Source organism: Osmia lignaria, chromosome 4 (assembly GCF_051020975.1).
Source record: "Osmia lignaria lignaria isolate PbOS001 chromosome 4, iyOsmLign1, whole genome shotgun sequence".
NCBI lineage: Eukaryota > Metazoa > Arthropoda > Insecta > Hymenoptera > Megachilidae > Osmia > Osmia lignaria.
In genome coordinates this window covers 10,334,476-10,406,564 of record NC_135035.1, presented here as the reverse complement: position 1 = coordinate 10,406,564, position 72,089 = coordinate 10,334,476, and the positions used below count along the sequence as shown (strand labels likewise).

Genomic DNA, 72,089 nt, shown 5'->3' with positions numbered 1-72,089 from the left:
TTTACCTATTCCATTTCTCTAGTAATTGAATCGATTCTATAATTGTGAAATATCGATGGATTTTCCTTAGTAATTCGATTAAAAATTAAATTAAAACTACTTATTTTGAAAAGAATGTCGAAAAGGAATTCAGACTATCGTGCCGTTTTTATCCACGAGAAAAGCTTTTCAAACGAAAAACGCGTCGACCATCAGAAACGTTAACGTTTCCTTTCCAGAAACTTTAATAAACATTTCCGGCTGTCAGTCGGCCGGTACCTGGAACGTAGCCACGGTATTATGCAGTTCCCCTTCGGTGCCACAAGTTCGAACAGCTTTTAACCAACAATCGTCAAGTCTGATGGGCGGGGTTGCTGTCCAAGTTCCAGCACGGAACGTAGCGGGAAAGTATGCGAAAAGTTAATTGAAGCCACCGACGCCGTTTTTCCACGCTTCCCGATACAATGACGGTATTGTCCGCGCGTCGTCGTGCTCGTAAGGGGTGTTTTATTATGGGGGCTGTGACCGGGGGCTGGCTTAGCTCGAGACTCACCACCGTGACCGAGTACTCGACAGAGAAAATGCTGCGGGAATATTCATGGCCGCGGCATGAAATCGGAGGGCGTGCTGAGAATAATTCAAGAACAACTTTCGTAAAAGCTGTTAAATTCGTCGCTCGATACGTCGCTTTCACGGCTGTTTCGGAATTCCTGAAACTATAACTTGTTTTCACGACGACACTCCGTGATCTTTGGGGCGAGAAGCGTTTTATGATGATCAAATCATGGAATTACTATTTTCAATTCCTAATGAATTTAGTATAGTTTTATTTTCCATGGATTTAGAAATGAATTTGATTTGCAATTAAAAAATATATTTAAAATGGTTAGATATCCTTGAGTTATTGATTGAAATTCTTGATTAAGGATCAACTTTAAAAATTTGTTCCTTTTACCGCGAAACATTTTCATTTCACAGGTTTTAATAGATTTTCATCTGAAGTACGGTGTAGAGATCCAATAAAATCGCGGCGAAATCGGAACAAATAAAATTTCAGTGAACTTCTACGTAAATTATAGTTAGCATCGAAATTCATTAGTTAAATTACTTGATAAAAATTCAGCTCGATTAAATTACATGGTTTCTCGTTCGATTGAAATTAATTTGTGATTTTTAATTACTCCTTTGGAGTGTACTATTCATCGAAAAATTATTTCATATTTATTCATCCTTGAATTGAAACAACCGAGGTTTAATTAAAATTACTGGTAACTGAAAAGCCCATTGAAATATCCATTTGGTATAATTGTCTCTTAAATTCCTGAATTATGGTACCTTACGCCATGTATCGCGTATATTAAATTCCACTTGTTTCCATTTAATCTGTAATTATATTAAATACAAATAATCTTCAAATTCTGTACAACAAACCACCGCTTTATCATTCGAACAAATCTCTTCAATATTTTCACGATTCCAGTTATTTTTCAGGCCCTCAATAAAATTTTAGTAAACGTTCAATAACTTTTGAAATTTGTACACTTCCTTGGAGAAATGATCGAATGTATTCGCTTCTGATGCTAAAGGGGTTAAAGCGCCATAAACTCTTCGAACCATCAATAACTCACCATCAAACTCGACGTCTCGAGGATAACATGCCATCGGTTCAATCCTCGCGATCACCATAAAATTCCTCGCGAGGACGTGCTACCGCGGCTCTGAACGCGCGATATTCTTGCGAGGATGCGACAAAAGTGCACTCGGTGCAGTCAAAGGCCGCGGGTCGAGCGAGTCAAATCGGCGACCGACGAACTGGCTCGAACAAATATCGTCCGTTCGTTCAGGATACGTTCGAAGGGAAGACGGTCAATTATTCTCAGGCTACTTAAGGCATGCCCTCATGTTCGTAGAGTCGCGCGACCAGAGGCCTGCATAGAAATACGTCGCCGAGTCGAATCGTCGATTTCACGGAGACCGATGCGGCTTTTGCGGACTTCTCCGCCCACGAAGCCGCGCTCTGTCCTGCGTTTTACAATGTCCCTTCGTTAAGAAGAGGCAGCTGCGACTGTCGTGCTTCGTAAAAATAGCCACGGCTTGAATTTCATTAAAATTTTCAAGCTGACGCTTCGATGCCCCGACTGATTACCGTGAAAATTGCGAGTTGTACACGGTTCTTGAAAGAAAGGAATTAGGAAACTTTAACATGTGAAGGACACTGGTGGCTGGCATTCTGGATAAATAAAAGAAAATATTTTAAAAATTCTTAATTATATTTGCAATGTATTAGGTGTTAAATTGAATTTGCAAATTAGAATTAGAAAAATCGAGCTTCTTCTCATAAATCAGTCTCGTGTATTTTCAAAGGACCCAGAAGCCACGCAATACGTGTTCTACCTTGAAGAAACCGAGGCAGCATCAAAGATCAGCAGATGACGAGCGAGCTGATTAGATTCGGTCACCTTTGAAAGGGATCCACGATGCCCGGGACCGTCACGGTTCTCGAATCGGCATTCAACCGATTTCCGCGCACCTTGGAAACGGTGATTTCGCTATGGCAAAAGGAGAGAGTTGGTTTTTAAGCTCTTTCATACCATTCCTGAATCCACTTTGCCAGCTACCAGATGCGATCCGCTCGTGATCCGGCCGGTTTTCCCGATTTTCCACGGTTTCCATCGTCGACCGCGCGTCTTTGTACCTCGTTGCTTACGGCACATGTGAACCTCGCCCTTAAGCATTGTCCGCGAATGGTCTACGGCTCCTTGGAGCTGCGAATAAGTTGGAAATGGATGGCTTCTGGAGGAAACTTCCCTGAAAATCTGTCGTTTCGCGCTATGGTTACGCGTTTCTCGGTGAATTGTGTTCGAAAGAAGCGCGATTTTTCACTGGATAAGGGGTGGTTTTAAAATCGTCGAATTTCTAACAAAAAATACTCTCCAAGGTTGCCTTAAGAAATGTTCACTCTTTCTTCCATTAAATTCAACCACCTTCTAGACGTCATAACAGTCCTAAAGGATTGCAGGAAAATCCTTCTATCCTTGAAGCGAGATTAGGACCCGGAATAAAATCATTCCGGACCCGTGAGATCAGTTTTCGTCGTTGAAAAAAACCAGGAACACGAAGATGGTTTCTCTTAGCGACTGATGATCGTTCGCGTAAATAAATGGCCGATAGACCGGTCGGTTTACAGCCAGGAAAAATTACTTTACAGCGAGGAATCGTAAAAGCTGTCGAAGAATTCGACCATTTTCTACTCGCAGCTACGACCACATTATTACGAATTGTCCATGCCATTGGTTCGTGACCGTATATCTTGCCCGAACCTTACGCAACTTTATTGCAACCTCTCTTCGAGATGAATCTGCAAGAAAGGAGGAGAAAAAAGTGTAGTATCTTTACAAGGGTCCCGTAAGACCTTGGTACATTTTCGCGTAACCTGGCCACGTTGTATATCATCGTGGCGACTAGAAAATACTAGAAAAATATTCAACTAGGTGTCCGAAAGGTGGCCAGGAGGAAAAAGAAAATGCATCTCGGTTGTGGTGAAAAACTCAAGACTATGGTCTGTTTGCGGACCTCCTAACGTCTCTGGCCATATTTCTGGCCATAAATACACCAGACCGTGGCCAAAATATGACAAGACGATGCCCTCTATCTCCTCTTCTCGTGAAAAGATTTAAGTTAAGGTTTTGCTCCTTGAAAATCGTCGTCCTTGAGGAAATCATCGCGCAACCTCGTCTCCGGAAGCCCCGACCTCGTCACGCTGATTTTCCCGGGTTGTTTTTAAGCGATGCACCCCTGGGAGTGCTTCCGAAGGTTCCTTCTGCCGAGGAGAAGTTCGTTGGTAGGAAATTTCCCATGGAAATAGAGAATTTTCATCGGAAATTCGAAATGGTGTTAGTGAATTTTTCTTATCTATTTTCCTTTGGCCTTGATTAAAAATTTTTCTTGAAATGGGAGAATTATAAACGCGTAAAACAGAAGGGCTCGCGAATTTAAAATCTGTAATTTAAATGCTGATATTCTTTAATAAAGAGAAAAGTAGCAAAATTCCGTCGTTATTAAGCTCGTTCTCTATATATTAGCAATAACCTCGGTGCAAGCAGAAGACACTCGCGTACTTTTCACCGTAGTATCCTTTTATCGCCGTCGTTTCATCGCCTGCTCGGTATAAATCATAAATCCGATATTATAGCTAATAACCCCGGCGACCTTATTTTCACCGGCGAATAAAACAAGCTGTAAAGGCATGGATCCCAAAGGCATCGGTGACCAGAGTGCAATTGCCTCGTGGCGCCTGCATAAATTACCATGCGATTTACATTACGGCCCTTGCAACTGAACGAGCACACGTGTACAGGGTGCATCGAAAAGGAAACGTCGATTCCTCCGACGGGTACATAGATTTATCAAATTCGATCCCATGCAGATGAGAAGCAGAATGATCAAGGTTTCTTAAAGTACTCGAAACCGGTATGAGTTTCACAAAATCCTCTTTTTTGGTTTAATTAAAACAATTAATGAATTTAATTTCTTTTCAAATGATTAAGAAATTAAAACTACACTGATAACTCAAAATTTTCAACAGAAGTTTCTTTCTTTTTTTCATTTTTAATAATTTTATCATTCAAACGTTACATTAAGTTTTCACACAATTAAAACTACTAGTGAAAAGGATCAACGATTCAAGACACACCCTGTATACGCCCATACACGCGTCTCTATACGCAGAAGACCGCAAGTATCATTGAATGACCATAACAGCCAATACAGTGTTCGATCCAATCGACGTATTTCGTATCTCGTTGTGGGATTAAATCGATCGTATAAACCGTACGTGGGTGCATCGATAAAATTTTTCTCCTTTCCCGTGTTCGAATCGTTCGGGCTATTCGTTCGTGTTTTATTGGTATTAATAAATATTATGCAAACAGCTTGGACATCGCTGTAACAATCACCGATTATTGCGTGAAAATTTATCGTTACAGCGGTACCAGTGAAAGTTCTCTGTTTTTAAGCTGCTCTTTAAGCCTCGTTATTACAAAACAGATACACGATCACAGATAAAGTTACGTTAATAAATAATTTTCTTTCTTTTTCGCTATCCACGAATGAAACGAAAACATTAAACGCGTACACAGCAGAGATATGCTATTATCCTAATGAAATACCAACTAATTCCACGCCCTCTGAAGTTTCTCGACATTCCCTTCTATCCAATCTACAGAGACCAGTAAATCTAGCTACTCCTTCAACGTTTCCCCTGTACAACAGAGACTTCACCGTTCTGTTCCGGTTCCCGTGGCCAAACATCGAAAGTTTTACCAGGAAGTTAGCGGTAAGTTTCGGCACTCCCACGGGGTTAATCCGTCGACCACGAAGCCTTACCGCAAACACCATAAATCATGCGGCTGCCGCGGGTTCTATCAAAGTCCGATGGTGGTTGCCGGACGGGGGTATACCGAATGGACGTTTCGCGAAAGGCAAGTTTGCGCGTGCCAACACGCCGTTTGCCACCGTAATAAATCAAATTCACGCGCGAATTCATCGGTTTCCACGGATTCGAGAGTGGCGTTATAATCTTGCCAGTCGAACAGAGGTAAGCCAACAATGGACCGTGCCAGTAAATCCTTAAGGATATGCATTATTCCCGTTGGAACGACGTTATAAATCGCTCGTACTGTTTGCCCTGACTGTAGCCAAGCAACCCTTTACTTCTCATTCTTCCTCCTCCGAACCCTGCTCGGACAGTAGGATTGTAAATATTGCGGGATTAAAGATGGTACCGCGATTCCTTAACCCTTTCCGGATGATCCACGGTAGCCAGCCACCGGTTAGAAGTCGATTGTTCCGTGTCCATAGAGTTTTCGACGGACAAAGTTAACCGAAACGGGTTGCAGTTTCGGCTTTTTCCCTCCTGCCGGGTTTTAATTGGACGTATGGACCGATTCGAAGAACTTCCATGGTAATTGAAGCTTCCCGTGGGCGTGGAGGACCGTGGGAGTGTGTCTCTTCACGGTATCGATTCCTCGCCGAAGAAATGCTTTCACCCTGTTCTGTAAATTTTGCTGCAAATTTCTTCGATAAATTGCAAATCATCCTCGGGCAGTTTGGAATCAAATGTTAAGCGATTCGATTTTTATTCCAGTTGTAGGATTGGAATTTCGAAAATTTGAAATGCTAATTAATCCTCTTTGAGCTGCACTTTTGCATCTTCGATTATACGACTCGTCAGGAGCGAGATTCGAAAAATTCTTTCTTAACGCCTTGTAATTAACCGGACTTATCGCCTGGTCATCGTTGAACTTCAAATTGACCGATGAAACAGCCTTCACAGTCTCGAAGCTATCACGAGTGATCGAGGGCGTGGCGCTTTCAAGATGGATAATCTAAAATTGAAATGCTACATGTTGCTCGCGATTTCACCTCTGTTACATCGTGATTTCCTTTCCTAGCGTTCTTTCTTGCCTCGATTCCACCTCTTTGTTCTTCGCTTTTTTTTCACTCCAGTCTCTCTTGTACCTTTATCTTTCGCCGAAGCTGAAGGCGGAACAGCGTTCATTGTTCGGATCCCAGCTTTGCTCGCCAGGAAACAAATGACCGGGCGCATAAAGTCGGTTTGCAAAAAGCATCGGGTTCCTTCGTTAAAACTAATATATGTCACCATTATTTTTAATAACGCAAAAAAAGGCAAGAACCATCCACCGCCCCGTAATGGGAACTTTCCGTGGGTCCCTCCTTAAGGCTGACCACTCTTGTTACTTTTCGCCTTCCTCTTTTCTCAACCTCGCCGTTCATTGTCGACGAAAACCGGCAGATGGTAGCGGCGTTCACCTAACGAGCCCTGACAGACACGAATCCGAGAACCGTCGTTTTACTTATCACCCGCCTTTTACACATTGTTGCTCTAATTAATGGGCCGGCGATTGGGGAATACGAATTAGAGGTTGCACGCGAGTTGGGTAGATTTAATTGATACGTGACTCGACGGGTCTCGTTTGTATTCCGTGCAACGGGAGCCTTTGGAACTGACCAAAAACAGGCTTATAGAATGCTGGGTTCGTTTCTTGTTGATTCGAGGCATGTCCGAGGATTTCGATTTTTGGAGATTTTATTGGGTGAGATTTGGGGAAGAATTTATTTTTAAACGATTAAGTATAAATCGTAATCGTTATATACTTTGCCCAAAAATTCTATATATTGCCTGCTTCTCATACATTGCCGGTAACATGTAGAATAATTAATTCCTTTTTACCAGTTGCACATAATTTCTCCGGCGAAATTGAAACGTCCATATTATTACCATTATTTCTGAGAATCTCAATGGAACGACATTCATAAAACGATAACCAGTCGAAATATCGTTTCACCCCGGTGCTCGAAATCGCGTGAAAAGAAATTGCTTCGTTAAGAGGATTTCAAGCAAAAGCGTAGTCCACGCGAGGCGCAAAGGCGATGCGATTATTACACGCCAAGTTATAGCCAATTAACGGGGTAATTACGAATTCGAGCGAACGATGCGTGGCCGCACATAGATTCCACGTCTCGCACCACCACCCACGGCGCAATCAATTTCCCCATGGTGGAATTGGAAATGGGATTTTTGCCACCGTGCGTCCACGAGATCGCCTTTTACCGGGACAACTTTACGTCTCTATTAAGGCGTTTGCATGGTCACCGTGGACCATGTGCGTAACTCGGCTGCCCAGCTAATCTGCTTAATGGCTTTCGTGCGCAATGATATTGCGTCCCTCGACTGCGACTCCTCACGCAATTCCTTCGTTCAACCATTCTGAAGACGCTCGTTAAGAGCATGGAGAAAGAAAGAAAGAAATTTGGAGATAAGGAGAAAAAAGGAAGGGAAGATTTAATTGATCGCACAATTTTCAGAAGAATTTAACAAATTTATTGTTCGTTTGATAAAGAAAATTTACATATTCATTTCTTATACTTCAAAATATTCAACTCATCCAACACCCGCACGCTCAGCACCCTTCGAATACAAAAATCATTTCCAAACGAAACCACTATTCTTCACACACCATAATTCATCAACTCATCGCGCATTAAAATGCAAACGATCGCATATACTCTCACCCCGATGCACCCATCGCTGCCGAACGCCACCCTTTCTAATCACCGGTCCATCTATCAGCCCGATGCGGTTCGATGACCGTTAGCTTCGGCTCCGAACGATCAGATAGAAATCTAACAGTAACCAGTCGGCCGATCTACCGGAGTCGTCTGCATATTCATAAGCCGTGCCCGAGCTTTATCTCTATTTAAGCCACGGTAGCTGCCCGCAACAAATCAATTTTCCCCGCGAATATATCCTCTCGACACGCGTATCGACCGCGAGCAAGCAGCCTCTTTTTCCCTCTGTGTTATTGAGATACCTTCCGTTCCGCGTGGACGTCGAACGAGGAAGGATCCTCCGCGTAAAACCCACGCTCGCGTTCTCTTTGTCAGCGAGGACGTCGCAATTATTCCGCTGCCATCGTACAAGGCAACGCTAGCGTTTTAGTCGGTGAATCCGCCTGAGGGCAGCAGAGAAACCGCTTGCGTTTGCCTCGTATATCTTATTTTCTTACGATACCCGAGGAAGCCGGGATCCCCGACAAGCTTCCTGTATTTTCTCCTCTGCGAAATGAAAGTCCCGCTGAGATTTCTTTTCCAGCCTGAACGGGGAAATGAAATGATTAAACCGGTGGTATTTTAAATTAGTAAATTTCAATTAATTTCATTCAATTCTTCGATTACTATGTTACGAAAAATATTTCTATAGGGTATTTCACCGTTAGTAGCTGATAAATAATAAATGTAATCGCTGTTTATCGACGTAATAAATAGGCGTAGGTCGTAGATGTATGCGTGAACTTCGATCTGTACCAGGTGCAACGTTCACCATCCATGGGCATTATATGGGGGCGTTGGACATTCAAGCGAGTTTTTGTAATGGGCCCTCTTATGCGGGCGCATTCACGTCAAGTAATTCATACAAATTGATAAACTCTGGTGCACGCGACCTCCTGGCAAGGCTTAAACCTTGATTTAGAAAACTCTTGATCTCTTCATCGTACGGTCTAATCCTTCAGAATTATCCCACCGATCCGATCCGATCGTATACCTTCGAAGATTTTAAGAAACCCACGCATCTTCCATTTTTTTTTAATCCTTTGATTATGAATGACAAGTGAGAGTATTTTAACCCTTTGCGGTCGAGGACTTTTTCAAGTGTGCTTCTCCCTGGTTCGAATATATTTTTTTGAATAAGCGTTCTTTCTTCTTATTTTGCGATATATTTTACTCTTACAAAATAAATTTTAGTGAAACTAATTTTGATTTTAATGACTAATCAAAACAAGACTGTGATGAACAAAGTATTGCCACTTCTATGGCGACATTCGACCGCAAAGGGTTGAATTAAAAAGAAATTCTTCGTCTTTTCACACTTTTCCTCGTCCATTATCTTCAACATTGAGACGTTCTAAAGTACGGAACGAACGCGAAGGGCGGATATCTCTTCGGATACTCGCGTCAGGTCTATGGATCAACGAGATGCAATGATAGCAAGCTGCGCATAGCAGCTGTTGCCGCGTGATAGCGCAAGCAAAGGTTTAATGTACCTCGAAGCCGAGGCGAGCACGTATACTCGTCTATCCGCTTTGCAGTTTACCCTTCACGAGCGGCATATGGCGCACAATGATTTTTCCGTCGAGTTAATTATGCGAAACCGTCTACGTTATATGGCCAAAGGGACACGCTAACCGCGGTGCATCCGCTCCTCTCCGCTTCCTGTATCTGCTTCTGCCATTTTGTTTCACGCTCGGTAACCTATTGCTTATCTCTCGAGGAAATTATGCTGCTGTGCAACGGGGAATTTGTAGAATTATCTTCTGAGGAATTTTTCTTATAAATTGGAATTTACATTTTATAATATAACATTTTCAGCCGATTTATAAATACTTTTCTGTAGAGTTCTGTACAGTCGATGGGTATTGTGATAGGAAAAGCGGGATTTGGCGCGTTGCCTGTGCTCCTCTTTGATTCCTCTATCTGCTTCTGCCATTTTGTTTCACGCTCGGAATCCTGTTGCATATCTGCAGGGAAAATTGCAGCACAGACGAGTCGGCAAAGGTGAACCTCGGAACATCAGTGAAACGTCTTGGAAATAGCTCGCCTGCTCCTGGCAGGCCTCTGTAGGGCGATGCAATTTCCAGGATAATGCGACCGCCACGCGGTATCGGATTTTAACGTCGGAAAATCATGTCCCTCGGTTAGAATCGAATTTCGTGAAGGGACATTGCCCTAGGAACTCGAGACTTTGATCTCCAAGTCGATTTGTTAAACAAACCAATTACGATTTTATACGTCGAGCTTTTGACAGTAGACAAATTGAATTTCAACAAGTCTCCTCTGCATTTAAATAACGCCAACTGCAACAGCGCTCGAACGAACCGCACCTTCGTCCTTATCGAGGACACGATTGTCGCTCGTTTTATCGACGCTTAATCGAGCCATCGATTAGCGAAATTGCTATTCGTTTTTACGAGGTGTGGCTAATCGACGCCTTCGTACTCTCGCGTTTAATGCTTCTCATCAAACCTGTTCGAACACCAACGAGCACACGCAATCGTTTGTCAAAGGTCGCGGTTAACCATAGACTTCTCCAAGTTCTCGACACCTGTTGCTCATAGCGCGTACGTCAAAAAGTGTCATGCTGAATGTTCGAAGTCACTTCGGTCCCCCTGCTAATGTACCTCGAGCAATTTAGGACAGACGTCAATCGGTAATGTAAAAGCAAAACTGGTCTCCTTATCTGCCGCCATTTCGAAAGTCTATTAATATTAATGCTATCAATCGGCTCTTCGAGTCGTTCTTAAAATGTTTGTATAAAGTGTCGGCTCTTGCGAGGTATGAAATAACCTTCGTTGGCTTTTAAAGAAAGTACAAAGTCTCTTGAAATTTTGATTGAAGTTTCTAACGAACGAAAATCGCGGATCTTTCTCCGAATCGACCCCGATTCCGGTAAGCCCTCGCAAATATTATTCCGGCCGGTTGTCCGCGGCCTCCCTAAACGATGATACGGCTCTTGTCGTGAAAGGATTCCCACAAAGGGCCCAATCATTCAGCCCGGAACGTAATGAATGGCCAGCATTTACATACGAAGATGGCGAGTATCTTATTACAAGGAGAACCGAGTGGGGGGGTGGGTTGCGCGCCGTTCGGTTGAACCCGCACGAACAATGCACGACCGTGGTGGTCGCGAAGGTAATGCTTGGACGACGCGTTGCTGAAGACATGATTAACATCCGTTAATAAGATGGATGCCAGTGACGGCCATTGTTGTGGCCGTTGACGTCGGCTGTGATTTAGGTGCCCGGTACCTCGGCTTCGTTCCTGGGTGTCTATGAGTCTTCTAGAGTGTGATCGTACCTGGCTTTGTTTGCACGCGATCTTTCGATGTCTCGTTCGGTCCAAACAACAGGTGAACACCGTTTTTAACTAAACGAAATTAAAATAATTCAATTATTAAAAATTTCATTTCGAATTTTCTCAACAACTTAATACCCTGCTGTACTCGAAAAGCCTTCGTACAAGAATTCTGTCCACTTTTTTTATTTCGTACAAAGAGGCTTAATTCACACAGTGTGTGGACCTTTCGGACCATCTGGCTGTTGTTTCTCGTCCATCAAAGCAGCAAACGAGTTTAGGCTCGCTTCGAGGAATTTGCTCGGGACACGCGAACGCGTTTTGTCTTCGGGGCGTCGTTCGCAGCCAGATCTTTTTCGGTGTAGGCATTCGAGCACCACTGCACCCACGTTCCGAGATGCGAATGCTTCTAGAGACGTTTTATGTTTTATGCGAGTTGTGCAGCTGCCCGTTACCGACACCCCCGCAGCTCAATATTCAAATTAGCGGACGGGTCTCGCTTTCGCCCCCTTTTCTGCGTGTCTGCGTAATGAGAAAAAGGTCGTGGGCCCGCGAAATATTATCATAATGACGTTCGACCGTAGGTGGAAGACATCCGAGGGGGAGAAAAGTGACGCTTCGATGCGATACACGACGTATCAATTTCAAATCTTCTTACCACCTTTCTTTTTTCCTTCATTTTATTCTCACGGAGTAGGCTTAGTTCTTTGCCTGAGTTATATTTTTTTTAAAACTCTTAATCAATAACCACACCCTAATTCATTTAAACGAAACGAGGATATCGTACAAAAAGAGTAACACTAAGAATTACAAAAAAAAAAGGGAAAAGAAATGAACATGGATTCCATACGATTGCCATCAGAATCCTGGACCACCCTTTACGCTGCGCACCCTTCTTCCTCCGATACCAGCAGAAGCTCACGAAACAGGAAGACATTCGATACCGCGAACGCTGGTGGATATATTTAGTAAATTGGAACATAAATTGTCCCGTTGGCCCTTCAAAATCCATCGGAATTTCCGTCGGGAATGCGGCAGGATTTCGAGCGTAAAAAAGCGTTCCTCGTAAACGGAACGAAAAGGGAAAGATTGTAAAGGGACACGGGCCCAGCTCTTCATCACAGAGGAAGCTCGATCAAAGTCGACGGAAGACCGGGAGCGATCGTTCGCCGATGGCACACCAAGATATCCATCTACAATGATGTTAAGGGCCGAAGGAGCGGGCATTTGTAATCCTGCGAGCAGCTCGCGAGCCACGGGAGGGAGGTAGCGGCAGCCCAATTTATATATTGCGTCCCCAAGACGTCACCGATTAATCCTGCGGGAGTCGCGGGACCACCCAGGTGAAACTAACACCGTTTCACCCTTCTACCCTGACACCGGTCGCGCCTCATAAACGTCCTTTCGTCCTACTTTAAAGGTCCGGCTTAACTAAACGCCTGTCGCAGCTGCCCACGAGATTCTCCTTTACCTAGGGGACTGAATCGGCTTTAATCGTCCTCGGGATCATAGTCGACCCATAGAAACGACAGATCGCCAGACTCAAGGGTGCTGGCTGATTTAACAATCCATTTTGGGGGTAATATTTTTTCTCATAAATTGAGAATTTTCTTTCTCATCTGTTCGTTATATTAGATATGAAATTTTTCGGTTATCTTCGATCGCATACTTTCCAATTCTCGTTAATCACTTTTCCGGAAAGATTCGTCGTGCTTTAATCGCATTCTTCTATCGGTCCTCGATTTTTCAGCAGCACGGAGTTTAATTTAATACCGGTCCACGCAATTTCGTGCACATTAGACGTTAAAGAGCCGCATCGGTCTCGATTTTATCTTCACGCGCCGTCAAAAGATCGCTCCCGGTCTTCCTCTTCGATCCGGTCGGTCAGGCTACTGTTTTCATGCTTGTTCAGTGGCTGTCGCTGGAATCCAGGCCCAAACGTTGAAACGCCGGTTCGGAAAGAAAAAGAAACGAGGAACGCTTTAACTAATTGCATTCGACTGAATTTAATCGGTCGTTTTATCAAGGAATTCGAGCTCGCCTCGCCACGCCAGCCGGAAATGTTCGTTTCGAGGTAACGGTAGCTGGTTAAACGCACGCTTACGCGATTACATTTCCTTCGATAATCGGTTTAATGCTTTTTATCCGCACGAATTTCTGTACGTTGCATTATCGAGGTGTATGGATCGAGCGGAGAGTTGATCCAGCATTCCTGGCGTGTCAGGATGTCAATTCTTCGGGATCCAAGCGCACGGAATACCTTTTTGTCCCTTCAAAAATTACCATCTAGTCACCGTTCGCCAGTGTAGCACCATCAATAACCTATCCCAGGGGTCAGGATCGCGCAGGATTCTCTTGATCGTTGCTGTGCATCCATCTTTCAGCATTCTCCTTTCGAGGGCCCCTTTTCTCTTCTCTCGAATAAAATATAAAAGTCCTCCAAATCACAGAGCCTTCAGAATTGAATATTCTAAACCTCTAAATTATCTTCTAAAAATTGTGTTGTCAATTCAACACAACATTATAACATTGAAAAATAATCCAAAGTTCCATTAGGGGCAACGGGACCAGTCCGGACGGACTCTTGGTACCTATAGAATACCGCGAGGCTCCTTGGTACATAACCCTACACTTTTATCATTCAACCATAAAGATGCTCGTTCCACGTCGAACCTCACACTTAGCGACCCGCCAATTACAGGCAATAATTGGAATCGCATGGCAGTCGAATCGATCCTAAGGTGGTTGAAGTGTATGGGTGTCGGTGTCTATTCGAGTCGCACGCAATCGGCCAGCACCATAAAGTTGCACGGTTCCGACACGCCGCGGGACAGCGCCAAGAAGTGTACAATGCTGTGTACCCCGTGTCCATGGAACACGACATGCCCATGCGGTGTCCAACAAATGACGGGACCGTCGTGTGTGGTCCCACCTGCGTGGGTGTCACTCGTTCTCTCTCCTTCTCCCCGGTTTCCAACCCCGTTCCTCCTTCTGCCCGGTATCACCTCGCCCCACGTGTCCTGAGACAGGCCTATCCGCGTCTCGCCGTCGTTCCGGTGTGTCTTGACACGAGCATGGATCTCACGGGGATCTTCTCGCCTCCTGACATCCGTCTTGCTACGAAAATAGGAGAGACGTAAGGGGCAGTCGTATCGTCCTGCTCGCGTGGGCCGAGCAGAGATACGGCTGCGAAAGGATCACGAAGACGACCTCCTTGATCTTTCTATTACAGGGATTCGTGGATCGAGGCTGATGGTGTTGCGAACTGGTTGAGTCTCTATAGGAAAGGCGAGGATGATTATTTTCTGATAGGTAGTTTACGATGTTCTATCATATTTTTGCGCTGTGGAGTGGTGCTCGGAGAATTCATTATAAATTGACACAATAATAGTGTTCCAGTATTGATGGTACAATCGTGATTAGGGTGATTCTAGATGAGAAAAAATTATGGAACAAATTTTTGGAATTCGTTCAAATTTCATAAATTTCCTCAAAAGAAAATGGTACCATCCAGACGTCACGTGCACCGACATGAACTTTCATTTAAATCTGAATTTTAATGCAGCACGCGTTTCTATGTTTCACAGTCGTGCCGCTGAAATCCGAACGATACTACACCCTCGAGACTTCTCTATGGCTTGTGCCATCTGTGCACGCACGAAAATAGGAGAGCCAAGGGAGAGAATGCCACCGCGTTGAGCGTGGGTGTTTGAATAATCCGCTCGTAAAGTTCGCGGGTGTAGAAAAGGATTGAAGCGTACCGCGTTCTGATGATCGTTCCATTATGGACCCGGGGAGAGAACGGTAGAAACGTTTCGCATTAATACGCGGATCCCTTTTCTCTCGTCCTGAGAATGAACGACGCTCGCGTGAATCGATCTGGTTTCATAACGTTCAGGGAAAAATTATATGGTGGCCATGTGGGAGGAAAGCAGTGACCGTAAAGTCTTGTCGAAGCTGGAAAAGAGCGTGTTCTCCTTGTTCCTTGGACGTGGAATAATAATGGTAATAATTCGTGATAGTATAAACGTCCGGATCTGTTTTCTGGATCATTTCATTCCTAAGGATACCAGGCTCTGTTTTGTTCTTGGAAGAATAACCTTTCAGAGAAGGAAAGGTGTGTTTGACGATGAAACAAGTACCTTTAATGATTCTGGTTACGTAATGAATATAAGAAAGTATTTAATTTGAAAGATGATTCGAAAAATCCTTGTATGATATAATTCATTTCATTTCTAAGGGTATCAAAATATCTGTTTTGTTCTTGAGAGGGATGTGTTTGACAATGAAACAAGTATGCCTTTAATAATGGTATTAGATAATATTAATTGGTTACATAATGAAGAAGGGATGAAAACGAGAAATGAACTGAAGGAGGGTTAAAATTTGAAAGAGAAACACTTCAAGGAATAACGAAAAAGTGTTGGGAAGATTCAGACGTGAAGATGAGAATAAAGATAACAGTCAATTCGGGAAAACAGCTAAAGATGTAAAATATACAGCAAAAACAGAGACGTTGGTATACGAAACGAGGAGACGCTCGAAAAAGATTCTGTTTCGCTTCCATGTTGGCAAAAACGGAGATTTCAAAGGATCTGAAATGTTGAGATTAGAAAGTCGAAACAAACACACCTAATTCGTCAAACGAGCAATCTACCCCTTAGATCGCACCACCTACGTGCCAGGTAAAGAATCGAACAGTCGATAACTCTTGGAGAGCGTGAAGACGATCGCGTTGCAACGTAGGATCCTTCGGAAGAGGATGTCACGAGATAAGAATTAGAAAGAGGTCCCGGTTTCGTACGGTCAGGTAGTTTGTAAACAGCATCCAATTGGAATGAAACGGGACAAAGATATGTTTTGAATTTCGACAAGTAGATGTGCAGGAAGATACAATGTCTACGAGGGTGTCCCTTTTCGTGCGTTAGGTGTTGCTTTAGGCAAGGGTTTCGAGAAATAGATAAATATCCTTGCGCTGGAAACAGGAAGTGGCTGTACGTGGGCGGAATCCTGTTCGTTTCCAATATGCTGATCGACGTTTTCGTACTTTGCACATCCAACAAGTTTCTCCATCACGAACTTCTACTCTAACTTGAATATTCTTGGCAGGATTGATTTTATAATGAGGAACAGTTGGTACCGTTGTTCCTCAGATATTTCCTCTACCAGATGTGATAATAATAAGGGGAAAAAGAATTTTCATTTTTTCCTAAGATTATTTAATTAATTCGAGTCGAAGAAAAACGGTAAAATTGTCTCAGCTTTTCGCGCCACGTGCTACCAACTATCCACTCCAACCTCTTCACCGAAACGTGTTAAAGGAAAATTCCGAGCTGTCGGTAGACAATGAAGTACTTGAAGTGGACAATCTGCAGACGCTGTCGGTGCCCTTTTCAGTGACGACAGAAAAGGAAGCGCGTCGTTTGAAACAGAACGAAGGGAAGAACTTGCGAAATGCCCTAAGTGGTCTCACGTGTGGAAGTGCTTGAGAAGCTACCGTCATCATCGCTGGCAATCAAAGATTTCCGGATACTCGAATACCTCGAGGTTCCTCGGGAAGGCCATTATCGACTTGACGCACTACCCAGGCCCGTTTCCGATCTGTCACCACAGTCGTGAAGTTAAGAAGCTGCTGTGAATCGTTTCTGAGCTGTTACCAGGATGCAGGCTCACGCCTGGTGCGCGACCATTTTTACGGGTGTCAAGTGTCTGGCCAAAAATTGGTAACAGAGGGCCCGGCTTCCTTTCAGCTATAATTCAGTGTCGGGCTTTTTGAAAAGAAAAAGCAGACGATTTGTTAAATTAATTTTATCTCAAACATGTGTTTTTTTAAAAGTGGAAACATATCATCATTTTCTCTACTGAGGATAATTAATCGTTTTAAAATATTCCGAGGCAGGTGTACCAAAATGATTTCCACAGAATTGATGAAATGTAACCAGTTTGATAAGATGTAAATACCATTCGAGTGTGTAACAGCTAATTATTTTTATCGATCGCCATAACGATCCAAGGAATTAATTGACAAATTTCTAACACAGTTAGGTGATCGTAAATTACACTTCTTCGATGGTTATCGATCGAACGATCGGTTAGACTGTCTGCTTTTACGAGGCCGTATAGAGAAAACAGACTCGTCTTTCTAGTCGAGAGGCCGTATGTTGGCTATAAAATCACTGTACACAGCCTATCGGCGGCTGCACTATTGAGAAGCAGTAACAATAAAATATTTAAATGAGCTCGATGCACTTGACGCGGGTTAAACGGTTCGTGCGATCGCTGCTTGAAATCACGCTTCCATTCACGTCGCGGCTCGATCGGGCCCTTTAGATTGTCTTTAATCGATCGTAAAGGGTCTTGAAAGGGAATCCAGCATGTGCCGCATGTGTATGATTTTCAAAACGGTGTTTAACCCAACAGTTACGTGGTCGTTAACGATCGACGTTTCCTGGGTTAAGCTGATTGTAAATTATTTAAGAATCGATGGTTAAAGTGCGAAAAATGAATTCCATGGGGTATTTGATGACTCTTTTGAATTGTGCCTTCTTGAGAAATACATTACTCTGGGAAATCATTTTTCTCTGATAACATTTATTTTAATACAAAATTTATAATAGCCAAATTGTTATTTTTCATTTTTATTTCAAAAGAAATTTACGAGTCTAAAGAAAACCCGAATGTTAATCGCAAGCAGCACTATCTGATTCCCGATATAAGTAACGATCCAATCATGAACTACTCGTTTTAAGTTCATTAAAACGCGATCCATCATTTAAGCCGGTACTTAATCGATCGCAAAGCGTCCTGAATGGAATCCGCCATGCAAGAAAAGATTAGGACGAAGAAGAGTGCTGCATTCCACGTTTCATGCAACGTCATTCGAGCAAGTATTAACCTTCCTTGATACCAAGCCCCATGGGATCTCAAGTTTCAGCTTATCTGGTCGGTATAAAGCCGAAGGCACCTGTCGCGGGTTCGTTATTCCACGTTGTGCATCAGCTCTTTAATGAATCCACCGGTAAAGAGGAAATTTTATGCTTCTTCTGAAAAATCCACCACCAAGACGAAGAAGGCTCGTTTCAGAAAGAAAGAATTCCATGGAGAATTGGCTCGCTTAAACGAACCGATTGACAGGTTGCTACGTGGCTAAAGGACGTTGACTTTTGTATCACAATAACGGGGATTCGATGTTTCTTGCCAGCTTCTTCGTTTCGATAATCGACTGAATACGCATCGATGTCCTGTTTGTCCAAGATACAAAGATACCTGTCCCGATTGCCAGACAGATGAGATTCGCGAGGATAGGTTTATTTGAAGATGAAGAAAGGATGCGAAAGATTTTAATATATTGTCAAGGTGTTAAAATTCTCGTAATTGCTTATACTGATACGTGTGAAAAAGATACGGTGCTAAAAGAGATAGTCAGGTACACTCTTATCCATAAATCATGGGACGCCTTAACATTTTGAAAGAAACTTAAATTAATAAAAGTCAAGTAATAGATTTTTTATTAAAATATTGGAAACATCTAGAAAAAAAAATAAAGCTAATTCAATATTTCCATATTTTTCATTTTGAAAGAAGTCGCGATACGCATCTTAAGAATCTCCCTTTCAATTGCCGGAACTAAATAGAAACATCCATTGTTCGATCAGTATTTTCATTTAAAACACATCGCATTCAGTGTGCTCGGCGGCAGCGAACGTTTTCCTTTACCATGATTAATGTTACTATATATTTTCTGGTTCGTCTGTTCCACCTCACCGGACACAGCCTGTCATCTCCGGTCCGTTCTAAATCCAAGACGGAACGAAATCTCGAAAAAGGATTCTCGACGAAGAACGTGACCTGTCTTCTCGATACAGAACCAAGCCACGACGCATTTAAATTTGACCGTCTCGCGTTCGTGAGTCGCATAAGTTCATCCCCGCATGATCCTGGTATCCGTTACACCGCGGTTAATCTTGGGATTCAATCCTGGCCACAATAATTTTCTGGAGATTCCTCCTTGCGAAAGAGTCGTGGAATTTTGTCAGATATTTCACTGTAAATTTCTGCCATTCCCCTGAGAGAAATTCTTAAAGTAGAAGATTAAATTATAAAAGTAAATTGGAGGGTCGTGACGAGAATAATTTTTCTTTCAATTTTCCCAGGATGATTCCAAGGCAATTTGTAAAGCATAAATCAATGTAACATTTACCACCCAAGCGTTTCATCTTCACCAGCAAGGATCACCGTTTACAGGTACCAGCTTTTCCCCGGGTTTCTGACACACCTCCGCAGGATCATCTGATATCCATTACACGGTCCGAACGAGCTCGGTATTCGTCTGCCACGTAAAGGATACGAACGCGTATAGTCCGTTGGATATCGTCCCTGTTTTCGTGGTAAACTCGCCAACGCCTCGTCCTATTATCTGTTTCTTCCAGGACAGTGTTAGGTTACAGGCATTACCAGGGGACCGGGAGATAAACGGCACTCAGGGACAAATGCTTGGCCAGGAGACGAGCGATAAAGTGTATCTTCCCCGTGGATCCTTTGCCTCTCTGCTTCCCATTCGAATCTCGTGCAACGTGTACACGGCCTCCACCTGCCTCCATTCTCGTTCGTGCACGGTTGAAATGGTACTAAGTGCCGGACGATTACTGTACATTTTATTCCTCGTTCCGGTATCTCGTAGCCGGAATCGTTTTCGCTCTGAAACGTACCATCCAATGGATCCCATCGACTCTGTCCCCGACTCTGTTACCCTTCCATTCCATAATCGTATCGTTTGTACGTCGTAATTGTACGAAATTACGAGGTCCATCGTGGGGAAAAAAAGGGGCCACGCTAATAAACGTGGCGTTTTACAAATTGCCACCGACACCGGACTATTTCACGGGGCTTGGGGCTGCAGATTAGCCGATTATGAAATAAACGTGGTAGTTTTCATTCTGATCGACCTGACGAGGCTCGAATGCTCGGTTGGCGTGACTCGAGGTGGTTCGAGGGTATAATAGGAGGGTTGCTCGCGAGGTGCTGTAAAATTTTCAGCAAGAATTAGGAGCCGGTAACGCGATGCGACGCCCGGGAACCTGATACGAAATTTCAGGATTAAATCGCGTCCGACTGGATTTCCTAATTTCTCACGCCTCCCGGTTAAATAAATGACCAGGGGGGTTGGTCGAGGAATTATTTGGCCAAGAATCCACTGCAACTGATAAATAACGAATTCTAGAAATTCAACAAAGTTACTCGCAACTTCATAAATTGCAAAGGAATCTAGAAACGCCAACAATCGTCTTTTTTAACGAGACAAGAATTCAGCACGCGACGCGTCCATGCGATATCTTCATCCACCTCGGGCGGTTCTCGTTTTAATTGAAACCGAGGAAGAAGCGAGTTAGCCAGGTAGAAATAAAAAACAGGTCACGATGCTGACTTTCTGTCCGACGTGCCGGCTCGGGGTATATTTTCCGACGAGACAGCGAAAAAAGAGATGCAGATGTTGCACATGCATTCTTACCCGGTCCCCTGGACCCCTTTCTCGTTAAGACAAAAGGGACTCGCGGGGTCTTCTTTTCCGGACGGTCGCGTCGGGCATACATACGTCTCGTGCATGCTTGTATGCAACACGTGTTGCCCATTGGACGTCCATCTGTCGTTGACAATAGCCTTCTCGCTGACAGTCTGAAAGGCGAACCGGCGGCCGTGCCTTATACGGCGGTCCACGGTAAGTTCGTACAATAAACGAAAGCCGCGCATGCAAATGAAGAGCTGCGGCCAATCAGCGAGGTGAGGGACCATCGCTCGACCCTCGCGCTACTTCAAATTTTCTAGCCTTCCAATTTAGCTTAAAGCTTCCCAGTTTCGCGCGAAATGAAGAGCACGAAAAGAAAAAAGAATGGTGACTCGAATTAAGATCTAGGGACAGAGGGAAGAGGATTTTTCTCTTCCAGAGAAGACAGGTGAAAGGGAGATTACCAGGGTGCGATGTCGGAACGAGAATTTCGTGTTCGCGTCTCCGAGAATAGAATCCGCGAAGTTTCTATTCATAACCATGGCCCCGTAATCGCGGTGATATTTAACGGGATGCCACTAAGTAATGGTCCCCTTAGAAGAAGGGGACGCAGCAATAACTTAGGAATTACAAATTCAAGCGTTTGCCGCGTACAGCTTGAGGCCCGCGCTCTGCCATAAGCCACGATATTTCACTGGCCAGACGTCGGCTACGGGCTATCGCATCACCCCACGGGGATAAATCGCCGTCAAGAAGATCTTTCATCAACTTTAATTCTTCCGATTCGCTCGCCCCCGGTCCGCGTTCACGGAACGATATCTCCAGGGATTAACCCTTGAACACAGAGATCGTCCAGGCGAAAATGATCCACGAAGCTGCTTCTTCTCTCTTTTTCTTATCCTTCTATTGCCGCGGCAATTTCGATGATTAACTCCAGGGGTCCGTGTCGGGATTACGTTTCTGCTTTACGGTATGATTTTTAATCCTGAATTATTTTTAGGAAAACGAATCCTAATTGAACCTAAATAAATTTTCTATCGAACGTTATCCTCGGTCAGCAATAATTTTTATCTCTTAAACAATTCGAGGAACACCGTTAAGGTTTTGAAGGAGCAAAAATTCTTCCACGAAGCAGTCGAAATGAAATCGTAACCATGCAATCCCGGATGATCGTCGATAATTTCGGCCGTTTCGCAGTTGGATTATCTATCGTTTTAGGAATACAGGATACCGTTTCCGAGAAGAGATTAGGCGGTGGACGATGGAACCGAGGGACGTCGTTAATCCCCGCGTCGCGAATGGTAAGCCACTCCCGTCAGGAACACCGAATTCATTGGAATCGACGAAATCGTCCTTTCCACGTGATCCCGTGACATAAATTCGGCCTACCCGATCCGTGAAAGCCGACGATCTTGTCTCGCGCTCCCTCTGTTTCTTAAATACCCTCGTCGAATGCAAAACTGTTGGCTGGCGAAGATATCGGGATGCAGAATCGAGACGAGGACTAAAAATTCGCCGGGCAAGGATCACGAGTTTCGGCTTCGTTCGCTCGGCCGACCACGTATCATATTCAATATCACGGTATATCATAATTCCGGCGGCGCTGTTTTGCCCACTTGCCAGGATTTTCGCCGAGATTTCGGGCATTACGCTCCGTACCGTCTCGCGTTACCGGCTCGAGAAGAATTTAACGACAATAAACGTGTGGACGAGGTAAAAGTGAAAAAAGGATTACGCGTTAGAGGCCTGCGGGTGCGAAAACAAAGGACGATGGAGAAAATTATTAAGATTTCAGTGGCAGAAATCGTTTCGCGCAAATGAAAGTGGAAATTAATGGCGCGAGAATAAATCAGAGCATCGTAACGAGGTCCGTTCAAAGTTTCTCCTGAGCGAAATTTTTGTTTCTCTCACAGGAATGCCTGGGCCCGTTTTCGGCTCGGCGGATAGATTTTTATGAATGATTTCAATTTACCTCCGGAGGAGTTCATTCCGCACGACACCCTGGAAGGATATTAAAGGCCTCATTTCGACTCGTTTTCTGCGATGGCTGACAGTCACGTGTACGCACCTGTATTTTGCAAGCTCGCCTTCGTGCGATTGTGCGAAAGCCATTCGACGTCCGGCATGTTAAATTGCACCTTCAAACACGCTGGACGTTTATTACGACTGTCTTAATGGCAGATTTTTCTGCGTCCTGACGTCGTTAATATCCAACGGTTTCGCTCGCTTTGCCCACGCCGTGATATTAATAACGGAATATTGCTTATTAACTTTCGTCGAAGATCTATTCATCCCCTGAATAATGAATCATTTTCTGAATAGTGCGTGTAGCACGTGGGAGGGATCATTGTGTTCTTTAGGAGTGACAAATTGCTGAAATTGTTAGCAGAAATTTCGTTGATTAAAAGCAGGGAAAATTGTTTAGTTATGAAACTTGAAACAAGTGTTATTTATAGAGCCTGAAAACTAGGATAAATAAAAATGATTAAAGATAGAAATTGGACTTCAGAATTTTGGAGTCCTAAAATTAAAATGTGAATTCACATTTTTGGGGGTAGGTGCACCCGAATGGTTACACGTAGATAAAGTCATTGTACACAAAACAGCAAGTGCCAATCTACCCCGAACAAACAGTTGAAGGCAGTGTGTAAGAATATCAAGATACGACAAACTCTCCCTTCTTTCAAAAACTCCCGCAGACGTCAGCCCCTCACCCTTCCTAACCCTTCGCCCTGTGCAATACACGCGCGCGTTCACTCACGCACAGTGTAACGATGCAAATTGCGGGCGGTCCAAGACAAAAGTGTTTGCTCGCGCGATTTGCGGTCGGACGAGAGGGCCGGATCCCGGAGGCAGCGGATTTCAATTACGAGTCTTCAGCGGCTGACAGAGGCGCGCGCAACGGGCACGGCGGTAGCTCATTCGAAATTCGGTAGCTCGGACGAGCGCCTCACGGTAATGAAACATTCGCAGCACACCGCAAATTGCCCCTCACCGAGCGACCAAGCAAGAAACCAAATGTTTTCGACCGCCTACTTACGTATCTGCCTTCTTTCCTCGACCCCTTCGCCTTTCGCCATCCTTTTTTCCTCCCCGTGAGCCTCGCGTCGCGCCGCAATCTCGTGTGCAATTATTGGTTTTCGTGCCGGCCAATCTCGCTACGATGAGACCGTACCTCTGTACCGTGTTTTTCGAACCTGTCCGCCGCGAGGGAATCGCTACGTGCTTACGTAACCAGAAGTTTTCGAACAACGGTGAAACGGGTCCTCTAAATTGGTATTTGTATACGGTCGATGATGTGTACGATTTCAACTCCTTGCGGTGGTACTTAACTCTTTATAGGGTAAAAGACCGAGATATCGAACAGCCTTCGATCCAGGCTTTATAAATTAAGTAGTATTCTCTTCGTAAAATTTCAAATTACAGTTTTCTAAGTAAGTTTGAAATTTTTAAATAAAAATTTTTGTTATCAAAATAGGAAACTGAGGAATAGTTACATTTAAAATTTAATATAATAATAATTGTATTAAATTCTTCAGAGGACAATATTTTTATTCCAATAACGTGAAAGCAAAAGTACACAACCCTTTCACCGACAGAGGGGATGAAATATCACATCCTCATCGAGCGTGTGTTCCACGTTCGAAGTATACCTTTAACGTGCACTAATTGCCACTGTCGTGGGTCGACGTCAATTTTAAGAAATTAGTTCGTGGCTGACTGCGTTTCGTAGGGTCCACTTCAGAATGCAATAACGTCGAAACCGCGAGCGTGACTCTCGTTTCCACAGGATCGCTTTACCAGAGCTATTACGGTTCCCATGTGCTCCACCATGAGTGTATCGGTGGTTGTGCACACGAACGATACAGCAGCTCGTGAGACCAGGTGGTACGGTGTAACATTGGAACAGCATTCCACGTTGCAACTGATGCGCGGCGTTCTGCAGTGGCCGTTGCACACGACCCCCGATGAACGTGATAGAGAGTCACGAAGCCGAAGAAGAAGAAGCTCTATGCACCCGGACACCTTGGTCTGCTATCTTCCGAAGAACACGAAGAAACAGAAGATCCTAAGAACCGGCTTAAAGGAGCAATTGATTGATAAAGAAAAAGGAACTGTTTGTGAAAAGGTTCTCGATTTTAATGATTTTGCTTTTAAGGGGCAAATTACAAAATATGGATTACATATATTTTTTTATATTTCTATAGTCAACTTGGACAGATGATTACTTAGGCTCCTGTTAGATTCAAGAATATGTGAAATCATGCTTACAAGTGCATTTGACTGATCGTTAATTAATAGACTCAGATACAAGGGTAGTTAGAAATTGCAAAACTAAAGTATTCGAGGTATGCAGTTCATTAACTTTTTCATTGTACCATATTATCAGCGTTACAGGTCACATTCCTTCGAAAGCATACCAGGAATTTTTCGATCTTCTTTAAAGAATATTCCTGAAATCATAAAAACGCTTTCATATCACAGATCTCTCTAATCTTCTCAATAAAATTTGAGTTTGCAAAACATCGATTGATCCAGGAATAAATTTCCAAAAATCCCCTGATAGTTTACGGCAGGTAATAAAATGATCTTATAATGGTGGTTTTAAATCCTTCGATAATAAGCCGGTCGTTTTGACTTTTTACGATCAATCAGCGAACCTGGCACGATTTGTCTTCTATAAGAATCTTCTTAAATATACCATGGATCATCTCGATCGGCTGTTTCTCCGATCGTAATTCTAAGAGGCTTACGGAATCGCGCGTTTTAAAACCCTATAAAAGTTGTTCCTTCTGGACATTACCAAGTAAGAAACGCCATAAGTCTAGTTCCAACCGAGATGCAGACCTCGGTGAGTTCGATTGGTAGCTGCAGTTATCTGCATTCAACGAACACTGACGCGTCTTGTTGAACTGCAACTGCAGCTGCCATTAACGTGGTCAACCTTGGACGTCAGAAACACTGGCTTCATTAAAGAAAGCAGGGGATCAATTTTCTGAAACAGCTATCGTCAGAGATATTTTTATTTTATTTTCTTGAGGAAGAAACGAGTTCTTTGATCAACGATGACACAGGGAATTCTTTGATCGTATCACCGCTCATTGTGATTTTATTGAATCGTATCTCTGCTGAATGCACGAGATTACTATAGAGGGTGAATTTATGTACCAAAAGAAACGAAAACTGTTATTTGAACGTACGCTTTATATATCATAATTTGCAGTTCACCAGGACTTTATTCAACGGTACCTGCGATACATGCATGAGAATATTTTCAGTCAGTTCTCAGAACAAATTGATGCAAATATCGACCGTAATAATTTCGCGTCGATTCGACTGACGCTCGTTAATTTAATTAATTTCCAATCACCGATGTACCCAGTTTTTTGCCTGGAGGAACCTCCGCTGTCCGTTTCGCCGTACACTGAGGCAAGGAACAGCATAAATTCCACTAATTAAGTATCGTCGCGTTGATGAGGCCGAAAAGGCGGCACCAGGGTGTACGTACGGAAGATGAGAAAAACAAAATAAGAGGATAGCACTGGTTGAAGGAGAAAAACTATCGCTTGCATTGTCACCGAATCCACCTGCGCGCATCCTCTTGGATAATTGTACCATAAAATGTTGTTGCTTTTTGTCGATTGACCACACGCGAGCCAGCGGGCTTCTTCTTGAAGTGGCAATTAGGGGATCGGATGCGAAAGTATGCGAGCTAATTGTGAATTGAAGCGGTCGTTCAGGAGAGAAGGACCGCCCGGCGCAACAGCTGGGACGGGCATTCGTCAAATAATTGACAAATGAATTTAATTGCCACCCCTGCTTCTTGCCCTACTACCGCTACGCTTTCTTGATTAAATACTCCCGCCGTTTCTTACTTGTATTCCACGTTTTTCGAAACACTCCTACTTTCAACTCTAATTTAATTAGCAGACCGTGAATTTCTATCACGTATGCAGAATGAAACAGTATTTTTTAATATATTCCGCAGGAAAAAGTCTGAGATCCGTAGCAATTTGACCCTCCTTAATGAACGTCACTCATTAAAAAGGAATCGAGTATGAAAGGTTGAAAAGCATCTTGAAGCGAAGATGTATCACAAAAGCGGAGCGAAGCACCGTCGAAACAATGGAGTACACGTCTGCGGTTCGAATTCAACGTGGAATATAATCTTTGTGAAAGCCTTGGCACTTGGAGTATCTCAGACGAGACGTTCATTAAGTTCGATTCATGAAATCAAATCTGTACCGGAGGGTCTCTTTTATCACTCCGTCTGCTCTAAAATGTCTTCGGGGATAATCGATGCGGTTCGTCGAAGTAGGTCGATCGAGTCGCGTTGCGCGACAAACGAGCGATCCGTATTTGTCAGAGTAAATTAGCCATCGATATCGAGATAAGGAAGCGGGACGATGTCCGTATTTGGGAAGAGTAACGCGGACAACGAACTTATTTATGCGCAAAGTTACCGCCAAAAATTCCGAGTAGTTTTTCCGTGTACTGTAACGAAGGTAATTGATTCAACCGGCTCCAATTTCAAGAATTCCGATAATTATTTATTGCTGAAAATTTGCACATTTATACAGATAACCCCTTAATTTTTGCAAAAATCCTCTCAGTAAGACGAAGGCAGGTTGAAAACGAAACGGCTTCTAGCCGCGCCGGTATACAGAGCCGGTGGATTTAAATTTAAGCCGTTCGTCTCCGGACGAACGACTTTCGAATCATTAGGATCTCCATAAACGGTGGATGGCCTAACGAAGCTTCCTTAAAATACGGGATGTACGAGTATTACGAGCGGCCGAAAGGGCGAACGAAGAGAAGAGAGGAGGGAAGAAAAGAGGACACTGAAAAAGGTAGACCAAAGGAGAGGAACAGCGATTCTCCTAAAAGTACATCTGCCGCCTAACCGATAAGCGTATTTGTAAATCAAGACACGCGCGAGAGTACCGAAGCTCATAGAAGGGTGCACTGGCTATGGAGAAAGCTGAATTATTAATACGAGTACGGTTACTGGGTCCAATCAAGTCCTCCCACCTGGCCACCTGGCCGGTCAATTCTTCGACGATGTTCCTTTGCCCGGGACCGCCATATTTAAAAGCGTTGCCCGCATGATCCTCGACACGATTAAGCTCTTCGGCGTCTCTTAAGGATACGAAGGAATAAAAAGAGATATGAGAAATCAAAGGACGGACCGGACCGACCACGGACCCATGGCCCCTTCAACACGAGAAAGAGCTTCGGGCTAATCTGCCGTTTCGCGTTTGCCCAACGAGAGGACCCCTACGTTTAGACGAGTTTCGCGTCAACGTTCGAGGAACCGGCTTGATTACAGACCGGGGAGGAGATGCTGAAATTGTTTGCTTATTTTCATTCGGAAACAGGAAGTAATCATTGTTAATTTGAGAATGGAGAAGAGGATGCGTAACGTTTTGATTTCATCAAGGTCGCTGAGACATTTCAACCCTAACCAGTTTTAGATAACCATGAACCCATGGGGGACTTTGGAAAAGGAAGGTTGAATCCATCCACCACGTGTCACCCATTTGAATTTCCATAGGAATTCTTTGATTTACCTAATTACCAACACTAGACATTTGAGATTTTTGATCTAGCTGATGCTAAAAAATTCTAATTCTACCAATACCACGAAGGACACAAATTTTGCACCCTTCCTAAAAAAGAAAATAAGAGAAGAGTTTGGTGGACGATCACCAGCAGCGGAGGCTGAAGCTTGAATCTACCTGAGAAAGAGCGTACGTGCACGTACGTCTCCCATACGTTTGAGGGGGGATCCCATGGTGGGAGAAGCGCACGAGAGTGTATGGGAGGGCGTCGGGTCGGCGCGTGGGCGGCCGCAGGCAGGACGCACGTCTCGTAGAAAGAGAAAGAAGGTCTGGTGGTATGCCACGAGGCCGAGAGAGCGATCGAAAAGGGGACTTTGAGAGGTGAAGAAGAAGAAGAAGAAGAAGAGGAAGGGAAGAAAAGGAACAGAAAGGTAAGATAAACGATGGATAGAGGGGAGAAGACGGTGGAAAAAAGGATGAACGCGAATGTTCCTCTATATATCCGCGTATGGGAAAGGACGTGACGAAGAGAAAGGGAGAGGAAACGAGTCGAGAGGCTCGGATCCTTAGCTGGTTAGGAATAAAAGGAGTTTTATATGACGCCGTGGTTTATGGCCGTGGGTTTTATCTGATCGCATTGCCACCGGTGCGGATTTCGCAATAAATTAGGCCGAGGTGTAATTAAAAGGGCACCGGTTGCAGTCGACTCGTGACCGTCGTGTAACCACTACCGAACCAGAGGGGGGAGATCCTCTTCTCGTCTTTATGAGGCCACGAAATCCGCGATCTGACCTTCGTTTTGGAAATAAACGAACCACCGAGAGAATCCATTCGACTGGCTTGCACGGCTAATGTTCCCCTCCGCTCTCACGTTGTGCTTCTGCCTGGGAGCACGGTCCAAATTAGGAAGGAAAAATTTTATCAAAAATTTTTATCAGACACACGAGAAAGTAAGCAATTTTAAGGTTCTTCTGGATGGTGATTTTTATCAAATCCATGGACAACAATTATAAAAATCGTACGGGTTCAAGTGCGTACCGTTGTCAAATAAAATCCTGATGAACATTCGGCCGAATGTCGCTGCAATGCGGACTGATTGGAGACAGGCCAAAAAACGGTACGAGTAATTCGTTGTTTCCACGAGGCCGCGCCGGTAACGAGCCGGTGTGACGACTAATTTGTTCGTTCGGCAAATTGAAATTACACGTTGCACGGCACTCGTCCCCGGCCAGCCGTTGAATTATCGCCCGAACCTCGAAAAAGAGACTCTCGAAACACGACGTTGAACACCTCCGAGCACCATGACCCGAGATAATGTCGGTGCACACCGACTTTCACCCGCTTTCTGTTCCACCCTCGTACATACCGTGCCATGCTCGCGGAAGGTTATTAATTTCGCAACTCTACTAACGACCAACTTATTATTCCACGTGAAATTTTTGCATTAACCTTTATTGATGGCCCGTCTGTTTCACCGCCATGGTCCACCCGAGTAGCAACCTTAATTTGAACGTTACGAGGTGTCGGTGAAACGCGCCGCCACGTCATGATCCTTTTTCGATGATTGAACGAACCGGATGGACGCGCTCTTGTCGCGCCGAATCGTGTCCTCGTTGATTGGCTTTTTGTCGTGTGTCGTTGTCGACGATAGATTGCCCTTCTTCGAGCAAGGAAAGTTTCGAGGGAAAAGGAAAACCGCTCGCAGCGGATGATTAATGTGTCAGGAAAAAGAACGGATCTTTAATTTCCTTGTTGAAATTAGCGGTGTTATTTCGAAAGAATATTTATAGAAATAATGCATCACGACGATCAATGATTTCTCGCGTGTTTTAAACCGGTGGAATTAACTCGTCCAGGCAGTTACGTTGGAATTCACTGGAAAAAGAAGCAACGATCTCGCGTCCCACGGAGTTTCCCATAAGATCGTGTCTTCCCTCGAAATACTTTTTTCCAGCTGCCCTGCTCATAACGCGAGCCAACTTCCTGCGCCTCGACGCCACTGCGCCGTGACCGCAAAACGAATATCAGAAAATTTCTAGGAGCACGCGCGTTCTCACGATCCCTTTTCTCTATTTTCATCAAGACGCTCCGAGCTTTTCTTACTTTGTTTCCATCCGCAAGATCTCTTCCTTTTCTTCCACCTTGAACTCTTATTATTTATCGTTCTACTTGAAAGAAACGTATCGCTTCCATCTCTTATCCGTGAATTACTGGAAGGGTTAAATTAACAAAAATTGTACGAATCACAGTTAAAGCATCTCCTCTTCTCCGACCATTAGTTGAATATTTCAACAGAGTAAAACGGTCACGGAACGATAAGATCGTCACTTCGTTTTACGTAAGTAAAAAAATTGCCTCCATTTCAGTCGACGGCAAATTAAAGTCATTTCCAAAGTCGGCTATCTCATTTCCGATGCACCCGGTACATTCGTTCCCAGCACGAATTCACCGAAGAAGAAACCGATTCAAGAACGGTCGGTTTCCGCGAATGGCCAGTCGATTGATAATTACATAGATTTCGGTGAGAGTCCGAGCAACGGAACCACGGGGCAAGATGACCGCGAAAAGATATCAGGACGGACGTTACTCGAGCGGTCGGCGTTACTCTCATCTACATGGCAGCACGATATAACATTGCGGTGGTCCATGGCGCTGGCGAGAGGTCTCGAAAAGGATGCCGGCGATGCAGATATGGTTTATATACCGGACCTCATTGTGGAACGCCTTTGCGCCCCTCTCGCGGCGTGTAGATCCAGAGATACTCTCTCACGGAGCTGCTCCGCGCCTTACTAATGCTCCAGTTTATAAGGGTTATCTCCTCACGAGATCCTCGAACGGAGAAGACCATGGAACCGGGGTAGAAGGAACGGGGGGATAAAGAGTTTTGGGAGGAGACGGTAGAAAAAAGTGAAAGAAAGCCCTCTGAACTTGAAAATGAAGAATTTGTCAAAATTTCAATTCACAGAAAAAGTAAACTTGAAAAATTGGCAGGCTTTGAATGATACAACTGGTGACATGATGATGGAATTAAATTTTCTGTAATTGCACTCGTAATAATTTCCTGCTCATCAATGAAGACGTGCGTTCTTATTACCCTCGCCGTTCGTACGTTCTCCGAGGCATGCATATGTCAAACGAAACAGATATAAAACGCTGTCATGATCATTAAACTAAATACTCTCGTACACGTCCCGTGTAATTATTTTAATTTGAAGATGCACGACCGGTCAGCTTAACTCGCGTAATTTTGTCTTACGCCTCTCATTAATATTCAACGTAATATCTTCAAATGCACGGGGCTACGGCATAACACGTTACATTCGTTCGTAATTGAGGTACGTAATGGTAGAGCCATTTCTCCGGCTACCTGACTTCAAAGATTCCTTAAACTCGTCTCACAAAATTCTCAGGCCGAAGTAAAAACGGCTCAAAACTCTTCTAAAGTGTATCGTCCGACGCATCCATCACACCTTCGCTAATGTTCTAACTTATTAAAGCGGCATTACCAGGACGCAGACGATGGCCTCGTTTAGCATCGAGCAAGCTCCAAAAACGAGCCGTAATTGCTCGGCAAACAACGTATCCACGTTTTAATTGACACATCTCGACGATGCAACAATAATATCCCATCATTTCCATAATATCGTATGAAAGCGCGTTTCGTGTTTCAAGCGGGCCGAACGAACGCCTCTCACCGGGAGTGCCAGCGATAATCCTCGAGCTGGTGATTGCACTCGATCTTTATGCGAATCGCAGCCACGTGCACCGATATTGAAGCGAAGAGTTTCGGCAGCGTGTCCTCGCGAAATTCCACGGGCAGAAAGGGCCACGATTGTGTTTATGATACGTGGACGGTCCATGTCGAGGAATGCGAGGGTGTTCACGATTAAGTTGTATCAAATCCGCGATTGAGTTCCTCGTGCATCGCGAGTTCCACGGCTATAAACGTCCAGCCTGTGGTGTTTCCCATAATCTACGGGTGAGCACCCAGAGCTCTGAGGAACAAAAAGGAGTATAGAGCGTACGGGGAATACGGTGCAGGATAGGAAAGAGGGAGATAAAAGATTCGTGTAGAAGGATAGAAGTGAGATTGAAAGTTCTGCGATAAGAAACGTGATGGTTAAGGTTGATTGATAAATAGACTTCGGAAGTTTATGCAGTTATGATATGCATTGAATATGCAGAGTATATGCTGGATCTATTCTATTTTCAAACAATGTCTAAAACAATCGATCTACGTAAAGAAAAGTTCAGAAATCGATTTATAAAAAAAGTGCATGTGCATCGGAGAAGTGCATCTTAATTTGAGATATCTCCCAAACTATTCTGTTTTCAACATTTTACCCTAATACTTTCTTGTACAGAATGTCTAAAAGAATCGAACTACGTAAAGAAAAACACAAAAATCGATTTATAAAAAAAGTGCATGTGCATCGATAAGTGCATCGCTACACTTAATTTGAAATATCTCCTAAACTATTCTATTTTCAACATTTTACCCTAATACTTTCTTGTACAGAATGTCTAAAAGAATCGAACTACGTAAAGAAAAGCACAAAAATCGATTTATAAAAAAAGTGCACGTGCATCGATAAGTGCATCGCTACACTTAATTTGAAATATCTCCTAAACTATTCTATTTTCAACATTTTACCCTAATACTTTCTTATACAGAATGTCTAAAAGAATCGATCTACGTAAAGAAAAGTTCAAAAATAAATTTATTAAAAAAGTGCATGTGCATCGGGTAAGTGCATCGCTGCAAAATCTCATTTGGTTCATCCATTTCTCTAAAATATACATGAGCATAAACTTCCGCAATCTATTAATAAGTGAAGAAAGTTATAAAATTATGGAAAAATTTATTTACTTTGTATAGAAAAATATATAACACATGGTATCGATAAATGAATCCTTTTCATGAAGCATCGAGGGCTGGGTTTCGCAAGAGGGAGCAGATAATCAGTTTAAAATTCGAGCAGAGTTCGCACGGAGTCGAAGCGGCGTTCAATCTACGTATCCGATCGGTGCGTACTCTCTCGCTATAAAGCCGCGGCGGCTTCGTTCGTGCGCTCTTAATCGACCGTAAATAATTGCATTTATCACAGCTATCATTGCACCTCCGTCGAATTGGCCCTTCCTCGATACTTCTCGCTTTCACTGGCCAACGAAAATTGGCACGTTGCCAATCTCGGCTATCGATCCTCGCCGCGTTTTCAAACTTTGATTTATCGCGTTCGCATCACGCTTTTCGTACGAGACCCTCTCTTCCACCTGCTTGTTACGATACACGTACGCGATAATCGCTTGATGGAAAATCGCGAAGAAGAAAAGCGAAAGTGACGCTGTTGAAAATGAAATTGGGTCGATATTTTTAAAGAAAAATTGCGTTTATTCCAATGCAATCCTCTTGTAAGTACAGTGAGATATATCACGTCGCGTTTCTCGTTGCTCGCCGACAGAAAAATATTCCACTCGCGACCCACGCACAGTGCGTAGAGAAACTTGCGCGTGGCGCGTGGTACAAGAAGAAAGGAAGCCTTCGAAATAAATCACGGATCTAGGCAACAGGTGTACGTATTGCCTCACGGTTTCAGGTTCTTTGCCCGCCGAGACTTGGCGGGAGCTACGTCTGAATCCGTCCACGTATCGCGCAGTATACTTTTCCTGAATCACCAAATATGCTTGACCGTGGACGAAGAAAAATGATGTACATCGATTTTCTAGCCAAACAACCGTGGGACGGAACGTCAAAGATTTTCTTCGTGGTCGTCAAGATTACCGTAATCATTTCAGAGACCTGTAAATTGAATTAATTTGAGTGGAAGAAATTAGAGAAATTTATCGATCTGTCTGAATAACTTTATCTTCCCGTGAGAGACTACTCGAAGACACGTTTTTATTTTCTATTTAAAAGGAACAGTGATTACTTATAAGAAGTATCTGATTTTCACTTTTGAAATGACTTCACCCCTTTCATTCTTGCACCAGGAACCCTAATTATCCCGAAGATCAGTCTGAACCTCAATCACCAGGCTCTTCGCGATAATCATTAATTCCTTTGGAAAGTATCTCGCAAATCTGTTGAAAACTACCTCGCACACATAGAGAGCCACCTGTCCCCCTGACGGGGTCCAAAAGGAGCAACAGGAGCGGCGGTGTGCACCGAATAAAGACCTCATCCGTGTCCACGGGTCTCACGTACGAATCCCTGTTTCGTTCTCACAGAGGGGTCGAAAGAGGGGGAGAGGCTGGCAAACAAGAAGAAGAAACACAAGCAGAGGTGGAACAACACGAAGGAGAGAAGCGAAGGCTTTCGGGACCGGTCGTCGTAGACGGCCTTGGTTTCGAATAAAATGAAATTAATCTGAAGAAGCCGGCGGGGGTCGGCGGCGTCTCTGTCCTAGTTCATAATAAATAAATCCAACAGGCCGGCCCCTGCGGTGTCCCAATTAATTCGGTCTTATTCTAGCGGCCCTGTCCCCCAGAATGCTCCCTTTGTGATATCGGCATTGGTCACGGTAGTGGATTCATTATCGTTCGTCCTGCGTGTCCCCCCACCCACCTCACCCCTTTGCACACGAATTTAATTAAGCCGCGGGCTATGTCGTGTCCCTGCTACGAACCACCTTGCGCCTGCTTTGCGATCAAGGAATCTGCTCGGGGCTTGCAAGAAGCCAGTTTGATTTGAGAATGTAATTTGCGAGTAGAGAGAGAGGATAACAGCTCCTTTTTATCTTCTCTAGCCGAATGTTCAGCAACTGCTCCTGGAGCCCTGCTACTGGCTGATAAAAAGGATCGGACTGTTCCTTGGGGGTTGTATTTTAGCTCCCTCGTTAGTCGTCACGGGGTGTGTCTAAATTCTACTACGAATCGTGAATCAAACTGAAGATTTTTATTTTATTTAAGGGATTGATGCTCCGCTTGATTAAAGATCGCACCGAAATCTCCTCGGCTCTCGTTAAAACGAGACGATCGCGAGTTTGAAAGAGGATCGAAGGAGCTGAAACTAGCTCATCATAGGGTTCGGATGGAAACTTTCCTAATTAAAAGGAAGAAGTAAAATTTTCCCGTTACAAGAAATTGTTAAGATTATTCTTCTAGCCGGTAAGTCTAAACTTCTCGGCTTCCAATATTCTTCAGAAGACTAAAGTTACAAGTTTCGATTCGAGCAACTTTTTCCCAGTTTCACCAACTTCCCGGCCCCGTGTTCCGAGACCTAAATAAATCTACCCCCGAAGCTGTCATCGATCTAAGATTCACAATCGAGCCTCTTCCGCTTGAGAGCAACACAAAAACCAACGATCTCTCTTATTTCTCTTGAAAAGACCGAAGATTTCGGCGGTCCCACCGCGGCGAGCGTTAACAAACGACCACGAGGAAGGAGTTGGGAGGACGAGATAAATCAACCGGGGCCGATGAAACCGTTTATAACGAACGGAGATCTATCTGCGTAGCAATGCTCTCTCGTACACCCCTAGCTATCCTATTATTACGCGGACCTGCCAGCACTCCCACGCCGAGGGTAACATGATCGGGGTTAATCTGACCGTGACCTGTACTATGCCAGCACCTGCGTGCGACCCAACCTAATTCCAACTTCTCCTCTTTTTTTCTCCTCGTTTGTTTTTTTTTTTTTCTTTTCTCGCCAACACGGTTCTTTCTCTATTTCCCTTGGTTCCCCTGTGGCCCGACGTCCTAGGAACGGAGATAAGGAGGAACGATAACAGTTTCTCGTCTGAAAGGCTTGACTAATGAGAATTTTGAGATTTCGAGATAGCAACGACGGTTATTAGAAGCCTCTCTTTCTTTCCTTCGGCTGTTATTGTCTGTTCCTCGTGATTGCTTTAATTGGAATTTAATTAAGAGAGACACCAGTCGTAGAGATACGTCGGAATACTGTCAGATAATGATTCGGGTGGATTTTTAAATTTCTTTGAAACTAATGAAATAATTTAAATTATAGGGAGATACTTTCGCTACTATCGAGGTCAGCAGGTAAACGGGTAAAGGACAAGAAGACCGGAAATCAAAAGGTTCCAATCGTTGTTCGCTCGTAAATCATCGCCTTCGATGGTACACCTCCGTAGTTTTATAAAGACACGTGTATCCGTATGTTAAAAAGGGAAAAAGAAAGAAGAGGGACGCGTTATGGGAAATGTCCTATCGGGCTGCAGGCAGGTGCACCGGCCATATAAGGTTAAAAGGCCATACGAAGTCGACTCTCACTTCGGGAGTACGATAAAGAGACGGGTTGGGACCGATTCGCTCGTGCCTCGCCCAGCTTCCACTCTCGAGAGGAGTTATTACGAACGCCTACGCCCCGAGAAACGCCGCAGGAAACCCGAGCCGAGGGTTCCTCGGCGACCACGAGGAAAGGGGTTTGTTTTTCATGGATATCCATGGAAATTGGACGTGGGCCCGGCGACGAGCCGTTAGCTTGTAAATCTTGCCCGCTCTACGTGGTCCGCGGTTTCTCCTGTTTCAACCTACGTTCCCTTCCCTCGCGTTTCCTCGTGGAGTGTTTGATACGGTGGCAAACACGTGGGCCGAGATAATTGGGAGAGCGTTGGTACGGTTAGCTGCTTTCGAGTTAAAAGAAATTTTGATTTTAACAAAACGAAGAAATCTCTAATTATATCACTTAAAATTTAATCATAATCTGGTTTCATTTCCTTATAAAGTAAGATCCTCTTGAACCGCCATATATCGGCGACAACGTTTAATTTCCCCGGTAACGTTATCTTCGTCCAATACCGAAAAAACCGTGTCTCCCGTAGCCCCCTAGCCACTAAAGTTCCTCGTGTTACGAGGCTGCACGTAATTTCCTGTTCTCGCGAGAAACGTGGCAGATAAAACGTGCTGGAAAGTGTATATCTATAAGGACGTATCAGGAACGGTCGCTTTAAAGAAGACCGTTACAAATTAACTATCTCTGCCACGAGGATGGACATTTTACCGCTAATTACGTCGTGCACGACGATGTACACGGTAATTATACCGACCACGAGTTACTCGATCGAGAAGTTTTTTTTTTTTATTTTTCGCTCTCAAGGGACCCGATGACTAATAACGTCAGATCGAGGATGCGGTATCGATCCTCACCGTGGAATATGGCCGGCATCGAACTCCCATGGGGAAGCATGGACGTCACCCGCTGACCCCGTACCTGTGTTCCTTTAATTGGGCCCAGAAACCGAATCGTCGATCGGCTGCAGGTGAATCGCAACGATTTGTATCACTGGCAGATCATTACTCATCTATCCTCATGGGGAATTGTTCGAGTCGCCATTGCGGCTGAAGCATAAAAGGAAGCACGTATTCCCCAGATGGATGCGAAAATTTTCCTTCGTTAGCCCTTGTTCCGTGGATATGGATGCTTTCTGTTTCTTACCATTCATAAAGAAGTGGGCGGTTTGGTATCTCAAGGTAGCTTTTATTTTTGGAATTGCATATAATGGACAGTGGTTGAGAAGATTCTTCCTTTTATCATTTTTGTTTCTTAAATTAATTATAAAATATTCAAAGTCACGCTATTATATTCTATTAATACTTGAAAAGCGTGAAGCTCGTTCTTACACGTCGAATAATAGTTAATTCCGAACGATGATAGAGGGAATAACGAACGCGAGTCACAACTGCAACGTTATCTACATGTGTCATCTAAACTTCTCGCTCATCCTGCATTTATATGCGCATCATTAGGCCAAGTCCTCGTGCCGGTTGCGACGTTCGCCGTTCCCACATCGCGTTTCCGCTTCCGCCCAACACGTGCATCCAACCGATCGACCGTTGCCACCTGAAGTGTTCGAACATTTGTCGCGACATCTGTATAGTCTGATCGTGACATTAAAAAGAGGATTGGGTCTTACGGGCAGTACTCGATAATGACGTTGATGAAAGAACGTGTTCTTTAATTAATTATTTTTAGATTTATTTATTTACATCTTTGTAGGTAATTATAAATTGAAAGATACAATATAATTCTATTTTTGGCTTTAATGAATTCATCTTGGTACAATGGTTAGCTTGTATTCAAAGTGGTTTTAATGGCATAACGGTGAAACCGCAATAAATCCGTATTTGCTTTTCGCACTTGTTAATTCCATCGAGGCATCCGTCGTTTTCGAATTACACTGAACCAACATTAACGCCGTCGTATTTCCTGTTGCCAGACATTAAGTAGTACAAATGAAAAGACTTATCTGCATCGTAAATTGCGTATTTGAATGCAAGCAAAAAGAATGCAAGCCAACCCTTTTGATTCTTGAGGAACGTGATTCGATGCGAGGAACGATAGAAGCAAGTGAAATTGTTTTGAATGCCTTCTACCAGTCGTAAAGTAATCCATTGTTATAGTCGGAGTTTGGAGAGTTGTAAATTTCACGTAGAAATAAATTTCTTTGTTTTTCGAGTTCCATGGAACAAGTTTATGCGGTAAAGTTTTATCGTTTTGGTGTCGTGGGAGATGGAATTGGGTGACACGGGTTGAATTAAGATTTTTTCGTGGATTCTGAAGTTTCTTGAAAGTTTCTGAATTATATGGATACTCGAAATCAAAATTTGGTTACTTCAAATTCTTATTATTACACCAATAACATTGTCGATTTATGCCGATATTTGGTTAAAAGCTTAATCGAGTAGTCGTAATGTATCCTTATAACCATAACCGTAGCGAAATATTTTCGCCGAGAGATTTTTAACGTTATCTATATGGTCGTACGGCTCGGAGCCTTTGGTCCACGAGAAATTTATAAATATTCGATGAACGTTTCCTCTTCTGCCCGCTCACGAGCACTTCGCACCTTTGCTTCGAAGATCGATCTTATCGAATTCGGACAACCACTTGGTTCACCGTTAATGCCCTCTTCTGAAATTTAATCGACGACGGTCAAATTGCTTTCAGCTTACAATTTGCAGTTACGATGACTTCATTTCTTCGAAGAAATCTTCTTAGCACCGTCATTCGAGAAAATGTTTCAGAAACTGCGGGTTTATTGCCTCGAATTCGTCACCAGACAATTTACGTTGCATTAATTAGCAAGAAAAAATCACATCATAATTCGAAATAAACTATTAATAATATTCATTTTACGATCCGATCGAACCGTAACACCCTGATCCGATTTCATATTCCTGTAATAAAGCGAAATTCTCTCGACCCATCTTCGCGTTAATGAGAAAGTTTATGCATCACTTTAACGATACCGCTTTCCATTAACAAGTAATAATCACCGGTTTATCGATCACTGCTGCGGTCACATTATGAACGGGTTATCAGTGACTCGTGCTGCTAACACGAGTCTGCTGACAAGAGGATAGGTTTCGGATAGGTTCCCTTTAAATTGAGAGCTTGATCCTCGCCACCTTTACGACTGCCGCTAAATGGTTAATTAAGGCACCTTTTCTTCTCTCGGTACTCCTGTGACGCGATTTAATAGCGCCTCTGGAGCACCGTCGCCAGATAGGAAGGATCGTTTGCGTCGTAAACTTTTATTTCGTGCGATGAACGCACCTTTGATAGCAGGGAAAATCGTTTAGGGGGAATATTGATGAGCCATAACGTGGTCGTAATGACGTCGCTTTCAGTATCATCGGCTGAATCACTGTAGATCGATGATTTTGATAGAAGGATATATACAAATATAATTTAATATACAAAAATTCTTTTTCTTGAATTTAAAATTAAAATGTCTCAATTTTTATTAATAATGATTCTGTTTCTCTGTTGCAGGCAAGGAGAAAGTGCATTAAGATGGAAAATAATAGCAACAGCCTACGAGAATATTACTCAGGATTAACTGGATCGTTTTAGACATCCCCCTGGTCTACTTTCACCTGCAGGGTAAGAGATTATGATGGATACACGCCGCGTTTCTAAGACGACCTCTTAAAACGCAGCCCTCGCGTTGAATGCAGCGGTCGTTAGCCATGCAACACGCGAGCCTCGGGTGTATGATAATCAACCACCGTTCACGACATGTTCGAAGGCGTGCGAGAATAATGTATTACTTGAAATATTTAACAGCCATAGCTTTCTCCGGCTGTTGTTTAGGAGATTGGTGCTTTGAAACTTTCCAATTTCATTTTAGAAGCTTTTACTTGCTGTACTTCAAACTTTCCTTCAAAGGGAATAGAAATTCTTTGAATATTTTTCTTTGCGCGATAAAAGAGAAACGTAAGAAACACGTTTGTGATTGTTTTACAATCGCTGTTTCAATTGGAAAAATAAGGGGAACAGCAAATACCCGTCCAATTACAATTCATTTCCAGCCGTGAAACGTGTCCCAGGCGTAATCCGCCTTCGAAATTTCACGATAGCGTCGAGTCCCGCCCTCCTATTAGCCCGATAAATAACATTTTAAATAACACCTCGCATCTTGTAATTACGTTTTAATTACACGCTCGTCTCCCTCGTAATATCTTCCTTTCTTTTACCTTTTTTTTCCGTCAGTGTCCACCACCTGCCGCGTTCTCGCGTGTTAGAAAATACCAGGGAGGTAAAGGAATTTCTTAATCAACGATGATTAAAAATCAACAAAATGTATTTCTAATATTTCATGAATCGCATCTTTGATTACATCAATTGGATGATTCATGTTTCGCGAGTCGTTGGTCGTCCACGTGCCACGATCGAAGACGTCACATCCGCGCGCGCGTCTCGCTGTTAAGAAATAATTCCTGAATGGCTAATTAGAGGGACAATGATGCGGAACTGGCGAGACCGGAAGCAGACGAAGGAACTGTTCCCGGGCGTCGAGCGCCTCTTCCGCATCGTAATTACACGCGGCGGACTTCTCTGGTTCCGGATGTTAATTAAGATGCGCGATAGAAAGACCGCGGAGTTCGCGTAATTGTCGTGAAAAAGCGCGTTAGCCCAGTTTCCTCGTCCTCTCGGCTGATAAATATTAATGGCGAAATAATGAAGCGGGGAATTTGTGTTTCAGTTCCTTTTTAAATGAAATCGTGGAACGGTATACCTGATTAAACAAAATGAAACTATAAATTTTAGATAAGATTATCTTGATTAATACAGAATTTAATAAATACATAAAAGATTTAGAATTTAAAAAAGAAATAAAAATTAAATGAGATGAATAATTGACAGAGGTAAATGTCAAAATTTTCATAATTGAATTTTCCTCCTAGCAAAAATAAATGTTACATCAAACCAACTTCTACACTTTGAAGAAAAATAGTTTCACACGTAATCGTGGAGTATCAGATCTCAGTTAGTAGCGAATGATTTCAGTTCATAGAATATTACACTATGATATATTAGCGTTAGCTGCTGTCAGCGTTAGAAGCATTGTGTTCGGTAGGTAAGATGAAAAATGACACGCACCCGATGGCAGACAATCACCTATAAATCGATCGAACGCCCATTCCCATGATTAAGGGCCATAACTCTCGTCCGTTTCTTAATATTTGACGTCCAATTAAGGCGCAGCCCGATACATTCAGCTCGCGACAAAATTTCACCGGGTTGCCACCCGGTATGTACCGACTGTCGTCACGTGCCTCGAATTTCCATAATCATCGAACGGTTGTTTTACTGCCCCGAAATTATGCCGCTGTATAATCCAGCCGCTTGATGATGATTCTTTAATCAAATTGATCGTGCCGTCGGCCTGGTAATCGCGAGTTTCAAAAGCCATTTTGCGTATGGGATATGTGTTTCAGTCAGAAAATGATTATTTATTAAGTTCCAAAGAAAATACAATGTTTTGTAATTTTGTACAAAATTAATTTTAATAATTTAAACGTCGTTCAATGAAGAAAGAATCCCCTGAAACGGGGGAGGTCTTTTAGAAAATCAACGAAAAAGCGAATACGTATGTTCTGGAGTATGGTAAAAGCCATGGTAAACGCTTAACGGCTTAATAATTGCATGCGCCGTTCTCTGTGTTCTCGGGTGGGCCCACGGGAATCCGTTTTACATGGTGCCGCATAATTACTATGATCCTGCGCTTCACGGTGCTCCAGTTCTCCGCGAAGTAGAGTCAGGCGGATTCACGTGGCTTCTGACAGAAAGCAGCTCAAAATGCGCTGCCGCCAAAGAAAACCTACAATCAACGCGTCAAAAAGCAGAACTTTCACCTAACGAACGTTGTTCAGTATCTCAGCTTTGTGCCACGCTCGCTGGATCGGCTTCTACGAATCGTGTTCGAAACAATGTAAAATTTTATTCTTTTCCATCCATATGGTTAGACAATTTCATTTAATTTTTGTTTCTAAGATTCATGAAAGCTGATATATTCACAGAGTGCACGAATTAACTTACACACGTCACCTTCCACTAAGGAAACTTCAATGTAACGAGTAGAACTTTCTTCGAAAGTTTCCTCTCTATGGTGCCCTGGGAGCTATTAAAGGACACAAAGTTTTTAGACAAATGTTTTATAGCTTCCTAAGTAAATTAACAGCACTGGTGTAGGTGAGAAACTTAAACAGTTACTTGCATTACTTTTCTCATAAATACTTCATAAAATGAAATTAAATATGTTTATTGCCATAAGAAAAATGAATATTACAAGACTCAATTTTATAATAAACTGAACGAAGTGCGAATGGGTTCGTACTAGAGATTCTGTTCAGCTCGCTTGGATGCCATAATTAACTCGATAACGATGACATTATTGCCGGGCAGTGTCCTTCTTGCCAGAGGCTCGGCTATTAAAGCTCGCGGATCTCTAGCCAGCATCTCGCTCGACTATTTCTCAGCATCGTACCGTTACCCGCTTGAGATTCACGCGCTCGTATGCGCGTGTAATCGCGCGGATGCAGATGCAGCACGCACGCACCGGCCTGCTCCCGTAATCCTTTCTTGACGCCTGTAATGGCCGGAATTGTGAATTCAATTGCCTCTGAATTGGATGCAGTCGCGAAAGAGGCTGACCATCGGCTCGGAGCACGTACGTGGACATAAAGCGTGAAAAGCGGCCACGACGCGGGTGCATCCGTCAGTCAGCCAACGAGCGAGCGGACAAAGGAGAATTGCACTCGTGATCGTCGCTAGAGTGGAAAGATCTTCCGAGTAGGTGACGACACGCTGCCGCCCGCTCGAGCACACTCGACGATCGCTTTAAACGGAAAGGAACTCGAGTGGAATCGCTCTTGGACTCGAGCTTGCGAGCTTCGACGACGATCGAACGCTGCCGGAACTGTTGATCTCCCTTGAAAATGTATTAGCAAAGAAATACACCGTGGACTGCAATTACCGATGAAAGCCGAGGAAATTGTATGGCTTAAAGTAAAATGAAAATCAAATATGTACAGAATGTCTGAAAGAATCGATCTACGTAAAGAAAATTGCAAAAATCGATTTATAAGAAAAGTGCATGTGCATCGGGTAAGTGCATCGCTGCACCTGATTTGAGATATCTCCTAAACTATTCTGTTTTCAACATTTTACCCTAATACTTTTTTATGCAGAATGTCCAAAAGAATCGATCTACGTAAAGAAAAGCACAAAAATCGATTTTAAAACAAAGTGCATGTGCATCGGGCAAGTGCATCCTTACACTTGATTTGAGATATCTCCTAAACTATTCTGTTTTCAACATTTTACCCTAATACTTTTTTATAGAGAATGTCTAAAAGAATCGATCTATGTAAAAAAAAGTACAAAAATTCGTTTTTGAAATAAGTGCATGTGCATCGGGCAAGTGCATCCTTACACTTGATTTGAGATATCTCCTAAACTATTCTGTTTTCAACATTTTACCCTAATACTTTTTTATAGAGAATGTCTAAAAGAATCGATCTACGTAAAAAAAAGTACAAAAATTCGTTTTTGAAATAAGTGCATGTGCATCGATAAGTGCATTCCTAAACTTGATTTGAGATATCTTCTATATAGCAAAATTGCATTGGAGCAAACTACATTTGACATCAGCATTACAAGATATAAAATCCTTCACTGTCACAGGCAATTATAAAGCACGATGTAAAGCAACTTATGCGATTCCTCTTGCGAAGACTTACAAACGTCGAAACGACTTGTTCCAATCCTGTGATCAATACGAGACATCAACTGGAATGATGGAAAGACAGAAAAGCTCGATGATCAGGCTGCGTTTATTATCAGTGCCATTTTGTTTCTATCCAGAGGAGATAAATTATGAAAGATAACGTGACATAACATAGGCACGTAGTTGCAGGCTGACATCGTGAGCTCGTCGTTTTTCAGGCCGAGACGCGCGTACCGCCCACTGCGAGACAAAAAGAACCTTTTTCGTTTGATGAAACGGGTAGAACAAAACTACTTTCACAGAGAATCTCAGTCTTAAATGTGTCTCGTTTATTTAATGGCGACACTGATTCGCCTATTCACGCTTCGATCATCTAAGAAGAGTGAAACCTCCTTTCGCGAGAAGCTGCTAATCAAGAAATTTCTTAAACGTAGTTTTATAGCCTTTATTGCAATTCTATACATTTGTTGCTTTTGTTATTTGTGCAGTATACATAAAAAGTTCTTAATTAAAAAAGGTGAACTATCTAAAAAAATCAATGTTGGATTAAGGAGACAGGTTGAGGATCGCTGGTTCCTTATGTCCTTACTTCTTAACTGGAAGATCTGCGAAGAGGCGTCACGGGGATGTCGTTGAGCGAGCTGTCCTCTCGTCTTTCAGCCACTCCCATTTTCAGCTACCGAGTTACTGCCACTCTGTCAATCTCACCTGACGTTCCCGTCCAAACGAAGATACACTCCTGGCCATGAATAAACCAGCGAGGTTGTTCACGTTGTCACCAAGAGGAAAAGTTGCATCGTTTCTATCCCGTGAAATAGCGAACGCGATCTGCCTTGAAAATTGCTTCGAAGAATCTTCCAAGTGAAAGGTGACGTTACTAATGATCACATTCCTGATGGACAAATATTTAGTAATCTTCACTTCCAATATTGGCTCCTTTCATCTGGAGCTGATCAATTGTCCCAACACCATCGTAAATAATACTATTCCTGGAATGCGATACTCCAGAGCTCTGCAAGTCAATTGTCAAGATGCAAGAAATCAGGACAAAAGGATTCCATCCGTTGATTTTCCAGCTCTAAGCGAGTTACCAGGTTGGCCGACTGGATGGAAGGTCGTCCCCAAGGCATTTCATTTGAATAAGACAAATGAAGACATCCGGGAGGCACACGGCGAGAACGATGAAGCTGATAGCCGAGATTGGGGCGAGGATCACCAACGGCGTGCTCGAGCATCGAACCGTGCCGATTGATTACGATCGTTACCAAGACAATGCCCCGACACAGGCTTACTCTAACGACGCGGTTCTGACTTAGGCATCGAGGATTACTTCGGATAGCCTACGCGACGGTTAACAAGCTCCGTAGATCGAGTTTTGTTCGTTGAAAGCCGATCCTCCGGCTACTGCCCACGTCTCGACGTCTTTGGCATTTTTCGACCAAGCGAATCGCCGCTTTATCATGCAAATCGCGTCTGGTAAATGGAAAATCACCGACGGTGGCCGCTTCGGAATACTACCATGTCACGCGACAGTGTGGATTCAGAAAACAATTACTAGGATTTTTAATTTACTAAAAGAGAAAGCGAGAAAATCATCGTACAGCGTCGAGGAACAGCAATTTTCATGAAAGTTACATTTTTTTTTTAAATGATATAATTTTCATCCAGGCTTCATAGTTACTCGAACAAGGTTGCCACAGCATTATTATCGTTAGACAGGTAGTTGATAAGTGGACCAACAAGAGCGAAGATGCTTGCTCAATTTGTCTGGTGGGCGAATAACGTGTTAACGGGCTAGAAAGTGGCTGCAGGTGCTTGCTTTCGTGACTCGACGCGTTAGCAGCGTGGTTACGCTTCCCTATACTGATCATCCTACGAAAGACTGTTTTCTCGTCAGCCGTACGAAAATGTGTGTAATCGAGCAAGCTTGTTTAAAAGGATCGAGGAACGCTTCTCTCTGAATAGTAGATCGCTTCTCGGCTGAAACTTTCTATCAGAATGATCCGGATCGAAGTTAGAGAGCGGAACGTGTTATCAAAGAGATCCTTTGTGAAACAAGGGATGAAAGATTTAAGCATAAAGTGGCTGCAACGAGTACCATTTAACTGCGGTTGCTTCCAGATATTAATAATCCTTTTGTTTTTTCATTTAACACCTGATATGAATTTTATACAAACGTTCGCAAATAAAATAAACGACGGGCCAATCAATAATTTCGTTTGCAGTATACTTTTCTATAAAAATTTAATTCACTTTAAATTGAAAATTATATATTTTCCAAATAATATTCTGTCTTGCTACAATATAAGATTTTTCGTACACGCCGGAACGTGGCAGAGTATCGAACGTACATACATCAAGAGGAAAGAAGATTTGTCCGTCAGAGAATCGTATTCGATACGTTTCAGACGCACCGTGAATGAATCATGTTTCCGATTGTTGCCGGTATAAACCGTATCGAAGCCACCCCCGCGAGCGTGTACTCGAGCGGGTGAAACGCGCGACGGCGGTGGCGGCGGTGGTGGTGATGGGTGTCGGTAAGGGATGGGGGTAACAGAATTTCTGCGCAACTCCGAGCATTTCCCCTGTCCCTCGCCATCTGCTGGAAGCTGCACGAGTGAGGAGATGTATTGAACAGGCTGAGTGCGCGTGCAGAGATGCGCGAGTATCCGCGAATTCCCGGCAGCACGGGGCCGCAGTCCGCACAATAAAGAAAAAAATTGCACGGAGTTAGGGGAACGGAGAGGCGAGCAGCCAGACGGAGACAGAGAGACCGTCCTAATCCTCCTGGACGCCGAAGAGGCAGACTCGATTAATAGTCACGGTCGCGAGAGAAACGACGTCGTCCTCGCCGGTAACCCGGGATGAGAGTGACGTTGGTACTTTAAGCCGAGAGCTTCCGGAACGGTGGACGTCGATGGGCCACCGTAGTCTGGTGAAACGTTTCGTTTGATCGACTTTGAAATAATCGTCGGTCATGTAAACGGCGTGCTCGCGTTTTAACTGGAGGTCCGTTCTTCGAACTGGGATAAGCGATAACGAGGATGAGACCTAGTGCGGTTCTTCTGTTGCTCTTCCTGTGCACCTTCTACCTGGCTACCGAGTCGAAGCTACATCAACAGGCGGCCGTAGACGAGGATGACGACGACGACGACGATTGGGACGACGACGAGGACGAGGAGGACGACGACGAGGACAGCGATCAGTCTTATCCGTCCAAGACAGAGGTGGACGACGATGGTCGGATCTACAAGAACCCGAGGAATTCGCCGTCGGCGATGTGTCCCAGGGACGAGAAGCAAGCGGGTCTCCTCGGTCAGAAGTGTCTGAGAAAGTGCTCCACCGACGAGGACTGCAAGAGCAAGAAGAAAAAGTGCAGATGCGACGGTGCCTGCGGGATGTCTTGCATCAAACCGGAGAGGGAATGTCCGGCTCTCCCCGAGATCCAACACGGCGTGATGACAGTGACCGGCAGATTTTTCGGCGATCGTGCCCATTACACCTGCGATCCTGATTACTTTACCGTCGGCCTGACCGAAATAACGTGCCGAGCCGACGGCCACTGGACCGGCACTACGCCATCCTGTAAAAAGGATCCAAGCTCCTTTTGTTCTCAACCACCGAAAGTGAAGAACGCCCGGCACAATGCTCTCGTCGAACAGACGACCTTTGATCTCGACAGCGTCGTACAATACTTTTGCGATCATGGATACGTAACCACGGGTGTTAAGGAAGCGAAATGCCTGTTGATGGAAGGTATAGCTAGCTGGTTCGGTCCTGATATCACATGCGAACCACAAACCTGTGGTCCACCGGCGGACATCTCCAACGGTTGGCACGCTGGTATGTATTTCTTCCGGAGGATTATGTTTCTGAATGTTTAATAAGAAGTTATAGTTGAAATAGGAAGATGATGAATATAAATGTATCTTCAATCTCACCTATCTTTATTAAAATCTGTCCTAACTTATCCTATTCTGAAAGATTCTAAAATTGTAATATTTGCAAAGAATATTTAATACATTCATACAAGGATATGTAGGGAATTAAACGTGTCTACGCGTCGTGAACCATGATGGTCGCTGGTCACCGTGTTCAAATTTAATTAACACTTTGAACGGGGAGTTAGTTTCATGTAACTTGCCCGCGGTACCAAAATGAGATTTTTCTTGCGCGATAAATATTAAATTAATACAGAAGCACGTAAAATTATTTTCATTTGTTTTTAATTTTCAAGGCGAGTGTTACACGTTTGATTGTCGCGTGTCGTATCATTGCGCGGACGGCTACGAATTGGTCGGCAAAGCTGAGAAGTTGTGTTTGGCTGACGGCACATGGACCCCGAAAGAAACGCCACAATGCGTCCAAGTAAGCGGCACGTAAACATTCCTCCGTTTGTTCACCCCTTTTCTTCCTCGGTTTCCGCGGACACGCCGACCAGGAAACGTTTTCTGTTCAGGTTACGACGGTGCAATGCCCGAAACCGGAGAACCCGGTCGACGGGAAGGCTGTGTACACATCGTATGCATACAATTCGATCGTGTCGTACGAGTGCAATTACGGGTACACGGTGGTTGGCGCGGCGACAAGACGGTGCGGGGCTGATAGAAAATGGACTGGAAAGACACCTACCTGTCAGGAGATTGATTGCGGTTCACCTGGTGTTCTGTACAACGGTTGGATTGAGAATATCGAGGCGGGTGAGTTGGGGGAGGAGTGGAAAAAATAACGCGTTATAAATAAATTCGGAGCGGTATAAATAAATCGTAGTACTTGCAGAAAATTACGTGTATTTAATTCTGCAATGATTTTTCAATTTTCATTTCAAAAAATGGCCCCACCAATAAATCCCAAGTCTAATAAAACCACATTATTCTACACTTTTAAATAGCTCTTTCTTCACTAGGCACCGGTCTAGGCGCGAGCATAATTTTCCGCTGCAAAGACCACATGAAGCTCGAAGGGAATACGTCATCCGTCTGCCAGATCGACGGGACGTGGCGTTATCCGTTGCCGCAGTGTCTCGCACCGTGCGTGGTGCCGCAGATAGAGAACGGTCACATAACCGTGGCGAGCAACGATCACATCAACAACGTGACCGTGGTGGAGCACGGGGAGAGATTGCTGGTCTCGTGCGTGCAGAATTATGAATTCGCGGCTAACAGCACACCGGTGATGTGTAACAACGGCACGTGGTCGATAGTGCCGAGTTGTTCCCCGGCCAGGTGCAAGCTGATGCCGAAACCGCCGAAAAATGGTATGGTGATCGCGCCTAAAACCGACCACGGCATGAAGGCGGTATTCAAATGCAAGGACGGCTTCGAGCTGATCGGCGGAGGGCCGTTAAACGCCTCGTTGTCGGTCGAGTGCCAATATGGAAATTGGATCGGCGACATACCGCACTGCGGGCAAGTGTTCTGCCCGTTTCCGGGCTTCATCGAGAACGGAAAGGTGTTCCTCATGGGGAACATGGGCGTCTACGATTACAGGCCGTACGTTAAGAAGGTTGTGAACAATAAACAGATCATGTACGATTGCGACAAAGGATACGTGCTGAACGAAGGACCCACCGGAGCTACTTGCATCGGAGGAAACTGGAGTCCGAGGGAACTGCCCAAGTGTATACCTGGACAACATCCCAGGCTGAGATGGAGCAGACGCAGGAGATCCGTCAGTGAAGAAGATCTTACCATGAGCTATAGGTAAGTGACGAGTATTTTTAGAAATAATCATTTTGCAAAAGATTATCAAATTATTAATAATTTGAATAGCGTTCGCTTTGATTGAAAATTGAAATTTCTTTTGTGGAAAACAATGGCTATATTAATGTCCATCGGTGCGACTTTTCAACTCAGTTTAATTCTCTGAAATGTATGCTCGCTCTTCGTATCAATAGAAGAGAAATTACCTAATTTTCCAGGAAATTCATCGAGTTCTTCCGTAAGATCGGCAAGAAACTGCTGCACCTGGAGATGAACAAGGGGAAAGATCACTCTAAACACAAATCGGACGCGAAAAACTCGAACGCGACTCATCACGACAACAGCACGGAAAGTTTATCCTGGAAGAAGCACGCTGGACACGGGAACAGGTCTCGGCTGCGCGAGGAGAAGATGATCGACTTCCTGAAACTAGTCTATCGGAAGCTTCAACGAATCGACGCAAGACAATCGAACAATTCCACGAACGGTAGCATGCACGATCTTCTGAACGCGATGTCTAAGAACTTCTTCCACGTGGACCTGTCGGAATCCCGTAGGAACGGGACAGGAGGCAGAGGACGTTCGGAGTTCGAGATCAGGAATCAGAGAGAATTCATCAAGTTGAAGCGAGAATTCGAGAGAATCATGCGTTTCTACAATAAATCGATGCGATGGAACGAGAAGCAGAATCGCAAGGAGTCGAAGAAGAAGGGCCAGTCTCACGGTGAAAAAGGAAAGAAATCAAAGGAGAAGAAGAAACACAGGAAGAACTATTACAAAGGATTCTACGAGTTCGTCAACAGTTACGTAACCGAGAAACTATCGATGTTGGAAGCACGAAACGCGACCGAAGAGTTGATCAAAAACATGAAGATCGATAAGTTCACCGTGAAAAATGGCACCACGTTCACCGTGGGCGAGATGTACGCGTTCTTCAAACATATCATAGAGGCTAAACTGAACGCGAGCGAGGAGACAACGCCGACCGAGACGTCTTCGACCCCGTTCCCCTCGTCCACGACGGCCTTCGTCGTCAGTACGACTATCTCGAGCGTGTCGACGAGCGACGGCAACACGACCACCACGTTACCAACCCCGAAAGAGATCGAATCCCACGATAATCGATCCTCGACGATCGCCAGTAACGAGTCCTCCGTCCTGGACAACGAGATACCCGCCAAAGAAGGTGTGCCAAAGCACCGCAGCAAACGAATACGAAACGCATCCGAGGACGCTGGCCCTCCGCGACAGAAGAGGAGGCTGCTGTCGTTGATCGGTAACAAGAACAACGATGGATCATCGTGGCACCGGGTCTCGAAGAGATCGTACGCCTACGACGACGAGAAGACCAGGCTGTTCACGTTCAGGGAACTCGAGGCTCAACAGCAGAGCCGTTCGAAAAGATTTCTACCATTGTACGAGCTGGATAATCAAATATTTCTGAAGAACTTGTATCTGAACGCGTACGAGGACGGGTATCGAACGAACGTGAAACGATCGATCGTTTTAGGAAATCGTACGAACGAGCCGATCGTTTACAGGCGGCGCAAAGGGAACCTGGTCGATTACGAGATCAAGTGAATCGAGATCTTTAGTTCACTTTTTTCTTTCTTTCTTTCTTCCAATTCCTCGTTTTTCTTTGTGTTGTGGTACCGATCGGAATTCGACGAGGTCATTTAAACGATATCAAAGTCGATTTTTAGGCGAGTATACAGCACATATACGGATAGATTGTAATCGTTGTCCCTGGTCGATGCGCATTGTAAGACGTGTATCGCGCTTTTTTCATCAATAAATCCATTTTTCCATTGCGAGTCTCTCGGTGTACCCGATTTAAACACGGGATTCATTATTCGACAATTTATCGACGCGATGTGAGCTTGATAGATCGGCCCACCAGTCCCTGTTCTTCTTCTATGATATTCTCTTTCGTTCAACCCTCGTCGTGTCGTTTTAGCTGGGAGAGCAGTGAGTTGTGACAAATCCTGGGCAGTCGAAATTAATTTTCGTGGTGATCGAGGTCATTAAATTTTAAGACTGATCTGCTTTAAATTTTAATATCTGTGATTTGGTTTGTGGAAAATTTTTAAGTTTCTTCTAAGAAATTTAAGTGAAAGTGTTTCTTTCTTTCTTCCTGATTCTTAATCAAATATCACAATGATAGTTGATAGTTAATATATACGAGTGAAAAATCAAAGGAACGAACGTATCGACTGCAAAAGAGGTGAAGGTACTTTAGGTATCTAGAAGGTAAACCTAGAGATCAATCGCATCGATGAGTACGCCTTTCTTCTTTTTAAAAATGTAGTTAGCTCACATCGCAAAGTATTTTAAGCTCTTCGAAAAATCCTATTAGTAGAGGATACGTTAACGTATTTTAAGTATCACAAGTGGGAGTATCGTGTCCAAACACAGTTTTGGAACTCGTTCAAGCAAAACGATCTTCCGTTGATAATTAAGTTTTTCAATGAACTCGCGAGGCTGTGTTTGTTAAATCATTGTATCAATTAAAAAAAGAATAGGTTTTTTAACTGTTATCGAAAGCATTGTAACGTTGCGACGTTGTACATACGTTAATTTAACGTGTTTCTCTTCGGTTTGATACCAAGATGAAGAAAAAAAAAAATATACGGTCGTATCAATATTCCCGTCCTTGTCTATTCGTAATTAACTTTTACTTGCAAACATTTAAGGTTCAAAGAATACGTTTGAACCATATGTATCGATCTATCGGTCGATCGATCTATCAAACATCAGACACATTATCGAGCACACCATACACACACACACGTACACATGAACCACTCTTAAACACTGGTGCATTTTTATGAACAACAAATCATGGACAAGTATCATTAGTGAATAATAAGTATTATGATACGAACAATATTAACAAGGTGTATGTCAATTTCCCGAATCAATCGCGTTTTCATTTTCCAGTAATAGATTCGGTAAATTTTAATTAATTGTTATTCTAATTTTAATTTTTTGTCAATTAATTTTTATGCAAAGAAGAAGACGTCTAGAGAAGAATTGATCAAGCCGTCTATTTTATCTCAAGACGTCAGTTTGTTTCTGCTGAAAATCGACGAAAAAAAATTGATCCAGAAGAAGCCTCCGTATAAAAACAAAAATTGATCGAGCCATCTATCTCAGAAATAACTCTGTCCACTCCATAAACCAGCTACCTCTCCAAACAACCGTAGAATTCCTGGAATCGTTTTAAAATCTACCCGTTTCTAACCTACACCATAAAACCATCAAGATCTCCAATCTCAGCAAACAGCTCCTTGCAAACGTCAAGCCATTTTATTCGAAATAAATAAAAAAAAAAATCATCCAAAATAAATACGAAAAAAAGAAGAAGGCGAATTCGTCCTGAAGAAGATCCTCCAATTAAGTCCTCAGGATCGAACGCATAAACGGAAGCCATAAACGGAGGATATTTTAGTGTTCCATTCGCCGGCAATTTCGTTTCGCCACGTTCCTCGGGGATAATTTCGCGACCATAATCTCGATCGGTGAACCGCGAACGAAAGCAGGTAGCGAATGTTTGGCGGAGGTACTTGTTCACCTCGTAAACGTACCTCTCACGGCTGCCGTTGCTGTTCGATATCTCAGGATCGATACGTTGCGAACGATTGCCGATTATGCCGTAACATCGCAGGTAATTAAGCCCCGAAAATAATCGAGTCGCTTCGAAAGTCGGATCAAGGGATGAGGCGCGTAACTCGCCCGCTACCTACGGCCACCGTCCTCCAGGTGTCCGGCTGTCAATAATCGAACGGTGTCATTAATTACGGACCAATTATAATTCGTGAGCGGCCACGGAACCGTGTACCCTGATGTTATCTGTCGCGCCTCCGCTCGTTAACACATCCGTCGTCGCTTCGAGGAATCGTGTTAAATCGATTAATCCCTAACCGACACGCCACATTCGTTACCGATAAAGACGGGCACCAGGTCCCCGACCAGATACGGACCAACGATATCGGAGGCAATAAGGCCCCGTTTTGGACTTTCAAAATTACACACTATTCCAATAAAATATAGGAGAGGGTTGGCGATAACTGGACCAGGACTGTCTCATAACGTGTCAAACGAAGAATATTTAAGAACACGTTTTAAATAAATTTGATACATCCCTAATATCACCGATAACCAAGCATCGTTCTATTTTTATCCCGGCGAACGTTTCGTAAACATGAAGGTGTTCAGTTTCCAGAAAACGAGGGTGCATGTAAAAACCTTGAACCATCGATCGATCCAAAGGCCATAGGTCGCATTCATCTACCCCGACGATGCTCCATGGGCGCAAAGAGTATCAAAACCGAGCTAAAATCGATAGAAGCGTAGGGCAATGTGCTTAAACCGTAATCTCATTCGTACGCCTGCGCTCGAACAGAAGGCAAGAAAGAAAAAAGAAATGAAAGAAGAAGGAGGCACGCACCACTAATTCACTTAGCTCGGCTACGTTTCTTGAGCCAGTTCATACGACGATGATTATGCGGTCGGTTGATCCGGTGCTAAACACGCTAACCGACAGAGTGACGACGATAAATGGTCCCTGCTGCTTCGACTTTGTCGTCCATTAGAGCTTTGTATCCAGCCTCCTATGTAAACGGAACAGGGTGGCTACGAAATTGATGCTAAACGAAGAGCAAACGAATCTCGGATGAGACAAGAAGCATAGCGATGTTTGATCAATTTGCCTCCGACGTAGGTAATCGGGGAGATATGAAAATTTACAAATCACGGTTCGTTTTATCTTTACACGTGCTTGGTACATTTACTTGAGATCTAAAGGTAATTAGAAGTTGTTAGATACTCGGTGGTCTAATGGTTAACGCTTCGCGGCCGAGATGCGTGGAAGATACCGCGAGAAACTTTCAAGCTCCATTCGGTTCGCTTAAAATTTCAAGCGATTTCTCTGCGATGTATCACCTGCCAGTTACACTCCACTCGAGACGTTCCTTCCAGATCGATCTTGCGAAAAAGAGCTGTGCAAGCGAGACATCGTCTGACGAATCGCGTCGAGTACTCGTTCGACGCCGATTCCACCGACAATGCGAGCGTGGTTGTCCACGTGGAAGAGTTAGCCGGTGATAATCTCATTGAAAGAGGGAGTTAAGCGACCACGGGCTTCCTGCCAATTCATCGAGCCAAGTGTCGCCTTAGAGCGGTGAATGCCGCCACGAAATTGCTCGGTGGCTTCGTTCAATGAAACCTACTAGCATTTCACTGAAGGATTTGCCTAGATAACCACCGACGGGATAGGCGTGCCAAGTTAGCTGGACCATTGTACTTTGCAACAAGTTCATGAATGGAGAACCGTGCCCCCAGCGCCGGAGGCTGTGACCCACCGCCAATAGATCGGAAACGGTCAGGCAAAGGGTTTAGAGAGCTGGCTTTGAATCGTGCAAGAGTGGACAATCGAACGAGGTGGGCAGAATTGTTCCGCGGACAACTTTCCTGGAACTTCCTGCTTCCTGGGAAACGACGATCGACTCTGACCGCTTAGAAACGTGACTCTCAGAATGGAGAAACGTTCAACGATGCCTCGTTCAATGGGTTTGAGTTTGTAATGGTGGCTTCCAGCTTCTGAATTTGTTGCTGTTATTGGAGTGTCCTACATTCTAAAATTAAAAAATTCGAAAGTTCCATAGTTCCAAAATTCCATCATGGGCAGGAATTAATTGCATTCATGCTGCCTCGAATATTTGGGAGCAAATTTCAAAATTTTCAAGCTCCTAGTTTCTCACATATTAAAATTAAGAAATTCGAAAGTTCCACAATTCCAAAATTCCATCATGGGCAGGAATAGCAATAGCATTAATGCTATCTCGAGTGTTTAAGGGCAATTGAGAATTTCAAAATTTTCAAGCCCTCCAAGTTTCTCACGTTTCATAGAATTTCGAAATTCTCATCTAACGATTCGTGAAAATTTGGTTTCTCAATCTCTTCAGAGACCGCCGCCCAGCTCTCTTTTCTCGCGTATCGTTCACCCGGAAAGCGGTTTAACGAAAGGATACACCGTCTCTTTTCGCACCTATCCCGGCCGCGTTCAACGCTCTCGAAAGGGCACAATAAAACGATTTATCCCATAAAGAGGACGGTCTTCTTGTGATCCGAGTTACGCGGGACCCATTAAAAGTCTCTCTTCCCCTTTAACGCCTTCTGCCTTTCTACTTTTATCGTCCTCGGCCATCCGTGTTGCTCGTTCGACCGAGCATCGTTTGCACGCGTCTGCTGCCAGCAAATTAGCCAGCTGCTGTGCCAAGCAAAGCTTTAGATTATGATACACAGTGCTCTGGTGATGGTGCACGTAGAAGGTGTACGCAAACATCTGGCGACCTCCTATCGTCGCTGATCCTTCGTTAAAAGGAAAGGATTTCCGCGATGACCCACTGAGTCAATGTTCGTCGAAAATCTGGAGAAGTTTAAATATTTATAGGCGACGATTCCGTGAGATTATCTGCAAGATTTTCACACCTTGTCAAGATTTTTCTCAAAAGTTTCACCCCCTACTTTCATTTTCCACGATCGACGAATAGTGTTCCTCATTAACAGGTTCGTTCTGTCGCGTCCAGGCGGAATTCAGCGAAGCTGGAAGCAAACAGGAAGCCAGCTCGTGAATTTCGCGCGTAATGACCGCCTGTTGCGAGCATTTTTTGCTCGGTCAACAGACTCCTCTTTTAAGTAGGTGCCGCTTAATCAAGCGTAATCGCGCGTGCTGAGGTACGGGTCCCCGAAAAAACGAACGCGGCTGACGAAGCTGGGTAATTAGCCGCACCGGATAGAAATGCCGTCACTTTCAGTTTGATAATGAGGCGAGAATGTAAAGCGAGAGGCTGGCTACCTTCTCATATGCATACGGAATCGATAAACACGCCGATATTATGCCCGCTGTTAAAGTTCGGCTCGGGGCTCATTAAGTACGACATAAAATCCCGATTTTAATGGGATCGTCGCGTTGAATCAAGTCAACCTTGTTGCATGGGAACGCGTGCTCAGCTTGTTCCTTAGCGAAATTGTCGATTCCCTTCGACAAATCGTGGGTAATTTCGGGAACACGTGCTCTCGACGATCCTTGCACATGTTCCAGAGATCTGATAATTAATTTTCGAAAGAAAAACATCCTTGTTTTAAATATTCATTGATTCGTTGTAACTTTGCTCGGAACGAAGTTTTGATTTCAATTTTATGTACCACGTAAAATTCTGTGACACGTTGAATACCACGGGCAAATCCCATAAAAACAGATACATTCGGAAAGGCATAAAAAGCACGTAAAAAACGTTGGCCTTTAAATTACCTCGGTCGCTTAATGAAAATAATGAAAGGGAAGGTAATTAGCGGACACGCGCGTGAAACTTTCTTCCTCAGCATCCTTTCACGTCGAAGGATCGTAAAACCCTTGGTTAGGTGAATCTAGAGCAGGTTCGAGGAGCGGGGGCGAAAGAAATTGCCGGACGTTTTTAGTCCCTCGACGCAGATTTATCGAGGCGTCGCCATATATGGGGTTCGCACCTTGCCGGATCGGCGTCGTCCTATAAATGGCAGATTTCGCGGCTTCCCGGCATCCGTTTATGGCGTCGGGACAGCGGAACGATTACGCGCCGTACGTGGTTTAAGTGAATCCAAGGCGAAGGTTTTACCTTCGATTTCGCGCTGCTTACCAGCATTGGTGTACTGCGACCGACCGAATTATCGACGGTTTAATCTTGGATACGGTTTTAATAATTGAGCGATTTCTCCCGTTAGCCTTTTGTTCCGCGTTCAATTTATGGACGGTATACGTGAAAGTCAATTCCACGCTTGGAGTTGAACAGAAACGATTATTTGCATTTACCATTTTTAATTTATGTCATTCATTTGCAGAATCCTTTATTTCAAATTATCAATTAATTACAGAAAAAATTAATTGAACCAAATCGATCCACGATTAGTTGCGACCGAGTTTCTCCGATTGCAATTGAAAATTCCCACGATTCGTGAATTCAATCGATCCGTCACGACGTCTGCTCCTCGATTCGTCGACAAAAGGAGTCTTCTTTTTTCGATTTGAACCTTCCACCGGCAGGTCGAACGATTTTTACTCGGCTCGCTGGACTTCTCATGGGCGGCCTCATGAATCATGGGATTTGTAGATGAATTAAATCCCATCACGTGGAGGCCGTTTTCAATTCGAGGCTCGGTTACTGCATCGAAAAAACGAGGCTTGCACGGTGGTCCTAGCTCGCGTAGTAAAGTACCGGTCATTGTGACCCGCCCTCCCCCTTAGCCACCCCTTTTCTTCTTTTTCGTTGCTTCCTAGCTCGCGTGGTACCCTTTTTGTTAACCGGATTTCAAGATGCACAGGTGGCTGGGACATCGAACGACCAATGGAAATGAAAAGCTTCTCCTTTCTATAGGACAGATTAACCCGTTCCTTACAAAGTAACGTAGAAAGAACATAAAAATATTTAATTACTCGGTAGAAAATTGAATTTTCTTTTTTCTAAATTTTCAATTGCACCTTCTATTATGAACGAAAGATCCAATTTCAATCTTCGGTTGAGGATAAAAAACATAGCCAATCTCTGAACTATAGCAGTCTTTCTCTCGAGCGGAATAGAAACCCGAACGAAAAGGGGGGAAGAAAGAAGGTATATCAATTTAAAAGAATAACTCCATTATTCGACTTTCCAGTCGCAGTCGCGTGAGTAAATCCAACACCCGTGAGTCTCGGTCGTTTTCGAAGCAAAGCCACACCCCGGGAACGAAAAAACTCAGCGTTCCTTAATTCGAATTAGATTGGATCCAATTTATTCCCAATTAAGCGAGAAAGACGACGATGGTCGCCGGGCGAACCAGTGGAATCCTGTATCCGTTTCACCTGCAAAACCGAATCCCATCCAGAAGGATTGGTCACGATAGCTTCGATATTTTGGATTTGATCCAGCCTCTTCGACGATAAGTATCCCCCTTTGGTCAGTCAGCCGGGGACCATTTCGATCTCGGGAGTGGCTCAATTCTCTCGTTTCTCCATGGAATTGGACGTGGGCAGGTGTTCGCGAATTTCGCCGATGCAAAAGAGAGCGAACAGGACGAAAAGAAAGAATAAAGAAACAGTCTAATCTCTGGTCGAACTGGCCCGGGGACTGGCTCTGTCCCGATCGAAGGACATAATGACTGTCCTTGTTGGACCCTCTCGAGCCCACTCGTGCTCTTCGATGAACCCTAACCTAAGCTAAGCCTGTTCCACAACGCGATCCTCTGTCTTTATCGTAACGCCCGATGACTGTCCGCTCGGCTGCTGGCGGGTCAGACTGAAAGGCAGCGTTGTTTTAGCGAATGCGACCCGTCACCGTTCTCGATGCTCTTCATCAACGGATAATGACGAGTCTTGTACCTTTGGACAGCCATCCGATGAATGGATCGCTTGTGAGACTCTTCGACCGCCTGAGATTCTGACCAACGGACATTGGATGGTTTTGTACGAAATTCGAGGGTTGGACAGGAAGTGAATTTTCTGGTGGTAAGCGTAAGCCTTTGTGTTCGCTAGTGGGAGATTTTTGATAGGAACCGAAAGGGTTGACGAGGATCTCTCGCTTCCAGGAAGGTTTGATTGCGCGATCCGCGCTTCTCGGTTTGGGAGAATCTTTTATCTTTCGGTAGAGACTCGGAGAAGATTCGTACGAATGTGTTAATGTGTTATGTAAAATCTTGGTGATGGTGTTGAAATATTCTCGAGGATGGTAGAAAACAAAATGTGATTAATGATTAATAAAAAATGATCACCAAAACTCAAAGTCAATAAAAGACAAACTAAATTCATCTTCCACGAAACTCCATAAATTGATCTAAACTATCATTGCTCAAGGATTTTCATTTATAACCATCATCTATTCAGCTTTCCTGAAAATCAACCAATGAATTATTAGTTACGAGCAATATACCGATTCAATAATCTCGGTAACACTTTCGTTACCTTCACCAGGACTATAAACCGTCCATGGTGTTCACCTGAGACGCGACGGTGGAGACAGGAAACGTATCGGTGAGTTTCTTCTTTCCATGAAATTTTTCGGGGCTGTAATAATAGATCATAATACCCGGAGTCGGTGTAAATGCGTCGAGATGCGAGTTTTAGTTTTTACGACGTGACACAGGGGCTCAGGGCGAGAGATTTTTTACGAGCAGCCGAGAAGGCGTATTTCGAAAAAGAATTCCAAGCTAGTCCATCCGCCGCCGCGAGATAAAGCCTTAAATTTCGGGGAACGTATCTCCCGTGGTTTCGATCGTAAAACCCTCTCTTCGCACGGCGACGATTGCACTTGTGTCGTGGACGCCACAAAGCGACCGACAAAGCGTCCTCCTATCGAAAGTGTTAATCAACCGTGGACGGTGCTCTAGCGACCTGGCGAAAATAGAGGTGCCTTATGCCGTTGAAAATTGGCGAACGGAAGCGTGATCGATGGTGACCTTGATGGATCTGGTTTAAATTAAGAGACGAGATGACTCTTTTTTTATTGACATTGAAATTTCAAATTGAAAATATAGAAATTCAGACCTCCATCTAAATTAAGAGATATCTCTTTTTTTATTGACATTGAAATTTCAGATTGAAAATATAGAAATTCAGATCTGCATCCCCTGTCCCAATTATCATCAGCTAAAAGTGCATCTCCTTTCGCCTGTCATATATTTTTCTGGCCAGCCACGTCAAGTTGCCGATGTTCCTCGAGCGAACGTCTCGTCGTTCATCGTTCAAATTATAATTCCTTCGGCCATGGTCAACGAGTGGAACGATGGGGGTGACAGTGGGGTGGTCGAGAATCTTTCGAGACGCGGAGGACAAAATAGTCGCTACTTGATGGCGACTTAAGGTGATTTTGAATGGTGGCTAACGACTTGGAGCCGCGTCATGGGGCACCGTGCGCGACCGCAACACCAAATAATACGGAGTCACGCTGAGCACCGTTGTCCCGAAGTTCTGACGACGAACAGAACGTCCTCCCACACGGACGTCATTTCGCTATCCCCTGCTCCTTAACCTCTCACCCCGGGGCCTACGTTTCCGTTTAAATCCGACGGATAATAAAGGCTGCGACCTCGTCCAGGGACCCGTTATCGCGAATTAATGCCTTTTCGCTCTTTCTCGAGAAGCTGGCCAAGTCTGGCGCGATTCAAATGTCACTGTTTGGGAGCCGATTAATCGCCTCGCTACGTGTTCACGCCCACCCTTTGATAAATTATCCGACGCTGGTAATAAAGCGACGGTGAGTCAAATTATTCGAAAATTATCAGCTTCATTTATAAAGAAACCTCCGGATAATTTGGATGAATTTTTGTAGGTATGAAAATATTTTAATATTTTCTCATGAATTCCTCAATCATCCCCCATCTTTTTATCGTCGATCTTAAAGAGACGAAAAATGGCCATCAGCCACCCCTGGAAATATCCCTATTCGATTGAAATCCTTGACCCAGGATGGCCTGCTGTGTCCTTGTGAATCGTTGCAGGGGGAAAAATGAAGCCTTCACGTGGTGTACACGTGTATTTACCCCTGTACTTTTAAGGATGTCGGACAGCAGACCTGTTCTTAGATCCAAAGGATAACGTTGATGATGATAGCACACGAGGGTAGATTGTGCTGTTCTTTTGAAATTGCGTTCAATAGATAGATTAGACATTCTTTCAATTTAATCGTCATTTAATTACTATGTATTGTAGTTTCAATTTCGGCCCGGTTTCTAATCTACCATTTCCAGCTTCAAAAGATCGCCGAGGTTCTGGCTATTCGTTCTCTACAATGAAACTTTCTTTCCTTAGATTTCTGATAACAATGACTTCTTCGAGGCTCGCCTTTCAAACGTTATATCCGATTATTTCCAACCGGGGAAATAATAAAGAGCACCTGGGCGGTGATTGCTTTCGGATTGCAGAAAACGATTCCGCGAGACAGGTGTCGGGTGAACCGGAATCATTAATAACAAAGATAATTTGTTGGAAACAATCTTGGCACGAATGCACAGGCCAATCGTCGGTCGATCGTTATAAGCCCGACGATTCTGCAGCATCATTCATTCTGTTCTATTTCACTGTTACCGTTTCTTCCACTCTCTACTAATTCTTCTAGCCGACTGTAATTGACAGGTGAAAGTGGCTTAACCCTTTCGCTGCTAAAGATGACTAGAGTAGAGAGTTAAATGGAGCAAGAAAAAAACTTATCAATATTTTCAGATCCTGTCGCTCAAAGGATATTCGGTACCTCGAAGTTTCTTTTGTCGAAAGGAGTCTGCTGGCAGAGGAGACAGGAACAAGCAGAAGCTCCTCTTGACTCCTCGATGAAAAATAAACTTCGAAGCCTTACGGAGGATTTCCATGAAGGGTGGACGCGACATATCCTGTTCGAGGGTTATATACTCGTAAATACTGGAAAGTACGATTATTTTCTCAAAGACCGTCGACAACTGGACGTGCCTGGACGGTAAAGCCGTGCTTGACTTTGTCGTCGTCGAAAGGGGACGGTATTATTTTTCTAACGAGCACCAGAACGACCCTCCGTCAAAGGAATCGTGCACAGATGAAGATTCCGTGGGTAGTCCAATAAAAACAAACTTCCATCATCCTTGCAGGGACCATCGTCAGCCACTTTCCTTCCTTCGCGAACTACCTTTGCGTTTCAACGTCCTAAAACAACTCTATCGTCCTTGCTTTCCACCAGCGAAGTAATAAATTTAATATACCATGGTCTGCTATGATAAAAGCGAATGTTTTTCTACTTATGCTGTTTTATGCTAATTACGTTACGCTATTTTAAAATGAAATTTTATAACGTTGAAACTTGCAAAAGAACTTCATCTTTCAATCGTCACAGACAACCCCCAGCAGAATCAAAGGCATCCTTTAACCCAGCATCTTTCTTGACGTCTGCTTTCCACCTGGAAGAATCCTCGCGCGCTCTTTTTATCGCAATTTAGCTCCATTGAACTCGAGGATCGGCTAGTTCCGTACAATTTGCCGCGTTGTCCAGCAGCCGCTGTCCAACAACGTGGACAATGGTTCGAACACGAACAACGAGAAGGCAAAAACTGTCGGGGTTTGCAGGACAATGGTCGCGTCCAGTGTTGGACCAACTTCGGGACAACTGCGTGAATCTAATTGTCCACGGTTGGTGCCGGAAGAGCCGCTTCTTCGGGAACTCGTCTAGCCGCGTGATGTCTTCTTTCACGCGTCTTTCACAATGGTCGCCGAAGGACGACACAACATGGAAGTCGCAACGGGAATTGGTAACGCGTGCCAAAGTTCCTGAAACGTTTCACGTTTGTATGGGTGGCTGGTCGATTCGACCGACCACCCAGCACGCCCCGTGAGACGAGACGAACCCCCGTTGAATTTAAACAGCTTCGACGGGGATGGAACTTTTTTTCTCCCCCTTCGGAGCCTGTCGGCGATCGAACGATCGCTTCGAATTGGCCGTCAGCCAATGGCCGAGAGGTTAACCAGGGTCGTTTGCTCGTTTTCTCGAATGCTTCGACGTTACTTTCTCTTTAACGAGTCCACTTTTGCGAGTGACAAATGCTCGGCAACGCGCGCGAGATGCGAAGAGGGTGTTGTCCTATTTACGTAACGAGGTGTCTTGTAAACAAAGTTGCTTGCGTGCCATTAATCTTCCCCGAGTGAGCCGTGATAAGGCTGTACGTTATAAATAAATGGTCTGCAGGGTATAAATATTCCGCTGCGAATCGGTCCTTCCTTTCGAGCGCGTAAATAACGTTGAGGATAAAAAAAAGAAGCTGGCACAAAGTGATTCTTAAACGCCTGTTAATAGAGCATCTTTATTCTTCTTTTATTTTATAGTGCAGACCAGGTTCACTTCGTGAAGTGTTAAGGTTTAATAGGGCGTGAATAGAAACGCCGGTACTTCGTTTATAGGGGTAGTTTATAGGTGAGACAGGGGTAAGTTTCTGTTTCTAGTTTAATATTATTCTGATATATTATTTGAACGACAGGGTGGCATTAAATTTTATACTAAAATTTAATATTATTTTGAAAAATAATTTGAACAGTATTGGATCATCCCCATCGCTACTAAACACTAGGGAAACGCTAGGTAGAGGAGCATAAAGGAATGAAGATCGTTGTTGGTAGATTTGCATAAGCAACCGAGCAGCTCGACTGCTCGTAACTTCCTACGCTGCGAAGTGCAGCACCTCGTTTCACCAGCTTATGTTTGCTGTAATGAGACGGATAAATAGAAGAGAAGGGTTGATTTGTTTAATTCTACCCGTGATCAATTTATTAGATAAACGACAGGGTTGCTGCTAAGTAGACGTGGCGTACAAGTTGCAAAGGAATGTTGCTTACTGAAAACAACCCGCCAATGAGAAAGAAAGAGGTAACAGCTCTCTTATCGCAGAAATTCTTTCCAATCGTAAATTTTCGTTTTATCCAAATTACTAGCTGCTGTGGCACCCGTGTAAATTATAGAACAGGATAGTAAAATCAGTTTTATTTATAAGAACACATAGATGGCATTTAGTATATCTTACTATTTATATGCAAATAGATTTTTTTTATTTTAATATTCTTTTCAGTACAAAAATTTTTACAGACAACATAAAGATCCGGCAACATTTCCTCAGAAATGAAGTAGAATCTTGATGGTATTCATTTCCCAGTAAAGAGATAGCAATACGTATCTCTCGAAAGTGTGCAATTAGCAGGAGCAGCCGGTTAAAGAGTTACCTGTGGAACGTAACTAGAGATAAGCTGAAAGGGGAGAGCGAGGTGAGCTGTCTGGGCTCTACCACCTGTCCCATCATAGGCTAAGAATAGAGCAACGCAACAACGCGCGCGAAGAAGCAACGCCAGCAAGATGGTGCATACACAGGCGGGGTCATGCGCCGGTTCTCTTCGTCTTTTTCTTCATCCTCGCGTCATCCCCTCGAGGCGAACGCTCGGTTGCCTTTCGTTCGTTCTTCCTCTCCCTCCGCAAGCTTTTTACAGGGTACGCGGCTAATGAGGGAAAAAATCGGAGAATAATTGCTACCGCCTCGTGCCGCGACTTCCAACAACGTTTCCACTTGATCCCACGGATCGATCGGCACCATTTTCGGTCGTTTCATCGATACAAATGGCTGCAACATTCTGGCTCGAGTTCTGGGAAGCACGCGTGGGTGGTTGAATCGACGAAGTCGAAGAAGAATTCGGCTAATGGAATATTCTACTTCGAACAGACTAATTGGTATTGGAAGGGATTTTCTTCCTAGGTACATATCGAATATCGTATGAAGGTTTAATGAAAAAATACTTCAACTTTGAAGCGCGCATGGAATTTAATAAAATTCCAACTGGAAAATATTCGGTTGTCCAGAATGTTTGATGAAATTATAATCGAAATACATGAAAAGTAAAATACCGATTTCGATCCCGTATTACGCGTAAGGGGAACGCAACGATTGCACAATTTCGCGCAGGATCAAGGGCTTTTAAATAACCCTCGGGGAAATAAAAGCAAGATAAACGGGACAGGACGATGGAGTCTGTGCGAAAGAACAGAGTTCACTGCTCGTCTTCTGGTTCGTTCTTCGGCCAGCACCTGCCATGACTCACCGTCCGCTCCCCCGCAGAACTTCGCCGGATTACAAAGACTTAAATACCGGTCTTCTGCCGAATATATAGAACTACCGAGAATTATACCCCGCTGAATGCGCATTCGAGTTCGCGCGACTGAAAGAAACGTCCCCTGGGAAAAAGGGCCGGGGTAAAAAGCAGACGCCGGTCCGTCGGTTGAAGTTAGAGCTCGTAGAATTGGCAAATTTTCACGTAACTATCCCCCCGATGGAACAAATCATCCGCCAAATAGTTTTAACAAAAATTTTCGCCTTGGAGGATGCAAGTCACCCGAACATCATTTTGAATTTTTCCAGCAGGCAGCCCTTTCACGCGTGCATCGCGATACCCTACAAGGTTGCATATAAATAATAGGCTCGTGAGCGGGGGCCCTCGTGACAGCAGACAAAATACTCGCTCTCGCTCGGTTCCTAGATCTACCGTTGATATCTTCACTAAACGAAGCGCCACCCAAGGTGTTAGTCGGGCTTAGATGGGAGTGCACGATACGCGACAGCATCCCGACGCATTAGCCATTTCATGGTGGGGCGATGCACCTTGAAGGAAACAGAAAGGAGGAAGATAGGAAGCGAGAGATCGTGACAAGTGGGTGACAACAATGGGCTCGACCACCTTGGTGGTCCGTGCAAAATTCAACCTTGAACAATCAGAACTTTTGCAAAGATCTCTTCCCGGATAACTGTTTGAGTCTCAACCTTCTCCAGTTCGTTGGTATTTGAATATTTTTATTTTTCTCTCTGAAATAATTTTTATCCAATCGCAAGGATGGAACAGGTTCGTTCAATGTCGCGGTTCTGATTTACGATCGGAAATAAAAGCTTCAATTTGTCGATGGATAAATCAAAGGATCATTGTCGACGGGGCTCGTTTCGTTGTACGAACGCAATGAAACGCGTAATTAATCTTTGTAAACGATCGTTTACATACGCCCATCGTGTCGGTCAGATATAATAATCGTGTACTGTTGTCTGGGATATTTATTGTACGCGACTATTGCTCGGATTCGTAGGTTGGGAATAATTACCGTCGCGGTGCCGACGCCTCGATGCAATTTAACGCGGATTTATTATCGGTTATACGTTTATCCGGGTATGCATCTTACGGGTACCGGTATCGTAATCGATGTCGAGACTTGGCCACCAGATTGCACAACACCCTCTATTTACATTCTCTATGCGGTGTCTATTCGGAACGAGGTATCTCCGGCTAACTACAATCCGCATTAGGAATATTGTCACGAACGAAATTAATTTAAATTGCATCTGCATTGCAGAATAGGAATTAGAAACGATTATACCGCTGGTGTAGTTTTAATTGAATTACACTTTGATTTTAAATGTTGCAACGATAGGGATCTTGTTTAATTAATCGAGGAAAGTATATCGAACTATTACTTAAGTAGTACTAATCAATAATTACAAACTTTATTTCAATCAAATTTTTATGAACTAAACATACAAAATTTTATCAAAATTTTTAAATAGACCTGATCTTTCATTACTTAATTCTACTTTTAATCAATTTCACACTAATTTTCATTAATCAAAGCCCAATTCCATAACCGAAAAATGTATATTTTCTCCAACATCGATGCAATGGTGAATCGTTTAATTCAGTTGGAAGATCTCTGTCGACAGCTTGGTCTGTGTAATTATCCAAGGATTCCTTACAATGAGCACTGCAGAGGAGTAGAAAGGCGGTTGAAGCAGGAGCAGAGAGCGGTGTCGGTAGCCGCAAGAAAGGGAAGAGACTGTATATACACGGTTTCAGGAGCAAAAGAAAAGGAGACTGGGCACAGCTGCGGTCTCTGACACGTTGCTCGTGCCACGAACGAAGCGCAATCGTATGCACACACGCCCTGGCGTGATTGTTCCGAGAACGGGAGCCTGAAGAATGGAAAGAAACGAGCATCGAGGATGAAGGAACTCGAACGAACCCGTGAGTAAAGATATCGGAATGTCATGCGTTGTCTCGTTGAGAAAGCTTCCCTCATTTTTTATAAGATGGAACACGATTTTCTTCCACGTCCATCGATTTTCTTTAACAATGGAAACGCCGGCTGTTCGATGATTCGCGATCGACCAGGACTGACCTTTCAGGCGAGCAAGATTAAGGCGTCTCGGTATTACCCTTTTCGAGCCGGGGAATTTATTTCCTTGTCGAAGAAGTGAACTTTCTTCGATGGAAATTGCGCCGGGATATCTGGAAATCGAGGGAGACGAAAAGGCACGATGAATCGCCTGGCACGTCTATTGTTTCGGGCTGAGAAATGGCAGTTGAAGGTTTCACGTGGTTATTTGATCATTTATTTGATAATGTGACGGCATTAACCCTTAGCTGGCACACTTTATTAATTTAAAAAGATTCTATATCTAATCTTAGTAAAATTAAACATTGAATTTGAAAACGGAATTGAGAAAGGTAGAAACCCATCCCAATAAGACACAAAATCGTCCCGCGAATTTCATTCAAAGTTCCTCGCTCACGTTCCATTAAACCGAGGCGTGATCCCGGAGAATATAAAACGGATGTGACGTTCCGCGGAGGAAGCACGTCCCGACCTTACAGCGAGATGGTCCGCCCTGGAAACGATACCGGGATGGGTCCTGATCGATCGTAATCGAGCAACGAGCCGCGCCAAGCCGGCGTGCCAAAGGTTAAGGAATCCTCCTTGCGCGGCATTCTCCGCACGTTCCTCGTAAAGTTCTTCGAGATCTCCCTCTTCTCTCTTCCTTTCACCCTTCCGTTCGAGCACATTTCCAAGGCTACAAGAGTCTTGGGCTCCGGTCTTCGCTGCAGTACAACCGGCTGGCTCAATCGAGCGCACGACAGGACACGGTTGCAATTGCTCTTGCTCACGGATCTTCCCTTTCCTTTTCGTGTCCTGCCCCGGCATCCTTATCCTCGTCGCTGTTTATCGTGCCCTGTTCCAACGAGAACGATCGTGCACGAGGAGCTGCAGCTGCAACCGGTCCCCGCTTTTTCCATTGGAAACGATCACGCCTTCGCGACGTCGAATTTCTTTCACTTACTCGGTAGATCGAAAAAGTTGCACACCTTCTCTTCTCGCACGTTTGAAACCAGCGGGTCGCCTTCGAGATCCAAAGGCGTCCTGTTTAGATCCATCTTCGAATTAACCCCAGTTAAGGTGCAATCTCGGAGGAACTCAACAAGCCGGGGTTCGTTAAAACAGAGGGGTCTAACGAAGGTAAGTGGCGCTCGTGAAAGAAAGAAGGAAGGAAAAAGCAGGTCGTCCTTGAGAAAACGAAAGAAATAGAGCGAAAACGAGCAGACCCGCAGGCTGTACCGAGCCGGGGAACAATGAATGAGTCGCTCGTGACGGCCTCACGACCGCATGATGTATACTCGGTCAGAACCCAGCAACAAGATGAAGTCTGATTACACTCCCGCGCAATCTGCAGCTGTTCTGATGCATGTTTTTAACCGTACATGCACGCGCGCTGGTGATCAACAGATAGAAATGATGTTTAAGAAGATCTATGGGCTGGTGATAAGACCTCGAGGTCGTTGGTGGCATATTCTCATCAAGTTAGGGTAGTAACGAGAATATTTTTCATCTTCTCCGATTCTAGAGCCTACTTTTACTTTCTGAAAAATAAATTTAAATTCTCATTGTTTCAACTATACAATGGCCACTATTTGCTTCTAAGGACGAGGAGGACCTCGTTTGGAGCTACTTTCATTATCTCAGCAAGGGGGATCATTCGAGCGATGCTTTAAATCAACGTCCCTGCGACAATTAACTGACTGGTGTGAGTGAATCGGAGGGGTACACCTAGCTGGAAGCGAACGACCGAGTGAATCACGCGTACACCACCTGCCGGAGCGTGACCTCTTAATGCCCATGCCGGGAGATGAGACCCCATGGACATTGGCGTAGATATGGGCTTCATTCTTTCCGCATTATGTCCACCGGAACCGTGAATCTCAATTAAACGACCGATTCTATACACTTCAACTAATGGAGGTTCAAGTAGAAGATATTGCGGATGCAGTTCCTTTTAGCGTAATTTTTCATGCAATTTACGAATATCATAATCATTTTTGCCGAAAACCGATTTGTGGTTTCGCGACTTCCGTTGCAGTCTTTGCTGATTTTCTAATGTTTTCATTTTTTCTTCATCATCCACGAAGCTCGAATTCAAACGTAATCTTGTAACATTCAGTCCAGACTCGATGCTGAAGAGATCGTAGGAATAAGGGCCTGAGAAAATGACTGGGTAATCAAAGTACTACCATAAGCTCCCTTCGACGCATCAGCCAGACTCTATCTCGAACGCGAACGGGATCAGAGGTCGTCGCTATAAACCCAGCGATGTTATTGCAGGTGTGCGAATCGTATGCAACGCGGAGGGCGAGTCACGCGCCCTGCTCAGTGCAAACTCGTTTCGCGGGAAACGTATAAAATTATAACTTACGCTACATTGACTCGCAAAGCGGCTGCAAATTATTCCTCATACTATGCGCGAGCGCGTGACGCTGGTGCAAACGAACACAGAGCGATTCCATTATATTTCGCGGCGACAGTGAATTCCGAACGAGCTTGATAAATAGGACAGGATACTGGTGATTACCTTTTAAATATTCATATTCTGGAAATTTTCAGATTACAATTGATATACCATAAGTGCTGTTTCACGATACTTTGATGTCTTCGAATGCTATGTTTCAAAATCATCCATTCGATATGCACCACCCTAATAACAAAACCGCAACAATTGAATATAAATTCCACCCACAATTTCCATCCTCCTCCCCGGCGCCCGTAATCCCGACCATCGAACGATTCACGAAGAAACATCGATCTTTATCCGATCATCGATCAGCGTATTCCACTCGAAGCCCCGTAGGGTCAGGCTATCCCGGTCATTACAGAAGTACCACGTAATGGGGGACGAGGGTTGTTCCTTTAACAACGCGTACAGGTCGGCCGTCGCGAATGATAGGGAGGCGATCGAATGCCGATCGTGAAACGTAGACGCGTCCTCGATCGTTCCTGGCTCTGACAAGTTAAAACCTTCATTCGTCATCGAGCCAGCTTGGTCGTCCAGTCACGCGGCTTAGCTCGAGTGCCATCGGCGTAATCATTTACTCCCCTTCGTTGATTAATGGTGAATGGCTGCGTGCATCTTGACGAGTTGAAACCGCAACACCGGCCTCTGCCCTAGACGTTCGAAGCCCCGCACCCTGCGACGTGATCGCGGTTTTTCTGTCCCTGCAGGGAGACGCGTGATGGACGTGTCTGCATCGCCGCGACAAACGGGCGAACCAACCTTATGCCCCACGTCAGTTCGAGAGTTCTCGATGCTCATTCACCGACCGAACATCATACGTCTTTCGGTCGTACTGTTAGTCTAGGACAACCCTGTTCCTCGTGTACGACGCTTAATGGAGACCGGGGCGTAATCGATCATCCGACCACCGCTCAAGGTGCAGCCACGTAGTCGTGGTGGTTGCAACGAGGTTGGACGATTGAGACACTCGGGGAATCGGTGTTAATGGGGATTAAATTGGAGTACGTCTGATGATTGGGAGGAGGGACATTGCGAGGTGAGCTGAGCTTTGCTTCTACTCTTAACACTAGAAGCTATTTTTAATTTTTAATTTTATCGAGGTATTTTTGTATTGATGTCATCATTATCAAATTAAATTAATTTTTAATCAAACTTCATGGTACCTAACGAACCATTATATTCCAACAATTCTCATTTTACAAATAACGTTTTTATGGAATTGCACCAAAAGGTGCAAAATATTGCGCCACGAATCAAGGCGTCAAGGGTTTCGTTGTATCTTTTGTATTCCTTAATATGTCCATAAAAGTGTTGCCAGTACATTTCACCGGCAATCTCTTGGAAAGTCCCGATTACAGACACCCACCACCATAAAAAGCATCCTTCGAACACATTGTCCGCGGTCCGTCACGCTCGTTTCGTCACGGTCCACGGGAAGCTTGCCGATCGATTTCCCGAAAATTACAACAATCCCGTGTCTCCCCTATAAAGCAGAGGCGGAGAAGAAACCAGGTACTGTACCGCCAGAGATTTACGTAACGACTCATGCATGCGTGTCAGCTCTCCCGTTGCAGATCCGGACGCGTTGCTCGTGCTTTCGGGCACCTGCTAGTTGGGCCGTGACCTCTTCAACGTGGCCCGCGGCAAAGGGACACGAGGAAAAGTAGAGCCACGAACGTGAAACAAGAAGAGGTCCAAGAAAACGAGCGCCTGTCGCTGATTGACGAGGAACCGAGTCACCGAGATACAGCCCGGAGAGCAATAAAGCACGTGCGAGAGA

At 44.1% G+C, this 72,089-nt stretch overlaps 1 protein-coding gene across 1 annotated transcript; it reads left to right on the top strand.

Annotated features, from left to right (window-relative positions):
* Positions 1-47,005: 47,005 nt before the first annotated feature.
* Positions 47,006-52,795, top strand: Hasp (Hig-anchoring scaffold protein). Its single transcript, XM_034322571.2, has 5 exons — positions 47,006-48,290; positions 48,685-48,815; positions 48,907-49,147; positions 49,354-50,149; positions 50,368-52,795. Exons 1-5 carry the CDS (start codon positions 47,492-47,494, stop codon positions 51,728-51,730), a joined length of 3,330 nt encoding a protein of 1,109 aa, XP_034178462.1. The 5' UTR covers positions 47,006-47,491; the 3' UTR covers positions 51,731-52,795.
* The last annotated feature ends 19,294 nt before the right edge of the window (positions 52,796-72,089 follow it).

Excerpts from the sequence above, each read along its gene's own strand:
- Hasp (XM_034322571.2), top strand. The coding sequence starts at position 47,492 with ATGAGACCTAGTGCGGTTCTTCTGTTGCTCTTCCTGTGCACCTTCTAC. Across the intron at positions 48,816-48,906 it reads AAACGCCACAATGCGTCCAA|GTTACGACGGTGCAATGCCC; the intron begins GTAAGCGGCACG and ends TTTTCTGTTCAG. Across the intron at positions 50,150-50,367 it reads GATCTTACCATGAGCTATAG|GAAATTCATCGAGTTCTTCC; the intron begins GTAAGTGACGAG and ends CTAATTTTCCAG.